Consider the following 72,089-nt stretch of genomic DNA (forward strand, 5'->3'; position numbering starts at 1 on the left):
GACAGAGTGCTAGCCTTAAGCAAAAGGAAGCCAGGGACAGTGTTCAAGCTCCAGGACTAGAAGAAAAGGAAGAAGAAGCAGATGCTGCTGCGTCTTCTTCATCAAAGAGAAGAGGAAAAACTCAGAATAAAATTCTTTTAGATCTGGAAATGAAACCAAGGTTTGGAAGAACCAGAAAGTTGTTTTATGGTTCCTCAAAAAGTTAAACATAAAATTCAAAATAACAAAAAAAGGAAAAATTAAATTTAGAAAACATGGCTAGAGATATGGTTCAAGTAAGGCTTGAGTTTCACCAAAAGAAAAAAAAGGAGTTGAGGTTGGAGGCATGATTCAATTAGTAGAGTGCTAGCTAGTGAGTGTAAGTGTGAGTTACGGTGTTCAAATCCTGGTCTCGGGCCAAAAAAACAGAAAAAAAAAGGAGCTGAGAGGGCCTAGCTAAACTAGTAGTTTATCTTTCTATAACTATGAGGCCTTGGGTTAAAAATAAATAAAATAAACAAACCTTTAGGGCACTGGTAGCTCTCACCTGTATTTTCAGCTACTTAGGAGGCTAAGATCGGAATATCAAGGTTCAAGCTAGCCTGGGCAGGAAAGTCTGGAAGTGGTGTTGTGGCTTAAGTGGTAGAGTGTCAGCCTTGAGTGAAAAAAGCTAAAGGACAGTACTCAGGCCCTGAGTTCAAGCCCCAGTACCAGTACAAAACAAAATAGAACTCAGAATGGCCCACAGGATCTTGACTCTCCTATTAATAGACCAGTCTAATTTCTCTCCTATCTTGGCCTCTTGTCCAGTCCTTCCTCTTGAGCATGCTCCACAAATGCCTTTGTGTTTGGTGTTACCTTTGCTAGAGTATCTTCCCCACACACTCATAACCACATCATATACAGCTAGCAACCTCCCTCTGCTCTTACTTATGTTTCTCTCTTGCAACTCATCATCATTTGCAGATTAGTTTATTCTGTGTCTATGAATACTTGGGCTTGAACTTAGGGCCTGGATGCTGTCCCTTAGCTTTTTTGCTCAAGGTTGGTGCTCCAGCACTTGAGTCATACAGATCCACTTTGATTTTTGGAGACTCACACACATTCTGCCAGGGCTGTTGTTGAACTGAGATCCTCAGATCTCAGCCTCCTGTGTAGCTAGGATTACAGGTATAAGCCACTAGCATCCAGTTGCTAATTATTTCTAACTGGAAATTCAGATTCCTGAAGAGAACTCTGGATCACTTCTGTATTCCCAGACTAGCACCTGACCCTTAGTAGGCTCATCAGGCTAGAGCTGAATGGATGAGCTTCTACTCACATTCCTCACGAATACCACTTTGATGCTCATCCCTTTCCTCCTTTCCTCTGTGGTCATGAGACTGTCAAAACTAAGAAAACTCTTTATGGAGGTGCTTTGTTTTCAGCAGTACTGGGGTTTTGAACTCAGGGTTTCGGGATACCAGTTGAGCTATGTCTCCAGGTGTTTTTTCGGTTTTAGTTTGTTCTTTTGGTAGGGTCTTATAACAATAAAAAAAAATGTGTAGTTATTTTTATTCATTAAATTGCATTTCTAATCCAGTTCCTTCTCAATTCTATTCTAATATATTGTATAGCTGAAAGTCTCTGATTAAGCACATATCACATGCCTCTAAAATAAAAATGTATATGTAAATGTTAAGAATATTTATTTTTACTTTCTAAGACACTAAGGTATTTAAAAAATGCAGGAACTGGAGGCATGGTTTAAGTGGCAGAAAGACAACTATGCGCATAAAAGCAAAGTGAAAGTAAGAAACTGAGCCCCTGTAAAGATCTCCCCGCCCCACTCAAAAAAAATCAGAAGAGAAATAGGCTGTGTTGGAGGGATGGAGACACAGAGGGAAGAGTACATCATATGTGTGTATATAGGTATCATAATGAAGTCCCTTTGTACAATTAATTTACAATACTACAAAATTATTCTCAAAAAATTAGAGAAGGCAAGGTGCCAGTGATTCATGCCTGTAATCCTAGCTACTCAGGAGGCTGAGATGTGAGGATGGCAGTTCAAAGCCAGCTCAGGCAGGAAAGTCCATGAGGCTCTTATCTCCAATTAACCACCAGAAAACCAGACATGGTGGCACTGTGGCTCAAGTGGTAGAGTGCTAGCCTTCAGCTGAAGAGCTCAAGGACAGGGCCCAGACCCAGAGTTCAAGCCCCACAACCGAGAAAAAAAAATTTTTTTTTTGAGAAAATGCTACAGAAATATAAACAAAAGATGATGGTGTAACAGGGATTGGATAAATGGATATACCAAGAAAGGGTCACATTTCTAGATCCAATTCTTGAAGAAACACAAGATTTGCTGATGGACTAGATTTAGAAAATAAACAAGAGGTGATGCTAAGTAGGTAAATCTGTAAGAAGAGCTCAAACTTGGAGCGTTCAGCATGTAACTATTTAACGCACAAGATTGGATGACGAACCTGGGGAAGAACTTGAGATCTAAACCCAAGGGCATTCCATTGCTCAAAGGTCACCAAGCTGAGAAGGAACAAGAAAAAAGATCAAGAAGGAACAGCTACAAATACCTACATGGTAAGTAAACAAAATATGAAACATCCAGAATCCAAATTATAATACAATTTTTTTCAGGCAGGAGAAAATAAACAACTCTGAAAAACTGCTGCCAAATAAAACTAGATAAGGCAATGTGGAATTCATTGATGATCTTGGCAATAACAGGAGAATGGAGAATGGAAAATACATTAAACCAGAGAAATTCTCCCATAAAGACAAGCCAATATGAAATGTCAAAAAAGGGGGGGGGGGATGGGTGAGGCATCAGTGACTCATACCTGTAATCCTAGCTACTCAGGAGGCTGAGATCTGAGAACTGCAATTCCAAGCCAGCCTGTAAAACTCTATCTTCAATTAGCCACCAAAAAGCCAGAAGTGGAGCTGTGGCTCAAGTGGTAGAGTACTAGCTGCGAGAAAAAAGGCTCAAAGACAGTGCAGTACCTAGGACCTAAGTTTAAGCCTCAGGACCAGCACCAAATAAGTAAGAGAGATGTATAGCATCAAGCAGTAGATTTTAAAGTAGAGGTACCCATATGATCACTAATTTCTCTGTGAAAATCATCACAAAAGAAAGTTCAAAACAAAGAAGAGGGGCTGGGAATATGGCCTAGTGGTAAAGTGCTCGCCTTGTATACTGAAGCCCTGGGTTTGATTCCTCAGCACCACATATATAGAAAAAATCCGGAAGTGGCGCTGTGGCTCAAGTGGTAGAGTGCTAGCCTTGAGCAAAAAGAAGCCAGGGACAGTGCTCAGGACCCACTGGCAACAAAAACAAAACAAAGAAACAAGACAAAGAAGAGATTTGTTAGACTATGTCTGCATAACTAAGTGCTCAAGCAGGGTTTATTGCATTAGCAAGGATTCAAATACTTTACCCTGGTCACACAACAATGTCAGAGATCATACTGAGAACCACTAGAATGGTAGAAAAATTGATGTGGTAGCAAGTCTTCAAGATAGCCTCTGATGAACCCCCATTTCCTATGGCATCGCCTTTGCTCACAATGTCCCAAATGGGATTAAACCTATTCAGTAGAAATGAAAATTGGTTCTAAAAAAACTACTTTAACTTGGATTCAAGCTCTCTTGAACTACTTATTCTGAAGGAAGCATAGTAGCAGCACACCGACTGCTATGGCATGAATAGCCCCCACGCAGAGTCCTACAGAGTAAAAACTGAGGCTCTCTGCCAAGTGAGAGAACCAAGTGAGTGAGCTTAGAAGCAGAAAATCCAACCCCAGTCAGAGATTGCCAATCCAGCCAAAATCTTGATGGCAACCTCATGAGAAACCTTGAGCCAACACTAGACAACTAAGCCACTTTTGGGTTTAAGACCTTTGGAAACTATGAGGTTTCAAAAACAATGTTATTAAGTTACACACTGTTATTTTAAAATTAAAAATTCTTTTTTGGTTGTTGTTGTTTTACAACAGGAAACTGATGGATAAAGAATCTTTGGGAACTGATTGATTCAAGGAGTCTTAATGAGTTGTCACAAACTCCTAGGCACAGAATTTACTTATGATCTTGCCTATTGGCATGGAATAAATTCAGATGACCTCCTTTATCCACATGCAATTAGCCTACGGAATACAGTTTTTAAGAAAAAGGCCACAGAAATGAAGAAACAGTCCCCATTTTAACAAGTTCACATTTCCCCTACTGAACCTGTTTCATGCATTAAATGAAATCTTTGGGCATGTCTATTAACGTAATTCAGCCTCATAATATGACAAAAAGAAGTCAGTTTGCCATGTGCTAGTAGCTCATGCCTGCAATTCTATTCTGGGGCAAAAAAGTCTATGAGACTCCAACTAACCACTAAGATCCAAAAGTGAAACTGTAGTTCAAGAGGTAGAGTGCCACCTTGAGTGAAAAAGCTGAGGATAGCACTCAGGCCCTCAGTTCGAGTCCTAGTACTGGCATACATACATGTATGTACATACACACATACACACACAAAGTCAGTTTTGCATAACTGCTATGGTGTTTATCTTTCTTCTTTCAAGATCTCCGTGAAATATTGATTTGTATCTGTGTGTGTGTGTGTGTGTGTGTGTTTGCCAGTCCTAGGCCTTGAACTCTGGGCCTGGGTCCTGTCCCTGAGCTTCTTTTGCCCAAGGATAGCTCTCTACCACTTGAGCCACAGCTCCACTTCTAGCTTTTCCTGTAGTTTATTGGAGATAAAAGTCTCATGGAATTTCCTGTTCAGGCTAGCTTTGAACCATGATTCTCAGATCTCAGCCTGAGTAGCTAGGTTTACAGGAATGAGCCATCCACACCCGAGTGGTGAAAGAATACTATACTACCACTTTCAACTTTGCTTAAGGAAGCAACTTAGAGATAATTTAAGCAATTAATTGAATAGTTGGCCAGCCTTTACCAAACAGGTCCAGGTTCCCTTAGGAACTTCTCAGAAATGTTTTAACTTGAAAGAACAAGAAACAAAGGCAGATGGAGAAATCACATAACCTTGGACTTCACTGTGGAGACCTCTTTTACCTCATGGATACACAGAAACTTTCAAGAACTTGAGATATTCCAGGAGGTCTTGGTCCCATCCCATCCTTGAGGTAGCCACAGAGAAGGGTCAGGATTCTTTTTTTTTTTTTTTTTTTTTTTTTTTTGCCAGTCCTGGGCCTTGGACTTGGCCTGAGCACTGTCCCTGGCTTTCTTTTGCTCAAGGTTAGCGCTCTACCACTGGAGCCACAACACCACTTCTGGCCATTTTCTAAATATGTGGTGCTGAGGAATCGAACCCAGGGCCTCATGCGTATGAGGCAAGCTCTCTTCCCTCTAGGCCATATTCCTAGCCCCAGTCAGGATTCTTTACACATTCACAAGATGTTTTGATTTTATGAGATGCTGAGAAATGAACCCAGTCCTTCCCATGCTAGGCAAACCCTAACCACTTAAGGTATATTCTCAACACTTTTCAGAATATGATCCCACTAATTTTTCCCAGGCTGGCCTCAAACTCAGAATCCTCCTCCCACCCCCCCCCACCCCCCATACCTGGGATTACTAGGCCCAGCTATAAGAATTTGTAGCTCTTTGGCTACCTAACACTATTATTGGGACGTATATTAAGCACAGTACACAATCAGAAAATAAAATAAAATTCCTTCCCATTAGGGTTAAAGGGCTATATTGGAGTTTGGGAAGGTCATCAGTAAATTTTTTTAAAGGCATTATGGTAGAGGAAAGAGGCTCTAATTGAATTTTAAATTCTCGACTTTTGCTGTTGCTGTTTTGTTTTTAAACAGTGTCTTGCCACGTAGCCCAAGCCGCCCTCAACCTTGAGATCCTCCTGCTTCAGCCTTCCCAGGGCCGAGGGTGCAGGTGTTGCAATCCCAACAGGTTCCCACAGCTGAGTGAACGGAAGGGCGGGGCCTGCCGGGAGGGGGTGGGGCCTAGGCCGTGCTGCTGAGCCCGGGCAGCCCCTTCTCCAGGCCTCGGGCGCCGCGCGTGGGTGCGGAGCCGCGCGGGGGTGTGCGGGGTGGGGGGGGGAGAGGGGGGAGAGACATGCCGCCGCGAAGGGGGAGATGGCCGAACGATTGCCTAGCCGGAAGGAGGTGGCCTGGGACCTGCCAGTAGTCGCCGGTCCCCAACCTTCTAAGTAGGCAGCGCACTTCCAGGACACGAGGTGTCCGAATCCGCGGGGCTGCGGCCCTAGAATCCAGTCCCTCCCCTCTCCCCTCACGAACCGCTTACGCCGCGTCACGTCCCCGTCCTTACCGCCGACGAGCCGACGAGTCAGGGGAGTCTGCCTGCCGCCGGCGACTAACGAACCCCGGGAGGTTCTTCGCCAGGGAAGCCCGTGACGAAGACCCCTCCTCAGTCTCCAGGCACTGCCGGCAATGGCACCGACGCCTTGGAAAGCGCGCCCAGGCAGGCCTGTGATTGGCTGCCAGGTGCGGAGGTCAGGCTCACGTATCTAGGCGCTGCGATCTGATTGGTCTCGAAGCCCTTTGGACGAACGCCCGCGCTCCGGGGCCCCTTATAAGAATCACTGGGCCGCGGGTCAAACCGAGAAAGGGGCGGGGCATTGGCTACCACCCCTGGGTTCCAGAAAGGATTTTGGCCCTTCAATATTGTAAAGCCAAAACCGGTTGGGTTGTGCGCTCCTGCAGTTCCAGCCCTGAGAAGGCTGAGGCAGGAAGATGCAGACTTCTGGACTACAGTGGACACGCATCCAGTGCGCCAGCGTGAGGGCGCATGGCCAGGGTGGGCTCTCGGTGCATTGAGAGATACTTTGCCCACCTGGAGTCTAGCTTTCATGATCCATCCGATGTGGTCCATTTTCCATACTAGCTCTAGCTGACTGCCCAGTGCTCAAATAACTTTACCAAGAAACAGCCTTTAGCCACATCGTGTGGAGACTGAAGCCAATTCGGCTGCCACCTGCTTTTGTATAGCTCACAACACAAGCTGTAATTTTTTCTTCCTTTTTCTTCTTTCTTTTTTTTTTTTCTTCTGCCAGTCCTGGGGCTTGAACTCAAGGCCCGAGCACTGTCCCTGGCTTCCTTTTGCTCAAGGCTAGAGCCAAGTAGAACCACTAGAACCACAGCGCCACTTCTGGGCTTTTTCTGTCTGTGTTGTGCTGAGGAATCGAACCCAGGGCTTCATGCATGTTAGGCAAGCACTCTACCGCTAAGCCACATTCCCAGTCCCCCCCTCCTTTTTCCTCTTTTTAAATCAAGAATATCGTGGCATGCAAAAATTAAATTCAAATTTCAGTATTCATAGTTTTGCAAAACAACATGCCCATTTCTTTAGTTGTCACCTATGACTTTTTCCTACCACAACAGCAAAATTTATTATGAGACCAAAGACAGTATTTATTGGCTGGATCTGTAAAGAAAAGATTTTTTGAAACATTTATGTTTATATTGTTGGGGATTTAACTCAGAAACTTGTTAGGTGTTCAAAACTGGTGCTCTACCACTGACCCACAGCTCCACTTAGGACTTTTTAGTGGTTAATTGAAGAGTCTCACCAATTTCCTGTTCAAGCTGGTTTCAAACCCTGATCCTCAGTCTGAACTTCCAGAGTAATTAGGCATGAGCCACTGGTGCTTGCCCAGCTTTGATTTTTTTTTTTTTTTAAGTTGCCATGGGGCTTGAAATTTGGGCTTGGGCTCTGTCCCTGAGCTTTTCTGCTCAAGGCTAGCATCCTATCACTTTGAGCCACAGCTCCATTTCCAGGTTTCTGGTAGTTAATTGTAGATAAGAGTTTCAACTTTCCTGCCCAGGCTGACTTTTTGCTGCAATCCTCAGATCTAGGCATTCTGAATAGCTAGGATTATAGGCGTGAGCCACTGGTACCTGGCTGATTTTTTTTTTTAATTGACAAACTCTGCTAACAAATGTCTTATTTTAGTAATCTTTTTATAAAGCAAACTTTCCTTCTAATCATCTATAGTACTTTCTTCTCCATTTATTTCTTCCACTCTTCATTATTGCCTTCTATAGGTTTGCTCTGTTGTTCTATTTTTAGATAAATGCCTAACTTATCTTAGTTTTTTAGTTTAATTTTGTAAGTTTACCAATTTATGTACCAATTTAGCTGTATTCCACAACTTTTACTCAGTAATAGGTTTGTTTTCTTTCTGCTTTAAATATCCCTGGCCTAATTTTGCTGTTATTTTTGAAAACTATGAGATTTTTTTTTTTTTTTTTTTTTTTGGCCAGTCCTGGGCCTTGGACTCAGGGCCTGAGCACTGTCCCTGGCTTCTTCCTGCTCAAGGCTAGCACTCTGCCACTTGAGCCACAGCGCCGCTTCTGGCCGTTTTCTGTATATGTGGTACTGGGGAATCGAACCTAGGGCCTCGTGTATCCGAGGCAGGCACTCTTGCCACTAGGCTATATCCCCAGCCCTATGAGATTTTTTTAAAGTATTTTAAAAATAGCAAATTTCTGATTTAATTGCATTATGTTCATGACCAACTACAGAAGAAATCATCAGTGTCTTTCATTCTAGGAAGGCAATAGGATCAGAGAAAATTTCAGAAAAAGCTTAGCCAAAAATGTACAAGCCCACACCAGATATCACCATTGTATTTGGTTTCAGAACCCATTTTGGGGGTAACAAGACAACTGGCTCTAGCCTAATTTATGATTCCTTGGATTATGCAAGGAAAAATGAGTCCAACACAGATTAATAGGACAATGGCCAGTTTAAGAAGAAATGAGGGCTGGGGATATAGCCTAGTGGCAAGAGTGCCTGCCTCGGATACACGAGGCCCTAGGTTCGATTCCCCAGCACCACATATACAGAAAACGGCCAGAAGCGGCGCTGTGGCTCAAGTGGCAGAGTGCTAGCCTTGAGCGGGAAGAAGCCAGGGACAGTGCTCAGGCCCTGAGTCCAAGGCCCAGGACTGGCCAAAAAAAAAAAAAAAAAAAAGAAGAAGAAGAAATGACCTCAAGGTAACAACAAAAGGAATACAAAACTAGAATGAAGACAGTCAGTGGGACTGAAAATGCCAATGTTAGTGCTGGCAAAAAGCAGAAGAAATAAAGTCAATGACTTTGCCTTTGGTGACTGTAAAATTTTCCTAAGAGAAGAGGAACACAAAGAGCCAATTGCCTATATGCATCAGATCATACAAAATACTTATCGAAATGAACTCCAGGAAATGGAAGCAAGACTTTTTTTGTTGTTGCTGCTGTTTTTGTTTTCTTTTTGTCTTGTTGTTCCTTTAATGTCTTTGAAAGGATAAGGGAGGTGTCATGAAATGGAGAAAAGTGCTGCAGTGGCACTCACTAGATACTTGTGGGTGGGGACAGGAGGGAAAAACTAGGAGAGAGCAAGGGAAGGGGTAACATTGTCCAAAAGGAAATGTATGCTTAACCTGACTTATGTGACTGTGATGCCTCTATACATCACCTTTATAATAACAAAGAATTTTAAGGAAGAAAAAATTTCCCAAGAGGGTTAATAAATTATACAAAGCCTTCTTGTTGCTTTTGTTTGTTTGTTTGCCAGTCCTGGGGCTTGAAATCAGAGCTTGAACACTGTCCCCAAGCTTCTTTTTGCTCAAGGCTAGCACTCTACCACTTGAGCCACAATACCTCTTTTAGCTTTTTCTGCTTATGTGGTACTGAGGAATTGAACCCAGGGCTTCATGCATGGTAGGCCAGCACTCTACCACTAAGCTACATTCCCAGTCCCTTTTAGACCCTTTTTAAAAAGAAATATAACTTTCCACAAACTACTTTAGCTCCATCCTATAAATTTTGTGATTGTTTTTACTATCACTAAGATCTGCAGTCTCTTCCCCCCCCCTCACCCCCCCCCATCTCCAGGAGGAGCCCAGGACTGTTTTGAATAAAGCCAGGACCATGAGTGAATTATTGACCCCCACCCTATTGTCCCAGGGGCATACAGGCACCGATAAAACCTCAGGTATATTTGAACCCGCTTTGATATGTAGGCAGGGCAATTCACATAGGCCCAGCTGTAAACAATACTTTGTGGGCCCAAGGAAAAGCCACCAACTTCCTAGACCTAGTGGTGCTTTCAATAACCTCTGCCTTCTTGCAGACCCCTTATACTCCTGGTTCCAAATTCACCCTCTCACACCACCTTCAAACCTGTGGCAAGGTCTGTGCCTTTCCCTATTCCTCAATAAACCATTCTTCAATAAACAGTCCTGCCTGTTGATCCATTCTCCTCCATTTTCCCAACAACAGGGAACAGAGTAGAGATATGGACTATAACATTAGAGGTTTTACTCACTCCCAGATTTCTGGAAACACATCTTAGGCTCCTTGTCTGCCTCACTGTGGCCTCAGATATGGGATACTTGTAATACCACAATAATTCACTAATGTCCAGTTGACAAACATATCAGTCTTAAAGGGTAAGTAGGAGGAAACAAGACTTGAATCACTACTTTATTAAAGGGGATGATACTCAAGTGGAAAATAGTGGTATAAAACATCAGAAAAATGTACATTAAAGCCAAAGTGTGATACCAGTGTAACTTCAGGATAAGGACACTAATTAAAAGAGCTGGCAGGGGCCGGGAATATGGCCTAATGGTAGAGTGCTTGCCTGGGTTGATTCCTCAACACCACATATATAGAAAAAGCCAGAAGAGGCACTGTGGCTCAAGTGGTAGAATGCTAGACTTGAGCAAAAAGAAGCCAGGGACAGTACTCAGGCCCTTAGCTCAAGCCCCAGGACTGGCATAAAAACAAAACAAGCAAGCAAATAAAAGAACTGGCAGCTGGGCTCCAGTGCCTCACACCTGTAATCCTAACAACCCAGGGGGCTGAGATCTGACTAATGAAATTCATAGCCTGCAGTATCCTGGCCACTCAGGACTCAGACCCAAGACAAAAAAGTCACCAGCACTCAGTCAATCGGGCTAGGAGCCTTTATTCAGCTGTGCACAGTGTCTGCTCTCCATCGGGATGGTAAAGAACAACAATGAGGGCTGGGAATGTGGCCTAGTGGCAAGAGCGCTTGCCTTGTATACTTGAAGCCCTGGGTTTGATTCCCCAGCACCACATATATAGAAAACGGCCAGAAGTGGCGCTGTGGCTCAAGTGGCAGAGTGCTAGCCTTGTGAGCGGGAAGAAGCCAGGGACAGTGCTCAGGCCCTGAGTCCAAGGCTCAGGACTGGCAAAAAAAAAAAAAAAAAAAAAGAACAACAATGAGCCACCACAGGGCTGGGTTTTTTAAGGTAGAAACTATGCGTTCTACAGCAGATGGTCATGTAGCACAGATGCAGGGAGTCAACAGGGGGTAGAGCAAGTCACAAACAGGTTAAGCAAGCAGTTTACAGAAGCAGAATTTCACAGTCTGATTTAATATCAACTTTTTATTTTAACAATCTAAGCAAGCAAGAGGGGGCTAAAACAATCCAGAACTCAATCATAAGTGGACCAACCTGACAGTCGCCATGGCATTTCTATAACTACTAGTATGATTATTTCTATAATCTATTACTATGATTGATTTTACAATCATTACTATGGTTGCTATCTAGATACAAAGAAGAACAAGGACTACATATATTTTTAAATGTCAGATTACAAGGAACTAGTCTTATAGGTGGGGGTGCAGCCCTCTAGCATGGAGTCACCAAAATGGAGTTATAGAAGCTAAGAGTAAACTCTAAGACAGTAAAATTTTACAAGCCCTATTGTTTCTAGGAGCTCAGAGAGCTATACTTCTCCTTGTTTTTCACAGCTAGCCTGGGACACTCTTAATGAGACCCTTATCTCCAATTAATCAGTAAGAAGCTGAAAATGAAACTATGGCTAAAGAGACAGAGCACCAGCCTTAAGTGAAAAAGAAGGTAGATACTTCCCAGGCCTTAAGTTCAAGCCCCAGTACTGATATACATACACATGCAACACAAGAACTGGCAGTACCACGTTTTGGATGGGTGGCAATTAAATTCGCAATATTAGTGCTGGGAATGTAGATTATTTTAATCCATGATGTGCATCTGACCTAACTTCACTTCAGCTTTTCAGAATTACTGGTGGTATGTAGCACATATATTTAGATAGAATCTTAACTGCAAAGGAGTCCAGAATAAATGATTGTCACACTCTTACACAAGTGTTAGTGTTGCTTACAATAACAGATGTCCTACCTCTTGATGGATGAACCAAGGTTTGAATCACAATTGTTATTTCAGAAAGCAAACCTTGGCTTTGGCTTTTTAGAAATTAGATGATACTTAGGTTTTATGCTGATTCCCCTTTCAAACACCAAAACTGTAGCTGCACTTGGAACATGGAAAGATTCTCTTCTTGCTCCAGTGCTTCCAACAATGATTTATGTATGGATTTCCAGTTGTGAAATTTTTGAGAAAACTACACTAAGTGTTATGCCTAAGTTGCGAGACGACCACCAAGAAGACCATCGAGAGCCAGACGTTCCGAAATGCAAAAGCAAGGCTTTATTCAGGCAGGCTGCAGCTCGGGCCTCGTCCTATACTCCGACGCAGCAGAGGTTAGGAGGAAGGCCCCAAGCTGACATTTCACAGGGCTTATAAAGGCAAAAGAAAAACCCCACAAAGTTACAGCAATCAGGTGTTCAAGCAAGATTAGGATATGGGTACAAATCTGATTGGCTCAGGGCTCGAGGCATTCCGGGGCGGTTAGAGTTAAGCAGGGAGTTTCCTGACTGGCTGGGCCCTACCTAATAAGCTTGTTCTGCTAGCCGGGATAATTGGTGGCCTGGGTTACTCACAGTTTAAACAGTCAACAAAATGGCAACTGCCTCAAAAATGGGGTTTACTTCAACTCTACATAAGCATCTTTTAATGTTTTCACTGAATGTTCTAAAATGTGTTTCTACGTCAGCAAAGTGCCTTGACCTGGCATACACAGAATATTTCCCTCCGGCTGATGGCTGTCCATTGTTTGCTATACAATAAATTGATCTGCTTCAAATCACAGCTTCAGTGGATGGTAGAGGGCTCCTGGGTGGTACACACACTGTCAGTGTGGCTCTCCAGCTGTCAGGGAGTTGGGAATTTCTGGTGGCAGTGTTGGCTGGGAGCATGGCTTTCCCAGCTGTCATTCTTCTGCTTCTCAAGTTCCAAATGGTGCTTCATGTGACTCATAAACTTCACATTGCTTCAAATGTCCCAGAGCTGAGGCATTTAAAGGTTAAATATTGTGTTCTGGCTGCCTGTCTTCTTTATGTTGTCCATACTACAAGTCACTAAGTAACAGGCTCAGATTTTATTTCTTGAGATCCAAGGTCTTGTTTGACTTGCTTAAGAAGTTAGTTTTTACCAGCTCTTCAAACTACTTACTAGGCCTGCATCCCTAGAAGTAACAATATACCTTTTCTTTTCCTTCCTTTCTTCCTTCCTTCCTTCCTTCCTTCCTTCCTTTCTTGGTCCTGGGGCTTGAACTCAGGGCCTGAGTACTGTCTCTGGCTTCTTTTTCCTTAAGGCTAGCACTCTACCACCTGAGCAACAGCACCACTTCTGGCTTTTTCTACATATGTGGTGCTGAGGAATCGAACCCAGGGCTTCATGTATACGAGGCAAGCACTCTACCACTAGGCCATATTCCCAGACCAAGGTATCTTTTCTTTATCATAAGTACATCAAAAAACTGAGAAGCAGTTGCCCTTTGAGGGTATGCTTGTGTCTATTATAGGAAAACCATCAGAAAGGGTCACAGCTGAAGATTGTATACTCATGACTTCACCCCTGAGCTTAGATATTCTGAGACTTCTGTTTATACTTGAAGTAGAAAGTCACTTAGAGCTCTGGGAATGTGGCTTAGTAGTAGAGTGCTTGCCTAGAATGCATGAAGCACTGAGTATGAGTTCTCTGTATCACATAAACAGAAAAGGCTGGGAGTGGTGATGTGGCTCAAGTGCTAGAGTGCTAGCCTTGAGTTGAAAGAAGCCAGGGGCAGTGCTCAGGCCCTGAGTTCAAGCCCCAGGACAGGAAAAATAAAGTCACTGAGAGCTGGGCACTGGTAGCTTGCACCTGTAATCCTAGCTACTGAGGAGGCTGAGATCTGAGGATTTTGGTTCAAAGCTAGCCTGGTCAGGAAAGTCAGTGAGACTCTTATCTCTAATTTATCACAGAGGGGCTGGGAATATGGCCTAGTGGTAGAGTGCTTGCCTCACATACATGAAGCCCTGGGTTTGACTCCTGAGCACCACATATATTAGAAAAAGCCGGAAGTGACACTGTACAGGCTCAAGTGATAGAGTGCTAACATTGAGAAAAAAAAATTAATCACACAAAAAGCCAGAAGTGGTGTTGTAGCTCAAGTGGTAGACTGTTAGCCTTGAGCAAAAGGAGTTTAGGGACAGCACCTAGGCCCAGAGTTCAAGGCCCAGGACTGGCAGAAAAAAAAGGAAGGAAGGAAGGAAGGAGAGAGAGAGAGAGAGAGAGAGAGAGAGAGAGAGAGAGAGAGAGAGAGAGAGAGAGAGAGAGAGAGAGAGAAGAAAGAAAGAAAGAAAGAAAGAAAGAAAGAAAGAAAGAAAGAAAGAAAGAAAGAAAGAAAGGAAGGAAGGAAGGAAGGAAGGAAGGAAGGAAGGAAGGAAGGAAGGAAGGAAAGAGAAAGTCTTTGAGAGCCAAGTGCTAGTGGCTGTAATCCTAGCTTCTCAAGAGACAGATCTGAGGATAGAGGTTCCAACCAGCCTGGGCAGAAAAGTCTGTGAGATTCTTATCTCCAATTAACCACAAAAGGCAGGAAGTGGAGCTGTGGCTCAAATGGTAAAGTGCTAGCCTGAGCACTAAAGCTCAGAAACAGTGCCTAGGCCCAGAGTTCAAGCCTTGGGACCAGCAAAAAAATAAAATAAAATAAAAAAAGTCATTGAATCACAAGGATTCTCATCTTTGTCTTCTACGGGCTGGTCTGGGCTGTGATCCTTCTACCTGTGCTTTCTGGTGTCAGAGTGGATGACAGGCACATGCCACTGGATTATTATCTCTGTCTTCAACAGAAAGTGCAGTTTCTGTTAGACACTGAGTCATAGAGGGGAACAAACCTGATAAACTAGATGGAACAAGTTGTAGTAAGTTCATTTCATAGGCACCTTTAGATGAATGATATGAGTAGCTATTCATATCCCTTCACACTGAGAAACTGGTGTGATGGTCATTGCTTTGGGATTGGGTTCACATGAATTGCAGTCTGGGACACATGAGCAGGATCTTGACAGATGTAGCCTTTCTTTCTTGTTGGGTATGAGCCTAGGGTGACTACTCAAAATGGTTGAAATTGTAAGCGGTTTTGGATTTGAAATCACCAGATAAGCAGAACTTCAGCATCTTTATCTACATGACCTGTCCCATTGAGGATCAGCTCAGCACCTTTGTCATCTTTGCTATTCTGACTGGATTCTATCTACTGTTACTTCAGCAAATCTGGTTCTTGTTCTCCCTTACTAAAGGAGAAATGATCTGCCTGTTTAGGTTAAAAAAAAAAAAGTAAGGGGGCTGGGAATATGGCCTAGTGGCAAGAGTGCTCGCCTCGTATACATGAAGTCCTGGGTTCGATTCCCCAGCACCACATATGTAGAAAATGGCCAGAAGTGGCGCTGTGGCTCAAGTGGTAGAGTGCTAGCCTTGAGCAAAGATAAGCCAGGGACAGCGCTCAGGCCCTGAGTCCCAAGCCCTAGGACTGGCAAAAAAAAAAAAAAAAAAAAAAAGTAAGAATAGACAGAGACAGCTCAACACCAGTCTAAGCTTATTCAGGAGAAAAACTTGCAGATGGGAACCCCCAGACAAAGCTAGAGACTCTCATTTATAGACTAGTACTTTTATAGTGAGTTGTGGGAATGCTAGAGTTGTCTGGTGGGGAATTGCATGGTAGTACCTAATGGTAAGATATAGAAAGTATGGAAAGTGGTTTACAGCTGGAGAAAGGAAGGGAGTATGGTAGGGGTGTCTGTTCAAAGCCCTGGTCTGTTGCCAGCCAAATGGGCTGCAGTCAGTCAAGGAGATAGGGTAAGGCAGGGGTGGTTGTAAAGGCACTGCTTTGGGGCCTCAAGATGACATTTGGCTATTAGGACCTAACAATGCCATTTAAATGTACTGTTTGAGGCTGGGAATGTGGCTTAGTGGTAGAGCACTTATCTAGCATGCATGAAGCCCTGAGTTTGATTCCTCAGTACCACATACACAGAAAAGGGCAGAAGTGGTGCTATGGCTCAAGTGGTACAGTGCTAGCCTTGAGCAAAAGAAGCTTTACTGATTGAGTGGAACAAATGATTCCTTCAACTTCCAGAGCTGTTGTTTTATAAATTACTACCTTAAGCACAACTATGTGAAATAATTATTTCAGAGAACGTTATCTTATTTAATCCTCTTTTTAAAACGTAACTATTGAAATCACTATTTTTGTTGTTCTTAATTTCTATTTTGGCAGTACTTCCTTAAGATGCTCTACCACTTAAGCCACACCTCCAGCTGCTTTATGCCTTTGCTTTTGTGTGTATGTGTGCCATTATCGGGGCTTGAACTCAGGACCTGGGCACTGTCCTTGAGCTTCTTTTGCTCCAAGCTAGTGATCTACCACTTGAGCCACAGTGCCACTTCTGGTTTTTTATGAATAATTTATTGGAGATAAGAGTCTCCCAGACTTTCCTGCCTGGGTTGGCTTTGAACTGCGATCTTCAGATCTCAGCATCATGAGTAGCTAGGATTACAAGCATGAGCCACCAGTGCCCAGCTGCCTTCGCTATATGTAGGGCCTTGTTTTAAGCCTAATCTGTGATCCTTTTACTTGTGCTTTCTGGTGTCATTATGGATCACAGGCACATGTCACTCTGCCCAGTCATCCTGCTTCCCCTGTATATGGGACCATACAACGCATGCCACTGTACCTAGCCATTGAGTAAGACAGAGTCTTACTCCAAGTCTCAATGTTAGCCTCAAATCACAATCTCTTGATCTTTGCCTACAAAGTACCTAAGATTACAGGGCTGAGCCACTGTGACAGAAAACAACAACCTTAATTTTTTTTCAGTGCTATGGATCAAACCCAAGAACTCCTACATGCCAGGCAAATGTTATTCCACTGCACTATATCCACAGGAAACTATTTAGGAGGTATGATATATCCAAATTCAATCTTCCGTCGTTCCCAAGTCTTCTGCAATTGTGATGCTACAAGACACTAGCACAAGACTGAAGGAGTTGGACATCTCTTGTCATGCTACTTGTCAGTTTTCGTTTTGTGCCCTAAGGCCTTCATTGCTCTTCTCCTAGCCCCAGCAGTACTCACTTGGAAATCTAAACTTTCTCTAACCCTAACAAAACTTTGCTCTCAAACACTTGCTGCTCCTATAATGTTCCTTAACTCAGAACGGATACTGATGGGTACCCATGGGGGATCAGGTCCTGGAGCACCATTGTGCCTCCTTCACCCAGGATATCCAAATCCTCAATCTCCTCATGTAAAATGGCATCACATTTGCATATATCCCATGTGTGCTTATAATTACAAGATTGCTTAAGAAATGCTATCTACTGTAAAATGCTGTGAGAAGTTGTTATTCTGCATTGTTTAGGAAATGATGGCAAGTAAAAAGTCTATATATGCCCAGTGTGATACTTTTTTCAAATATTTTTGGTTGGTGGTTGGTTAATCTTTCCATTCAGATTCTCAGATAGGGAAGGCAGAGTATAAACCTAGTTTGTCAGTACACAGACTTTAGGGTTAGCTGTTGCCATACACTCTCTAGCCAATCAGTTTATTCTGTTTTTTTCATTTTTCAAAAATATTTTAATGTATTGTACTAATTACAGGAAATGAACACAACCACTTCATAGAAATTGTAGTGTTTTTCTTAAACTATATGTCATTTATAAATATTTGAACCTGTAAGCCCCAAAGATTAACAGTAGCCAGTAGCAAACAAAGAAAGGATCAGTCAGTTTGAAATATTCTTGTTTGTTTTGAGATGGGAACTTTATGTGCAGCTCAGGCTGGACTCAAGAACCTATTCAGGGTACTCACAATCAGCATTTCTATACTCTGTAATATGCTTTGACACATTCTCAAGGATCTCAGGGACTCATAGCTCTGTTCTAAATTCTTCACAATTGGAAAGATCCACTGAAGAAATTTCCAATAAAAGTTCTTTGGGTAATCACTTTGTTCTGTAGCCTGCTGAGGTCCTGACTCTTCATCTTTTATTCAACTTCTGGTTGAATAAATACTAGGTCAGCTCTCCCTCTTTTCTTTTTTCAGTACTGGGGATTAAATTCATAGTCTCATGCATGATAGGCAAGTACTCTACCACATAAGCCCTATTTTTTCTAGTATTGGAGTTCTCTTAAATGCAATATTTTACAATACAATTTTACATACAATATTTTAGGGAAAGCTGAAGAACCAAAAATACATGTTAAGTTATTAAAAGGAATGATACTCTCTTAGTTCCCTGGGCACTACTATAGACACCAGAGTTCACTTCTCACACTGATGTTCTGTTCTTTCAGGTATAGAACTTAGCACCAGCCATGTAGTCTGCCCCTGCTCACTCAGTTTTTTCGTAAGTTCCAGAGCCCCAAACACAAGATTTCTAGTTAAATATGAAAATCTACATACAAATGGAAAAAAATGTCTCTAACAACTACTTCATATCAGATGCAAAATTTGGGATATTTCTCTCATAACTTGTAGGGTAGGCGCTTTTAGTAAGAAGTACTAGTAGTAATAACAGTGGATGGATTAATCATGTTTTTCATATTGATAGGAATTTTGAGTCAAGCCAAGCTAGCAGTCTAGCACTTGAGCCACATTTCCAGTTCATTATTTTGGGTAATGGGAGATGAAGTATCACATACTTTTCTGCCTGGGCTGGCTTCAAACTTCAATCCTCCAGCTCTCTGCCTCGTGAGTAGATAATAGTACAGTTGAGCCTCTAGCACCCAGCTCATTTCTGCCTCTGGATAATTCTCTGAGCATGCCTTGGACCACACTGTCGCTTTTCTATTCAGACTCTCATATCTGTATCTCATATCTGTAACCCCCAGCCATTTGCTTTAAGTTCAACCTGCTTTCCTGCCAAACACATTGGTCATTTCTGCGTGAAATGTTCATACCAAGCAAACTACTATGTGTGTGTGCAGTACTCCCCTACCTTATTTCCTTATAACCTAGAGATCCCCTTTCCCACAGGGCCTTCATATATATACTCCACTTGACACAGTAACCACCTCCTTGGCTTTACTGGCCAACAAAGTCTCCAGCCAAATTAAACTTTTTTTTAATAAAAAAATTTATTGAAAAGGTGATATACAGAGGGGTTACAGTTACATAAGTCAGGTATTGAGTACATTTCTTTTTTGTTGTTGTTGTTGTTTTTGTTGCCAGTCCTGGGGATTGAACTCTGAGCACTGTCCCTGGCTTCTTTTTGCTTAAGGTTAGCACTCTGACACTTCCGGATTTTTCTACATATATGTGGTGCTGAGGAATCGAACCCAGGGCTTCATGTATAAGAGACAAGCACTTTACCACTGGGCCATATTCCTAGCCCTACATTTCTTTTTGAACAGTGTTATCCCTTCCCTCAATTTTTTATCTCCAAGCCCTCCTCTCCTCAAGTTGTGTGGTTCATTTCCATAGATCCATAGTATAGTTCATTTCTAGTGAGTATCACTGCTGAATTAGTTCACCCTTGTCCTACCATTTCTGTGCTTCCCCTTCCCCTCCCCGAATCAGATAAACTTACATACAAGAGAAAAGGTACAGAAATTAAAAACAGTGACAAAAGGGAGGAAACAGGAGGGGGGGGAAGAACCACAAAAAAGTAAAATAAAAAACCTCTTGCTGGGGCTGGGGATATGGCCTAGTGGCAAGAGTGCTTGCCTCATATACATGAGGCCCTGGGTTCAATTCCTCAGCACCACATATATACAGAAAACGGCCAGAAGTGGCGCTGTGGCTCAAGTGGCAGAGTGCTAGCCTTGAGCAAAAAGAAGCTCAGGTGCTCAGGTGCTCAGGCCCTGAGTCCAAGCGCAAAACAAACAAACAAACAAACAAAACAACAACAAAAAAAACCCTCTTGCTTCTATTTCTTTTTTTTTTTTTCTTTTTTTGGCCTGTCCTGGGCCTTGGACTCAGGGCCTGAGCACCATCCCTGGCTTCTTCCCGCTCAAGGCCAGCACTCTGCCACCTGAGCCACAGCGCCCCTTCTGGCCGTTTTCCATATATGTGGTGCTGGGGAATCGAACTGAGAGCTTCATGTGTAGGAGGCAAACACTCTTGCCACTAGGCCATATTCCCAGCCCCTTGCTTCTATTTCTTGGAGTTCATTTCAAATTAAACTTTTAACAATCTCATTGCACTATTTACTCTGAATCTTTGGATGCCAAGGTCTACATTCTGATGAAAGAATATTGCCAGATTCATTTCTCTCCCATCAAGTCTCCAGGCTAAATAAAGTCCAAACATAGGTTATCATGTTTTAGAAGGAAGATGTAGTGCCATGATTTGAATGTTTGCGTATTTCCAAAATTGGTGTTGGAACCCTATACTCCATGTCATAGTATTAAGAAGTTAGGTGTCTGGGGAAATGATTTAAGTCATAAGCCCTCCACTCTCAGGAATAGGATTAATGCCTTTATAAATGAGGCTGAAAGAAATAGCATGGTCTCTTGCATCTCTTCTGCCTTTCAAATCCATGAGGACCTAGCATTTGTATTATCCAACAGCAATAAGATGTCATCTTGGAAGTAGAGTCAACCCTCACAAGTCACTTGAAACGGCTAATACCTTGTTTCTGGATTTCCAGCCTTCAGAACTATGATTAATTGGTTTCTATTATTTATAAGTAACCCAGCCTGTGGTACTTTATTATAACACTAAGAAAAGACAAAGATATGTGTCATCTTTTCTTTTTCTTTCTTTACTCAGGTAGCTAATAATAACTGCTATCCTGGGTTTGCCCATCCATGTCTGTGATGCATGCTTTGCATAAATTATCCCCAATGAACCTCACAGTGACAACAGGAAGCACATATTTTCACCTCTATTTTTCAGCAGAGGAACCAGAAACTGGATTGATATAATGCCTTACCTTTGCTCTTTTTCCCTGGAGAGCCTGCTTATTTGATAGGCTTTTCTCAAATCCCACAGGTGCTGCTTTCCCATGGGGGTTACTTACTGTAATTTGGATCTACGTCAAGGGACAAAGAATAGGGCATAATCTCAGAAAAAATACATTTTTCTAACTCCATTTTGCAGGTACACTATTGGCTATACAGATATCTCCACTTTCTCCTCAGAAATGGCAAAGTGTATTCCACAAGCTAATTGGGCACATTTCTTTCTAATTGGGCTTAGGGGGTGGCTGGAAAGGATGACAAAACATAATAGAAAAAATTGCTGTGGGAAGAGAATGGAGACGGATGCAGCTGCTGTGTGTGGCAAAACAGAGCCTTGTTACATTCAGCACTGACACAGTATATATGTGAGTGCATAACACCAAATGGGAGGCTTGTTCCCAAGAACAGGATTAGTCTTGCTTATACTTGTGAAAAGGTAAGTTAGTTAGAACCCAGGATCCCTGAACAGTATCTTGGCCTAACAGAGCTGCAATCAAAAGCAAAAGACAAGTTGTTATAAAAATATCTTGACTGCTGCCTCATGTACATGAAGCCATGGGTTCGATTCCTCAGCACCACATATATAGCAAAGGCCAGAAGTAGTGCCGTGGCTCAAGTGGCAGAGTGCTAGCCTTGAACAAAAAAGAAACCAGGGACAGTGCTCAGGCCCTGAGTCCAAGCCACAGGACTAGCAACAAACAAAACAAAACCCAAAAACCTTGCCTCTGCCCCTCCAGAGACTCTTCTACTTTCAATAACCTTATCATACATAATGCAGGGAGACAATTTTCCTAGGGGATCTGTTTAGAAATTAACAACCAGACAGAATGTTATGGGACCTAACCAATGAAGTATTGTTGGAAACAAACGACACTTTAGTATCAGAAAAAAAAATAGACATGTAAGAGAGAAAGAAGTTCTCATATAAACAATTTACTTCTGCACAGAAGGGTACAAAGCTCTCTTCTCCCAGTGCTAGGCAGGCACACCTGGCCAGGTAGTCTGCTAGTTTTTATCCCAACCCAAGCTGTCAGTCCTTTATATCTAATAGGCTCCCAATCTTCTTACAACTGGTTACTAAGGTGATAGGGCAATACAAAGAAATCAGAAAGCACTTTAACAGTCAGTGAAAGGCTCCTACTGTATGCGGGTGTGATGTCCTTTAACCTTATTGGAAACAAAAGCTTACAGTTTTCTCCTGACAGATGCTTGGGAACGGGGCTGGAAATGGAGCCAGCTGATGGTTAGAGCTGGAGGAGGTTGGTAAAGTCAATGGGAAAGTTCCCACTGAAGGAGCACTATAACTCCATTGATACATAAATTTATGATATGGCTGGCTGGTCATAAGCAACACACTGACGAAGATTTACATGCTTCCCTGGATAGGGCTGGTGTCAAACAACATACCTGGTGTTTACAGTTAAAGTCAAGAAGTAATTTAATTCCAGGAAATACTAGTATGAAAATACCTAAGTGACTCCATCTTAAAATCTAAGCTTGCTCTCCCCTAAATCAGGAGGTTACACAGAAAGCCTGCACAAACATTTTTTGAGAAAAACTGCTGAATGTCTCAAACGGAGGATGTATGTGTTAGATATAAACAGAGATTGAAGTTTAACTTTAGGAATGCGGTTTAGCCCTCTGCTAAGAGTTAACTATGGCCCTCTGCTAACAAAGTTAACTATAGATAAGATTAGCCTATTTCCCTCTGCTTGCTTAGTGTGATGTATTGTTAATCAAACATATGTCTGACTGTGTGGAAGTTTCCCCAGACTGCTTAAGAGTTGTTTGTTTCATGATATAAAAAGACTGCTAGATTTTGACTCGGGGCCTCTCACGTCACCAGTTGCTGCTGCGTGTGCGGAAGTCCGCGCTAGCTCGCAATAAATGCCTCTTTGCTGTTTACATCGGTCTTGGTCTCTGGTGGTCTTTTTAGGGGTCCTGAACTCGAGTAAAACAAGTACACATGGTGACTGGCTATTAAAGAATTGACCGCCCTGCCCCCCTATTATCCCAGGTGCATACAGACATCAGGCAAAAACCCAGGTATGCTCAGACCTGCTTGATGTGCAGGCAGGGCAATCTGACCTAAGACTGGCCATAAACATCCCATCCTGGGTCTAACGGAAAGTCCCCGCCTCTCCAGCCCTAATAGTCTTTTCCATAACCTCTGTTTCCTTGCTCAGACCCCATAAAAGGCTAACTCCAACCCTACCTCCTTGCACAACCTCCATACCTGCAAGAAGGTTGCTGTGCCTTGCTGATGTGCCTCAATAAACAGTCCTTGCCTGTCGAGATGGGGAGTCCAGCCTGTCCCTTTCTTTTTCCTCCATTTTCCTAACAGCTACAAGATGGAGGCACTTTGGTTTGACAGAAAAGATTGCTTTTTCTCACACTATCACCTTTCCAAACAACTAAGAGCAACTAATGAGAACATAGTTTAGGCTATAAGAACCTTTAGCCTATGGGCTGGGAATATGGCCTAGTGGCAAGAGTGCTTGCCCTGTATACATGAAGCCCTGGGTTCGATTCCCCAGTACCACATATATATAAAACATACAGAAGTGGTGCTGTGGCTCAGGTGGCAGAGTGCTACCCTTGAGCAAAATGAAGCCAGGGACAGTGCTCAGGCCCTGAGTCCAAGGCCCAGGACTGGCAAAAAACAAAACAAAACAAAAACCTCTAGCCTCAAAGCCACCCAGAGAACACATTAAGGACACACAGGACAGATGCCAGTAGAAGCCTTTGATCTAGATACTTCTCTTTTTAATAAACATATCCTCCATTGTCCTAGACTTCATTCTTCAAATTCCTAAGGTAAAGAACACAAGAAGCCTACAGCAGCAGCAACTAGAGGTATAATATGGAGGTCAGATCTGGCCAGTGCCATCATTGGCTGTTGAGGGGTGTCAGATTGACTCCATCCCAGATTAAAGAGAGCAGAAGCTAACTCCAACTTCACTAAGATCTCCCCCGCCCCTGAGCCTCAGGGTTGGGAGTATGCCCTGTCTGCTCAGAATCCTGGGAAGTTCCCCTTCACTGTGATAAGATTGTGTAAACTGCTTGACCAATTGAGTTCTAGAACATTCAAGGTTAAACCTGTGCCCTCCCATGAGTAGGCATATCCTCCTGCATCATGCCTGCCAAATCTGTACACCAATTCTAACTAGAATGATAGGTTGGTTCAAACAGTTGCTATGAGACAGATTGTAACCCCATTAGCCACCTGCGTGTGGCAAGCTTGACCATGTGGTGGTTTGCCTTTTTAACCCAACCCCAAGCCTGGCCCATGGCGCAAAGTCCCCGCTACGGAGTCTGGGCTGTGACCCTTGCCAGTCCGTTTACTTTTTACTTCCCCAATAAATTAATCTTTTTCATCTTTTTGCTTGAGACTGTCTCTGAGTGGTGGACTCTTGGAGGGACGGGGAATCTCCTCCTTCGGACCCCATTATAGCAGGCAGTATGTACCCACTGAGCTGCAATACTAAGTAGGTGTTGCCTGCTCCAGGGGTACAGCCATAGCAATCTCTGTCTGCTGTGTTGCTCTCTCACTATAAACAGCAGAAGAAATTCCTATCATTTGGATAATATGCAAGTGGAGCCCTATTCCCTTACCTTGATGTGTCCTTTTCCCCAGATGCTTCTCTGGGAGGCTTAAGGAGAGGCAGTCTAGGTAAGTAGCATGAGAGAGGCAATGGGTGGCATGGAGAAGGCAGGGGATGGTAGGCTGGGGAGCCCTCTTGCTCTCTGGCCAATTCAGCCAGCTGCCCAATGACCATATGATCAACCCCACAGTTTGACATCTCCATTACTTTTGGATAGATTGTCCTGCATGGCATCCCCAACCTACTCCTAACTTCTGAATCTAAATACAAGTCTAACTGCTTCTATAGCAGGACAGATGCGACAGCCTGAAAAGCCAATCTGTGAGGATTGGGAGTTTGGAAGGCCTTCTCCTAACATACTCTCAGAACTCTGCATTTCCTGGAAAGGTCTATCAGTCCTTGCTTAACAGGAATTCATCTTTCTATCCTCGGTGTGGGTAATTCAACCCTAAACTGCCTGGGACCCTGGGGGTAGACTAATGTTTATGCAAAGTGTAAACTGTTTACTGTTTAGCTTTATTTCCCCAAGATGAGGAAGTCATCTACCATTTGTATGCAAAATATTGTCACTTGTTGATGCTTGTACCTTACTTTCAGCACATACTTCCCTACATGAAATGCAATAAAAACGTAGGTTAATGGAACCTTAGGTTCTGAAGCTGGTGGAAGGTTACAGGTCTCTGTTAAGGGGTTTGAGGGAGGGGATTCCCCGTCCCTGCAAGAGTCTACCACTCAGAGACAGTCTCAAGCAAAAAGATGGGTTTATTGGGGAAGCAAAAAGCGAGCTGACCAACCAGGGAAGCAGCAGACTCGGGAGCTGAAACTGCGACAGTGAAAAGCGGGCTGACCAGCCAGGGACATGGTGCAGGCTCAGGCGCTGACACTGTGACCACTAACAGTCCTCGAGCTGGGGTTTATAAGGGTAAAAGTGTAACACAGATGTAAGGGGTTGACACAGAGGGTAGAGCAAGCAACAAACAAGTTGAACAAGCCATTTACAGAAGCAGAATTCTGAGGGCAGGTTGACCTAATAATCAAGATGGAGTCAGCTCTCCCCCCCCCCAACATTTTCTACCCTGTTTCCCTAGACAAGATGGAGTCAGCTGTACTCCCTAGAACAGACTCCTGGTATCCCAAATCTCAATTCCATGGTCTGGTCTCTGTTACTACCTTGTCCCCAGTTGCAGCTGGTTGCAGCATCCATGGCAGGTTGCAACTGAAGTGCCAGACTTTGAAGTCAGGCCCCACTTTACCACGTGAACCCCACTTTACCACGCGAACCTGAGATAAGCAGGCCCTGTGAGCAAACCCAGGACAAGCCCATTAAGGCCCAGTCGGTCTAGAACTCTAATTGCTGGGAATGCTTAACTCTAACTGCCCCCAGAATGCCTCGAGCCCTGAGGCAATCAGATTTGTACCTGTGTCCTAATCTTGCTTGCTTGAACACCTGATGGTTGTAACTTTGTTTTTTTGCCTTTATAAGCCCTGTGTAATCACAGCTCGGGGCTTCCTCATAACCTCCACTGTGTCAGTGGGTAGGACGTGGCCCGAGTTGCAGCTCACTTAAAAAAGCCTTGCCTTGCTTTTGCATTTCGGAACGTCTGAGTCTCAGTGGCCTTCTTGGTGGTGGTTTCGCGACTTGGAACAACATTTGGGGTTTCATCCGGGATAGCCCCAGAAACCCCCGAGACCCCAGACTCCGAAGGTAAGAAAACAGCCTCATTTGTCTTGTAATGTGTCTGTTTGTCTGTTTTGCTTTTGCTTATTTCTTGAAGGGGTTGTCGAAGCAGATGCGCTTACTTGGCAATCCTGGGGAGACTGGGGGATGCCCCAGACTCCCCACCTTTGAAGGGGGACCTCTGGAGCCCTGCTTTCAACTTGAGTTCACTCTTTCTGCACCCTTGCAGGAGGATGTGTGGGCCAACTTGGGAAATCTCCTTTTCTTGTTCTTGTTCTTGCCTATGTTTTTTTTCCTTTTGTATTAATTGTTTTGGTTTCTCTTATTTTGTAACCTTTTGGACTAAACATCTGATCAAAGCTATGGGTAACGTTCTATCATGGGGACCTCCATCTAGCCCCCTAGATCTGACTTTAGCTCACTGGAGGGAGATCAAGGAGATAGCTCAAAACCGAGTGTGGCCCTTAAGGAGGAAAAATATCACCCTGTGCAAGTCAGAATGGCCCACCCTTGAGAGAGCTAATTGGCCACATGAGGGGAGCTTTGACATAATTAAGATCAGTACTTTACAAAGCCTAATCAAAGCCCCTCGTTCAGGCTATCTAGACCAGATTCCTTATATAGACACCTGAAGGGAACTCGTTGACAGGGACACTCCAGCTTGGGTTTGGCCTTTCTTACCAACTCCTCCACTCCTTCCCCTACCCCAATATTCACTCAAAAGACACAGGGTGACAAGAGAGAAACTAAGAGGGGAGAGAAGAAATTATATCCACCTGTCCTTCAGGGAGGAAGCACAGAGAAGGAAATGCTTCCCCCTCCATACTCCCCACACCAGTTAACTCTCCAAGAGGACTCTGAGGAAGATGTTTCAGCTGTGCCCTCCACCCCGGAGGGCCCCGCTCAATCAACTCGCCGGCGCCGAAGAATTACATCTCTTCATAATTCTGTTGCCCTTTCCCTACGCCCTATAAGTCCTGTGGATGCAGATGGTCGACAACAATTCCAATACTGGCCATTTGCTACTAGTGATCTTTACAATTGGCATGCCCAAAATGCCCCCTTTTCTGAGAAACCTCGGGACTTAATTCGCTTGTTTGAAACTATACTTTTCACTCACCAGCCCACGTGGGATGATTGTAGTCAGCTTTTACAGGTCCTTTTCACCACTGAGGAGAGAGGTCGTAACAAGAAGCGGCCCGGAGACTTATCCCCGGCCCCAACAGAACGCCCATCACGAATCCTGCCTTGATTGACACCTATTTTCCTGAGACCCGACCAGCATGGGACTACAATATGGCTGAAGGTAGGGAGTGGCTCCTTGTCTATCGCCAGACTCTGCTGGCAGGTCTCAAGGCGGCGGCTCACCGACCTACTAATATGGCCAAAGTTTATGATATTAGGCAGGGAAAAAGTGAAAGTCCGGCAGCATACCTTGAGTGGCTTGTGGAAGCTTTTAGTCAATACACCCCGTATGATCTTGAGACCCAGGAATCTGCTCAGATAATTATGTTTGCCTACGTAAATCAAGCCACACCGGACATAAAGTGAAAGTTGCAGGCTCTAGACAGGCTCGGTGAAAAATCTATTAGGGATCTAGTAGCAGTGGCGGAAAAGGTTTATAATGAGAGAGAAATAGGAGAACAAAGACAGGAAAGGAAGGACAAAGAATGTGGAATCGAGCAAGAAAAGAGGAACAAAGCATGACTAAAGGAGCTTGCCTCCATGGGGATAGGCCAGGCGTGTATTGGGAAGTAGATTTCACAGAAATTAAACCTGGAAAATTTGGATTCAAATATTTGCTAGTTTTTGTAGACACCTTTTCAGGATGGGTGGAAGCCTATCCAACAAAGCATGAGACTGCGAATGTAGTGGCTAAGATCCTGGAAGAAATCCTACCCAGGTATGGCTTCCCATCCACCACTGGGTGGGACAACAGACCGGTTTTTGTCTCAAAAGTAAGTCAGGGAATAGCCGCTGCACTGGGGATGGATTGGAAATTGCATTGTGCTTATAGACCCCAGAGATCAGGACAGATAGAGAATGAATCGGACTCTAAAAGAGACCTTAACTAAACTGGCCTTCGAGACTGGTGCAGACTGGGTGTCACTCCTTCCTTTTGCTCTGCTTAAGAGTAAGAAATTCTCCCTATCAGCTTGGCTTTACTCCTTTTGAAATAATGTACGGGTACCCCCCCACCCATTATCCCTAGCCTTCAGACTGAATTGCTGGCTGATTTGGATGATGCTGAATTTTTGTGTAAACTCGATTATTTGCAGCTTGTGCACAAGAATATGTGACCCCAACTTAAGGCATTATATGATTCTGCTTCTGTCCCTACCCTCCATTTATTCAGACCAGGGGACTGAAATCCTTAGAACCACGGTGGAAGGAACCCTAGATGGCATCGCCACTTGGGTTCATTGTTTCCATGCCAGGCCAGCTGACCCCTTTGCCCTGGACGACGACTACCGTGGTGGAACATGGGAGGGTCTCTAAGCACCCGACTCAGCCACTTCGCCTTCGCCTCAAGAAAAGAAAGTTAAACTGAACATTGTTATAATTTTCTTTTTGCCTTCTTTCCTTACTACCCTGGCTAGTGTTGATGTTATTTTGGCAGCTCACTCCAAAGTGAGGTGACCCCCTTATTTTAGGTAGTTTTGGGCTTGCTCAGGAATACAGGTATAGCCACCCGACCCTTAGAGCACAGCTGAGAAGTTTATGTATTTTGTTGCTTACATTTGGATACTAAACACTATACAGCTAATGGCAAGTCTGTATAGCTGAAAGTTAATTTTCAGTTTGCAGTAATCCTGCAGTCCCTTGGTAAGGTTATAGGTTCCTGGCTAGGTAAGGTCAACGCCCCTGAGTCAGCCTGAAGAAGCTACAGAAGATGGATGATCTTCACCCATCAGCCCCCCTTTAAAATCAAGGGACCAGAGTTGTTTTTGGGAAGATGAGGCAGGATAAACTAGAGGCATGCAAAACAGAGGTACAGAAACTGTACTTGTTAGAAATGGTGACAGGCCCTTTGGTTACTACTTTGGGCCCTATTGGCCCATGCCTTATCTCTATATCATCCCCTAGACATGCAAGCCATTGAAATGGACAGAATGGAGCCATGATTGGCTCCCAAGGTACCAAAGAGAAAAAGGGGGAAATCAAGTGCCAGACTTTGAAGTCAGGCCCCACTTTACCACGCGAACCCCACTTTACCACGCGAACCTGAGATAAGCAGGCCCTGTGAGCAAACCCAGGACAAGCCCATTAGGACCCAGTCGGTCTAGAACTCTAACTGCTGGGAATGCTTAACTCTAACTGCCCCCAGAATGCCTCGAGCCCTGAGGCAATCAGATTTGTACCTGTGTCCTAATCTTGCTTGAACACCTGATTGTTGTAACTTTGTTTTTTGCCTTTATAAGCTCGGGGCTTCCTCCTAACCTCCGCTGTGTTGGTGGGTAGGATGTGGCCCGAGTTGCAGCTCGCTTAAATAAAGCCTTGCCTTGCTTTTGCATTTCGGAACATCTGAGTCTCGGTGGCCTTCTTGGTGGTCGTTTCGCGACTTGGCACAACACAACAATTTCATGGCAAAATAAATCAATAAAATATGAGATTATATTAAAATAACTTCATTAAGAGTGGGTGTGCATGTCCAAATTTTGGGGCTTGAACTAGGGTCTAGGCATTGTCCCTGAACTTTCATGTTGAAGAATAGTGCTCTACCACTTGAGCCACAGCACCAATTCAGCATTTTTGGTAGTTAATTAGAGATAAAGGTCTCTTGGTCTTGTCTCCCCAGACTGGCTTGAAACCACGTTCTTCAGATCTCAGTCTCCTGAGTAGCTAGTTTACAGGTGTAAGCCAACAGTGCTCTGTCATTTCTTGGGATTTTGAAGAACTTTTAAAGAAAATTAGCTATAATTTGGTTCTATACCATGACTGAAGCTGTTTGGTATCACACTCTTAACATGATAAAGTGTTTTAAGAGAATGAAATACACTAATATCAAATTACAAGGTTTACATTGAGAGTTAAAAATCTGTCTACTCAGCTGTACAAAACATAACAGGATAATTAAAGCTTTTATTTCATCATTAGTACACACTAAAGTTTTCTTAAAAATAAGTGCAAAAAATTAAAAACTTAATTTTCTTAGTAGTTATAATTCTGCTTTATGGAAAATTGATTTTCTTAGCCCCTTAACAATCACTGGGATTATTTTTTTAAGTAAAATAAGTTAAATAACTAACACTGCCTTAAATTTGTACTTTTCCATGTAATATGGAGGTCAGATTAGATCAGCGCCATCACTGGCTGTTGAGGGGTGTCAGATTGACTCCATTTCAGATTAGTTAAAGAGAACAGAAGCCGACTCCATCTTCACTAAGATCTCCCCCCCCCCCCCACCCTATCCAGGGAAGTTCCCCTTCGCTGCCTGGGAACTGTAAGGTCTTCCACAAAGATGCCCCTCACCTGGTTAAGTCTCCACCCAGCTACCTGGGTAACCAGCATACCAAGAGGCAATTATTTCCCCCTTCCCTGAGGCCACATCCTAATCCACCTGGCCACACCTCCCTGCCCCTGCCCTAGATAAGGCAAGGCCAGGTGGGAGTCGCCCCTTCTCTCTGGCCATGTCACCCTAGCCACAGGTTAGCACTTCAGTAATAAACTTTTCTCTCCTGCCTGAATGCCGCGTGGCATTCTCCTTTATTGGTTACCTACTTTAATAACTCTTACATGAACCTCTCAGTGTCCAAGGGAAAGTGACCAGGGCAATTCAGGAAGTGATCTCAGGGTCTGGGGTCCTTTGCTGACTCACAGTCTAGTGACTGACAGTCAAGTGATTACTGGTTTCACTGAAAAGGTAAAAAGGAAACTGGGAGGGGCTGTTCTCACTGGAAGACATAACAGTTCGAGGATGTTGTCAGATTCCAAATGGAGTCATCTGTGACATCCTTTCTAAAAGTAAAGCCAAGAGGCTTTTAGTTGTAAAGAAATGGCTCATGCCAGATGCTGGTGGCTCACATCACTAGTGAATCAGGAGGCTAAGATCTGGGCAGCAAAGTCCTGCTAAGACTCTTACCTCCAATTAACCAGAAAAAAAAGCCAAAAATGGAGGTGTGGTTCAAGTGGTAGAGCCAGCCTTGAGCATAAAAGCCAACCAAGAGCCCAGGCTCTGAGTTCAAGCCCCCAGTACTGGCACAAAAACATAAATAAAAAAATTAAAAGTAAATCGTTCATAAGCATGGTTACCTGATGCTAAATTCCATGTCTGTCCTTCCAAATGGACAGAAACTTCCACCATTGCCTTTCTATCACCTGCTTTTTCTATTGCGTCCCAAATGCACTTCTTTATGTATGAACATTAACAGCCTTAGAAACAGGAGATCTATCCAATTCTACTACTGTTAATAGGCCTCAAGATTACATTAGTGTAAGGTCCACCCAAGGAGGGCTCCATGCAGATACCCCCCACCTGGTTAAGTCTCCACCCAGTTACCTGTGTAACAGGCATACCTGTGAAGAGCGTAGAGAATAAAATTGTGACCATTATGCCCCTAACAGCTATTTTGCTTCTGTACCTTTGCTTGCTAACCCATGGGGAAGTGGATAGCTACTCTGTAACCACATGCCCCCCCCCCCCACACACACCCCTTCTGTGAACTCTGTACTACCTGACTCTGGGCATTATCTGGTGCCGGGACGTGATTAATTGTCCGCGCCCGGAGCCCACTCAAGGTTGGACATAACTAAGTGTCAGCTCTCAGACCCCAGCCCGGACCTGGACAAAGGAGATAGGAACCGCCTGGCTCCAGGAATGTGGCTACGTGACCACTCCTGGAGGCCCACCCCCAGGGTTAAGGCCATCTGACCCATGCTTTGGCGGGAAGACCCAGGCCAATCCTGAGACAACCTGTAAACTAGGGCAAATGTCAACCAATCATGTACTTGTAACCAGGGGTCTTCCTCATCTTCCCTGTACTTGTCTATAAAAGCTGTGCTGGAATTGTGCTTGGGGCCTCTCAGCATCACTGGCAATGAGTGTGCAGGGGGAACGGGTTTGAACTCGTAATAAACGACCCTTGCGGTTTGGCTTTGACTCTGGACTCTGATGGTTGTCTTTGGGGGCCTTAAAAATCTGGCCATTAGTGGGCTGGGGATATAGCCTAGTGGCAAGAGTGCCTGCCTCGGATACACGAGGCCCTAGGTTCGATTCCCCAGCACCACATATACAGAAAACGGCCAGAAACGGCGCTGTGGCTCAAGTGGCGGAGTGCTAGCCTTGAGCGGAAAGAAGCCAGGGACAGTGCTCAGGCCCGGAGTCCAAGGCCCAGGACTGGCCAAAAAAAAAAAAAAAAAAAAAAAAAAAAAAAAATCTGGCCATTACACCTGGAGGCAGTTACTATCCCCTTCCCTTGAGGTCACACCCTAATCCTCCAAGTCACGGCACCATATGTAAGAGTTATTAAAGTAGGTAGCCGATAAGGGAGAATGCTGCGTGGTATTCAGGTGGGAAAGAAAAGTTTATTACTGAACTGCTGGCCTGTGGCTAAGGGGATGCATGGCCCAAGAGAAGGGGTGACCCCCACTGAACCCTGCCTTATCTAGGGCAGGGGCAGGGAGGTGTGGCCAGGTGGATTAGGATGTGACCTCAGGGAAGAGGGAAGTAACTGCCTCTTGGGATGCCAGTTACCCAGGTAGCTGGGTGGAGACTTAACCAGGTGAGGGGCATCTGCATGGAGCCCTCCCAGGGTGGACCTTACAATTAGGTACAGGGACAAAAATGGAAAAAAGCATTTCATCTTCCCTAATCTATAAAAACATGTTACTTGAAATAGCCAATGTTTTAGATGCCCTAGTTTGACCTTCAAAATAAATCAATTCTTTAGGAATGGTAGTCTTAAAGAACAGATGGACCTTGGATACATTCATTGCCACCCAAGGGGAAGACTGCTGCTTCTGAATTAATAGATCAGAACAAGTTCAAACTAACATTCATAAATTAACCCACCAACTTTCTCAACTTAGAAAATGAACCATCCAGGGCTGGGGATATGGCCTAGTGGCAAGAGTGCTTGCCTTGAATACATGAAGCCCTGGGTTCAATTCCCCAGCACTGCATATACAAAAAACGGCCAGAAGTGAAGCTATGGCTCAAGTGGCAGAGTGCTAGCCTTGAGCAAAAAGAAGCCAGGGACAGTGCTCAGGCCCTGAGTCCAAGCCCCAGGACTGGCAAAAAAAGAAAAGAAAATGAACCATCCAAGGATGGCTCTTATGAGAAAATACTTGGTCATTGGTTACCTTGGTTTCCTGGGACCTCTTGTCTATTTTACTCTTTTTTTTTTTTTTGACCGGTCCTAGGGCTTGAACTTAGGGCCTGGGCACTGTCCCTGGCTTCCTTTTGCTCAAAGCTAACACTCTACCACTTGAACCACAGCACCACTTCCGGCCTTTTCTCTTTATGTGGTGCTGAGGAATCAAACCCAGAGCTTCATGAATGCTAGGCAAGCACTCTACCGTTAAGCCACATTCCTAGCCCCATCTATTTTTACTCTTTTTACCACTGGACCTTGCTTTATTAACCTCTGAACCAGATTTGTTTCTTCTTGCCTCCTGGTCATAAAATTACAGATGATGCTACAGTGTGGGTTCCATCCTCTACAATCTCACCCTCCAGTGTTTTTCAGTCCTGTTATATTCAATTAGACGCAACAATGTCTTCAGGGACTGTTCCATGATACTCTGCCAGAATACCAATGAAAAAGCAGGGATATCTCTACAACTCTACCTGGCTCAAACAGTTACAACAATATACCACATTGAACCAGGATTGACTTCGTTGTTCTATCAGGGAGGAATGTGGAGGGCAGTCCTTCTTTAAGGAGACATTACATACAAGAAAATATCCAAGGCTAGGTGGGATGGGACAGATGAAATGCAGAAGTAAAAGCCAAGCTTATGAAACATTTCTGTTCATACTTAATTCAAATCATGCTTGAGAAAAAAAACAGCCAATAAGTAAAGCACATGAAATAAAATCCAGTTACCCCATAAAAGCTTGTCTCCAACCCTCTCTGGTATAGCAGCAGCAGCAACACAGCAGTACTGCTTAGCTGCCTATGGTTTTTCTTTAATGATATACTAATAAACTTTCATTTCTCGTATTCTCCTGTCTGGGGAAATTATTTTACTAAACCTACCACTCCAAAAGCCCCACAACAAGGTCTAAACTGAAGAAGGCTCTTATATCACAGTACATCAAGTGGTTTAAAGTTCTTTTAATTTATGGCCATTTCTTTACAACCATTTGTGCCGGGACAACTCCCACATATACCTCCCTATAATAAATTCTCCTCTGAAAATCCATATTTCTAGTTCTATAAGAATATCCTCATAACTTCCCACTGGGGCAGGATACAGCATTTGGCTTAGGTTGATCAGCCCAATGGTATAGTACAGGAGGTTCCCCAGCACAGCTATGGAGTTAGGATGCCCATAGAAGCTGAAGCTTGGGAGCTGGAAGAAGTGGTTCAGGGTAGGCAGGATGCTATTAAAATAGGGATCCTGTATAATGGGAGAGACTGTCTAGCAAAGCTCAGAGGGTCTCAGATTGACCTTGCTTAGACGCAGTTCCTTTAGCTGACTGACACTGGGGCACTGGGACAAGTTTATCAAGTCTGATTCTAGAAGCAAGCAATTGGTGAGTGAGAGAATCTTCAAGGAGCTCTTCAAACACCTGAGGAGAGACAGAACAATTAGTGCTGGAGACTGGCAGTAGTAAATGGCAGGGGTTGGAAAGGACTCAAGGGGAGGACAGGGAAAAATCAAAAGTCTTCCTGAAAGTCAGCCTCCAAGATGCCATATTACAAGGCTAAGTGAGATAGGTCCTTCAGTTTACCATTGCTGTGTGACTGGGTCAAACAAATGAAATCTCACTCTCTGCTTATCTGGTAGCAATGGAAAACATACACCTCTTAGGTGCTATGAGCACTAAACAAAGACAACAGGACATATTCAGAAGAGTCTGAACCCATGTCTCAAATAAGGAAGGGCATTAGTGAATTTTGGTTTCAGAGGAACAAAACTCTTTCAAATTAACTAATGAGGGAAAATTAATTTTTTAAAGAGATAACAAAAAGAAAATACTTTGAGTTCAGTCTTCCAGCCATCCTGTAGCCCAAGTCAATAAAGTTACTGGGAAACATTCATAAAGAATAAACTTAAGCAAGGTCAGCAACATCCAGAGGGGGCTGCCAGCCTGGAGGGGCCTGAAAGAACCACAAGGTCCTGTGTTATCAGCAAACCACCTATCAGTGTGCACAATTTCTCACTTCTACTCCTTCCCTCTCATCTCCACAGTGATGCACTTTTCCATATATTCCTGGAGTTCCAACAGGTCATTGCAGATAGGAAATGTGAATCAGGTTTAAAGCAGCTCAAGCTGAGAAACTTAGTTTAGTGCAGAGTTTACTACCTAAAATCCAATGTTAATTGGGCTCTCCTTTTCTTTTTTTTTTTTTTTTGGCCAGTCCTGGGCCTTGGACTCAGGGCCTGAGCACTGTCCCTGGCTTCTTCCCGCTCAAGGCTAGCACTCTGCCACTTGAGCCACAGCGCCGCTTCTGGCCGTTTTCTGTATATGTGGTGCTGGGGAATCGAACCTAGGGCCTCGTGTATCCGAGGCAGGCACTCTTGCCACTAGGCTATATCCCCAGCCCCTGGGCTCTCCTTTTCAATGTCCTCCTCATATAACTGTTTTTTGACATCTTAACTTAGACTCACTTCCTAATGAGTATTTCCCAGAGCCAATCGCCCCAAACCCAAATCTTCCATTAAATAACTTTCTAAGTAAACATTGACCATCACAACAATATCTATTCTAATTTATAACTCTGAATATGGTCCATTCCTCCCAAAATTCACGTTGAAATTGAATTATGAGGTATTAAAGAAGCACCTTTAAGAGATGATTTGCGCTATACTATCAGGAATAGATTAATCCAATCATTTGAACATGTCAATGATGGACTGTCTCAATAATAAATCCACTTTAAAAATGAGTTTGGCTAGGTTATATGCTCTCATGCCTCTTGTACATATACACACACTCTCTAGCTCTCACTCTCTCTAGTTTTTCTTCTTCCCTTACCTACTTCCTTTCTTTCTTTTGTGGGGGATGGAGCTTTTTGAAAGAGTCTCACTTTGTAGCCCAGGCTGGCTTCAAAGACAAGATCCTCCTGCCAAGATTCTAAAATGTTGGGATTATGGGTGTGTGTCAGATGTGGTTACATTTGAGCCTACCCAGTCTCTTGCCATGACATACTGCATTGCTTTAGGATTCTGCCAGCAAGAAGGCTATCACAGGATGCAACCCATTTGCCTTGGGCCAGAACTGTGAGGCAAAGTAAACTCCTTCATAACTTAGAGATTATACCCATTCCATGCCATTACATTTTGGGCAGCAGAAAATTGACAACATCTGACCTTCATTTGGGTAGTTAAGAACAAGACAATTTGTTGCTGTCCAGAGACACACTGATTTGTGTTTGGCACAATGAACAAAAGTGCTCTGGTCTACAGACACTTGCCGTCCCTCACCTGAGCATGTGGTGCAGGTGGCCTTGAAGAAAGGAGATCGAGTCCAAATGCAGCTCCTGGAGGTGACGCAGACTGAGAAACTGAGTGCTTAACTGGCTGACACACTGCTCCTCCTCTGAGGAAGTACAGGGAGATGTTTGGATGTGGGATAAGAGGAGTCTGCGAAGATTACCCATCTGGCCAAGATGAGAAGCAAACTTCCCCAAAGTTGACAATTTCCAGGTAAAGGTCACTTCCAAATCCTGAACAGAGTCCAGCTGCACCATTTTCAGGATCATCTTAATATTTTGCATAGGCACTGCACATATTCTCAGCTTCTTACAGCACAGGCGTAGTAAACCTTTCCTCTGCTTGACCTTCTCAATGAGAGAGAACAGAAATTCATCATGGCTGCCTCTATTGAAATTCAGGTCAATGAGCACCTGCACAGAAGCCAAGGGCTGTTTTGGCCCCATTCTGGAGCCGCCCATTTTTTGCTTCTTCTTCAAGGGCTGGGTGGCCTCTGACAATGAGCACAGCTCATTTCTTGTTCTAGACAACAGAGTGCATAAATTCTGATGAGTTTTCTGGCGTAAATCCAGCACTTGCAGTCTCCACTGCCTAAGGGAGAAATAGGTGATTAACTCAAAGAGTGGAAGTCTCAGAATGAGGCAGAGACTCATTTTGTGGTTCTGGGGCTTGAGCAGGGCCTCACAAGTGCTAGATAAGGTCTCTACTACTGAAATGTAACCCCAGCCTCTGCTTCTCATACCTTTAATACCACTAGGCACATGTTTTTCATCACCTGAGCACATCTGGTGGCCCATTCTAAGCCACCAGCAACAACTTCCTCATCAGCAAAGCCACTGTTCACCATGCCCCCATTCCCAGCTATGTCTCCTTCAGGCTTCTAGTATTCCCAGGATTTTGGTTGAGTCTTCCTCACCTGGGGCGAACCTTCTTAGCAAGGAGTGCATCCAGCCCTCTGAGCACAGCTTGGAAAGTCTCCTGGTGAGGCTGCCATTCCTTCATGAGAGCCCCCAGAGGGAGGCAGGCAAAGGGCCAGGCCTGCACCATTGCCTTCAGGGTTTCACTGTGTCTCCCTGCATAGGCTGCCATGAACAGAGGTGGAAAGAGCTCCACAGGCAGCTCCTCCAGAGCAGCGATGGCCAAGGCCTCATCCTTCAGCAGGCTCTGCTCAGCCAGCTCCAGGAGTCTTGGTGGGTCACACATGATCTTCTTGATGAATCTGCTCTGAAGTGAATGCTGAAGAAACATGCAGGGAACAAGCATAAGCAACTCCCTCTTTTACCACCCTTCGAAGGGACCAAGTCAGGGCCAAGGTCATTGCTATGGCAAGAGCAGGGGAGTCCTCGCCTTTGTTGTGTATTCCATTCTGAACGCAGTGATGACAAAAACACAGCTGGCACATCCTCTGCCAGCAAGAGGATGAGCATCTGGCTGAACACAAAAGTGACAAGATGACCCTCCATCTCTCCAAGCCCTACACCACACCGAGCCCAAGTTTCCTCTTAATCTCCCTATCTCAGCACCTGCTTCTCTTCGCTGAGTTTGAGGTCCATGTGAGTGACAGACTTGACCTGGTGACAAGTGACCCTCCCGTAAGGGTCGCTGACCCCTGTCCCGTCCCGTGTCACTTCTCCCCGCTCCTTGCTCCCGAGCCTCTGAGGGCGGCCTCCACCCCCAAGCCTGTACAGAGGCAGGGTCCCCAAGAGAGACACCCCGTTTCAAACCCATACCCTGCCCACAGAGGACAGCACCCCATCCCGCCCGGAGGCCTCGGATCTCTGAGGGACGGCATCCAACACCCCTGGCTCCAACACCCCTGGCCGTGGCCGCCTTCCCAGGGCCGGGCCGCCGGCTCACGTGGGCCGTGGGTGCACTTGGCTTCACCCCACAAGGCCACAGCCCACTTTCGGGTGGAAAACTGGGAACCCAGGGCGGGGTGGGCACCGGGAAGGAGACGAGGGCGTCCCTGCGGGCCAGGGGAGGACGCGGCTTGAATTTACCGTGTCTTCCCCACCGCGCCTCGGCTATGGCTGCCGTCGCCCGAGGAACCCAAGGATGGCTCAGCAGTTTGCGAGCGCTCACTTGAGATCTCGCGAGATCTTGGTGGAATGGGCGGGATTGGGAGGTGATGAGGGAGGGAGGCGGGAAGAAGGGAGCAGACAGGTGACCATTCTCACATAACAGCAAGGGACAGCGGAGGGAGGTGGAGGTGAGGAGGGGGGGGGAGGAAGAGAGAGGCTAGGGGAGGAGTCTGAGGCAGGAGGAGGCGGCTGGGATAAGGACAGAGGTCCAAAAGATGGGATGGAGGATGGCAGGGAGACAGGCAGTGGAGGGAAAAAGGGTGGGGAGGGGGGCAGGAGTTTAGCTGGGGATCAGGGGTAAAGGCAGGGGAAATAGAATAAAAGATCAGGGAAAATAGAAGGGGAAGTAGAAGGGTGGAATCAGTGAGTTGGGTGGGAAAGAGGAGAGAGGACTCCACGCTTGGACATCCTAGCACTGTTCTTAAAAGCCGACTCCTCTCACCCATGGTGTTCATGTGTGTGAGCTGGGGTCAGAGCTCTACCCCACCTTCCAAATATTTACCTCTGCCCTTGCTGTGTCTCCTACCCTCTCCTCTCTAGAGGGCCTAGTTACATAACTGAGCAGAGGAAACCCGATTGGATTCAGTTGAGTTCTCCTCGTTCTACAGTGTGCTTACCTCAGTCTTCCCTTTAAATGGGTTTTCTACAGCTCTTTCAGGAGACCCCCATTTTTCTGCCCTCATACTTTTTTTTGTTTGTTTGTTTAGCTTTTGGGTTAAAAAACTGTTGTAAAGGTGATGTACACCGGGGTTATGGAAATATACATTAGGGTAAAGAGACATTTCTTCTTGAATAGTTACCTCTTCCCTTGTTTTCTCCCATTTTTTTTGCTCTCTCACACAACATGTATAGTTCATTTCCAATATAGTGTCTAGTGAGTATCACTGCTGAATTAGTTCACCCTTTGTCCCATCATTTCTGTGCTTCCCTTACTTTCCCCAAAATCAGATACACTTACATACAAAAGGTATGGAAAGCAAAAACAGCAACAAAAGAGGGAAAACAGAAAGAAAACACACACACACACACACACACACAGTAAAATAAAACATCTCGTTTCCATTTCTTGGAGTTCATTCTGATAAGTATCATTTTATATGATCACATGGACATAGCTATTGAATCCTTGTGATCCCTTTCCTAAAAATATCCTCCTTTGGTCTTACCATGTAAATGTTTAGAGTCCTGTTTATCATGCACAAGTATAATTTTTTTTTGTCTGTTACCATCCAATGTGTTTACCTGTAGATTTATAGGCACATTCTAGTCACAACAAATGAGGGTAACCATGAAACCTGTTTTTTGGGGGCCTGGCTAACTTTGCTTAATATCTTTCCGTTTCCTTATGAATGGGCCGTTGTCATTGTTTCTGATGAAAGGATAGAATTAAGTTGTGTATATATACATTTTCTTGATCCACTCATCCACTGAGGGGCATCTGGGCTTATTCCATATCTTGGCTGTGGTAAATAATGCTTCAGTGAACATGACTGCCCTGGTAGCTTTAGTGTGGCCTGGTTTATGGTCTGTTGGATGAATGCCCAGGAATAGGATTGCTAGGTCATAGGGAAGCTCTATGTTTAGTCTTTTTGAGGAACCTCCGTACTGCTTTCCAGAGTGATTGAACAAGTTTACATTCCCACCAACTACCAGCATCTGTTGTTAGTTTTCTTGATAATGACCATTCTAACTTGGGTGGGATGGAATCTCAATGTTCTTTTGATTTGCATTTCTTTTATAACCAGAAATGTTCGTGTGTCTATTGGCCATCCTTACTTCTTCTTCTGAGAAGTCTCTCTTTAAGTCTTTAGCCCATTTATGAATTGGGTTGTTTCTTTAAGGATTTGTTTTTAGGGGGGTTAATTTTTTGAGCTCAAGTATATTTTAGATATGAAGTATTTGTCTAATGCATAGCTAGTAAAGATCTCCCATTTTGTGAGCTGTTTATCTTGCTAGCTATGTCCTTTGCCATGTACAAACTCTTAAGTTTGATGCAATCCCACTTGCCCAGTATTTCTTTGATTTTTTTGTGATTCTGGATCTTTATTTAGGAAGTTTCCACCCATGCCAAGAAGCCCTAATGTTTCCTCTATACCTTCCTGTAATATTTTTAAGGTATTTGGTCGTACATTGAAGTCTTTGGTCCATATGGAATTGATTCTGGTGCAGGGTGATATATAAGACTCTAGCTTCAGTTATCTGCACATGTATAGCCAATTCCGCCAGCCCCATTTGTGGAAGAGGCTGTCTTTTTCCATCCTGTGTTTTTGGCTCCCTTGTCAAATATTAGGTTACTATTGGTCTGTGGGTTCATTTCTGGGTCTTCTGTTCAATTGGTCATCAGGCCTATTCTTGCCAGTACCAAGCTGTTTTTATTACTACTCTGCCTTGGTTATTATCCCTGCTATTGTGAGAACCAAGGAAAAGTGTAGCCCCTTGAGCTCCTAGAAACAATAGGGCTTATAAATTTTCACTGTCTTAGAGTTTGCTTTTAGCTTCTATAACTCCATTTTGGTGACTCCATGCTAGAGGGCTGGGCTACGCCCTCATGCATGAGACTAGTTCCTTGTAGTTTGACATTTAAAAATATGTGTAGCCCTTGTTCCTCTCTGTATCTAGGTAACAAACATAGTAATGATTGTAAAAATGATCATAGTAATAGATTATAATAGTAGTAGTAGTTATAGAAATGCCATGGCGACTATCAGGTTGGTCCACTTATGATTGAGTACTGGATTGTTTTAGCCCGCTCATTGTTGCTTAGGGGAACAATTGTTCAAGTAAAGTTGATATTAGGTCAGCCTGACTACGAAATTCTGCTTCTGTAACCTGCTTGCTTAACCTGTTTGTGACTTGCTCTACCCCCTGTGTTGACCACCTGCATCTGTGCTACATGACCATCTGCTGTAAAATGCATAGGTTCTACCTTTAAAAACCCAGCCCTGTGATGGCTCATTACTGTTCTTTACCATCCCAATGGTGGAGAGCAGACACTGTGCACAGCTAAATAGTCCTAGTCCAATTGACTGAGTGCTGGTGACTTTTGTCGGGGGTCTCTAGCCTCCCGCGCTCTCCTGACCTGCGGGCGAGATGGGAAAACACACCCCGACCAGGTGAGCCAAAAAGAGGAAAGGGTCAGCAGACCGCCCACACCCAGCCCTCCTTCACCCGAGGACAAACAGATGGCCCGGGAGCTTAAGTCAGTGCAAAGGCTCATTTATTGAGGTTGATCCCGCTCTTAAAAAAGGCACAGGAGCCAATCAGGTCAAAGATTGGCAGGAAGGGGAGGGCTGTATGTGCACCTATGTAGGGACTGTGAGGGGTGGCCTGAGCTGTCAAGGGTGGAGGGCCGAGGGACCAATCCTAAGAGGCAGCCTTATTTTATGTCACAGCCCACAGGACCGCCTCCGGGTGCACCATCTTGGCCACATGTGGTCCCAAGGTTGGGAGGCGGGGCCAGCTAGAACCGCCTACATGGCCACAGGGCCAGAAGACAGGCGGGGCCAACTAATTACCTCTTAATGATGCAAGGCATCTGGGCGTGCCCCAAATCTCCCCCTTTTGTCTTTATTGGCAGGTGGCCGCCCTACTTGAGAGTGTGCCTGTCTTAGGTTGCCCCCCTCTGGAGATCTTGCCCATCATTGACTACCACTCTAGCTCTTCAGGCAATCCTACCTGCAGGGCTTGCCAGCCCAGTGGAAGAACTTGGAGGGGAGGAACTGACACTCAAGAGGAGGCCCTGTTATTTTTGCCTCACGCCTGTATACCCTGGTAGGCTGCACATTCTGGTAGGGGCCATGGCCAACCTCATAGGGTTCCCAATTGGCTAAAGGCAGCATATTGCTGTCAGACCACCACTAACTGGACAGCTCTGGCTCATTGCTTAAGAAATAGGGGAAGCCTATTAACCATGCAAGTGTCAAGTGTAAACACAGAGGCAAATGAAAACACAAGGATCATGGGGGATCTCTCCCACAGGGGGAGAAGTAAGGGAACCACCCATTTAGCTCAGTCTAGGGAAAATTGAAGTTCAGTCCATTTCGGCACCACTAAGAATAACGCAGGCAGAGTCCCCCTTCTCTGGCGGTGAGCAGGTCCAGGCCCTGGCGATTCTGGAGGTCCACGGCAGCCAAGGTGCTAGCAATTTAATGCATGTCATTATTAGACAGTCTATCGTAAACATGAAGCAAGGTGCCAAGACCCTCAACGCCTATTCCCCTCCAACGGGAACCCCTAAGCTCAGCAATGGGAAAGGCAAAAGGGAAACAGTGCAAACTCCATTCCATTTCTTTGGAAAAGCTGTAGGCGGTATCGCCATAGAGAAACATTGCACCATAAAAGACATTGAGGTAGCATCCAACAAGGCAGTAGGGCCGGGTAACTGGAAGGAAGGGAGGCTGGCTTTCTCCATTGTTGTCCACAGTTGCTGATACATGCAGGCAGGTTTCTCGTATTTTCAGGAAGGAGCAGGAAGAAATCTACCACAGTCTTTTTCATTCCTAGAGAGAACAAACAAGGAAGCATACCTCAAGAGGGGGTGCTCTTGGGTAGTTATTCTGGTGAAAAGTATTTTAGGTCTCTAGCAGGTATCCAAATTGGGCTTGGTTCCCCAATAGGGAAAACGCATCCAAAGTCCCTTCCCATGCTAATAAGCGGGTTAGGACCTTGCCATGATCCAGTAAGGGGATCCTTCCACCGGACTTCCACCTTTAAATAAGGTGTCTGATTTGACCAATGCCTTGGAAAAGCCGTCAGAGGTTGGTCTTTGGAAAAATTTAAAGTATTTAATGTAAGCATGGCTGTCCTTAACTGGTCATGGGGGTTGGCTCCCCCTTTTTGTTTCAATAATTGGTCCTTTAGGGTCTTATTATGAATCTTGATTATGGCTTGACCCCTTGGATTGTATGGTATTCCAGTGGTGTGTTTAACATTCCATATTTGAAAAAATCTTTGCAATGATTTGCTTATAAAGCAAGGCCCATTGTCTGTCTTTACCTGTAGGGGTATCCCCAGGATGGCAAAACATTGTAAGAAATGGCTTTCAGCATGCCAGGCCCTTTCACCTGAATGGGCAGTTGCCCAACTAGCATGTGAGTGAGTATCTATGGGCATAAAATAATTTTAATTTTCCAAAGGGAGCATAGTGGGTCACATCAGTTTGCCAGATAACATTAGGCTTAAGGCCTCTGAGGTTAACTCCAGGAGATTGCAAAGGCAGGACCTACAGAAATGGAATACATGATTTGCATGTCCTTATGATCTTTTTTAAGTCCTTTATAGGAACCAGGGGGAATCTTTGATGTAACCCTCTCCAATTTAAATGCGTAAGCTTGTGAAGTCCTTGAGCCATTTGAAAATTTTGAGGCTGTGCAGTGGCTATGGCTATAATATTCCCATTGGTAGCCAATTGATCAGCCGTTTGGTTTCCTCATGCCAAATTTCCAGGCAGCTCCTGGTGTCCTCTAAGATGCTGTAAAAAGATTGGCTCAGCCCGTTCCTTTAGTAAAGACCAGACTTGGATCATTAAGGGAGTAATTGGATTTTTATCTAGTTTAATGTATTGAGGACACTAGGATTGGTAACAAATTAACTACATACAAACTATCAGAAAACAGGTTCATCGGCTGCTGGACATGGGTTAGTGCCAGGGCAACTGCGTACAGCTCCTTAAACTGTGAAGACCCTGTAATTGGCTCAAAGTAATGGGTACCCTCTTCTCTATTGGCAGGGGAGGAGGTGGAGTATATCACCACAGCAGATCCTGCTTTTCCTCCGTCAGTAAAAACATTTACACCTTTAATAAGAGGTTTGGTAGAGAAAAGTATGGGGGGAGTCCACTTTAACCTTGAAAATGAGGTCACCCATCTTGAAGTTCCATAATGGCAGTCCAACTCCCCCATGAAACCTTCTAAGGCACTAGACACCTGGTTATGGTTTCTTTTAACCCACTCAACTCTGACAGCCGGTAGGGAATAACTATCACATCAGGATCCTGTCCATAATGTCTCAGAGAAATATCCCTGCCCTTAATTACCAGGTCAGCTAGCTGGTCTAGCTGGGAGTAGCCCCATCCTACTGATGCATGTACCCATTGGAGAGGCTCACCCACCTGAGTAATGGCGGCTGAGGAAAACTCTGAGCTGGGAAGGATCCAAAGTCAAGGGGGGCATTGGGGCCTATAGCGCACCAATTGTGCCATATTTAAGGCCATCTGAATTTTTTGAAGTGTAAGTTGATGTGATGGAGTTATTGTGATAATATCAGTGGGGGCTTTATTCCTTAAAGAGTCAAAAAGCGGAAGCAGATCTTCTGTAGGCAGGTGAAGCCAAGGCCTTAACCAGTTAATCTCACCAAACAGTTTTGTAGCTCCACCAAAGTATAGGTGCCATCAAGTCAAATCATATCATTTAACCTTACTGGCAGGTGGAAGAGAGCACAAATGAATAACAATCAAGAGGGCAAAGGGTCAGGACAATGTTCAGCTTCTTCCATCCCGAATCAGCGGGCCTCATTAGTCATGTGTGATGGAGGCAGGCAGGAGAGATGGGTTGGATCTGGGCAAGGCTGTAGTGGCATCTCTCAGAGTTCCCTGGATAGATTGTCACACCTCCTGCTGGGTTGCCTGCAAATTTCTACACAGACTGGTTAAAGACATTTGAAATCTCCCAGTATTCCCTGGTTGCTTACTCTGAGTACTCTGGCTTTTATAGGCTGGTGGCCTACTGGTTTAAGCAGGGTGGCAACTTTAAAAATATTTTAGAAGGCTTGGGCCTTTAACCATCTTCCTAGTCACAAAATCCACTCAGACCAAAGACCAACCAAGTCTGCTCTCTGCGGCAGCCATGACAGTTTCTGAGACATAGAGGGGAAAAAAACCCAATGCTACCCCAATGCAACCCTGTGGCCACCAAACAACTTGGATATTTTAACCTTGGAGTAAGTCTCGGTTGCAACTCTGTCATGATAGGCCTGCTATAAGCCCAACTCAAATCTTGGGGCAGGCAGAGCCAGGGCAGTAGCACTCTGGGCCTTTCAAAATCTTTACAGGACTCCTAGGTGTTCAAGCAAGCAAGATTAGGATACAGATACAAATCTGATTGGCTCAGGGTTCAATTCTAGGAGTGGTCAGAGTTAAGCATTCCCAGCGGTTAGAGTTCTAGACCGACTGGGCCCTAATGGGCTTGTCCTGGGTCTGCTCACAGGGCCTGCTTATCTCTGGTTCTCCTGGTAAAGTGGGGTTCGCGTGGTAAAATGGGGTTCACGTGGTAAAATGGGGCCTGACTTCAAAGTCTGGCACTTCAGTACTTATACCACATGCTGCATATTAGAACTTTTTGGAGTTTTTCTTAGACACATTTGCTTATACCCAAACATGATCAGTTTGGGTTTAAAACCTGGGTTTTTTTCTTTTGGCTTGGAGTCTGGTGATAAGAGTCAGGATTGTCTCCAGGCTGTTCACTGTGACCCCACCCACAGGCTGCAAAGGATCAGTTTAACACAGGACTTAAAAGCAAATTAAAGTAGTAGTCAAAAGCAAGTAATTTTGAAACCATGATGCCAGTTTTTACATGTTTTACCAACAGACAGTTGTGCACAAGTTTGGAGCGCGCTTAGAAAAAAATTTTTTTTGAATTGTCCATGTAAGTTTTCTGGAATTCCAGTGGCAAAATTATATTATTTTGCCCATATTTTAGAAGCACGTGTCAGTTAGAAAACAAAACACTTTTTCAGCAAACAAAAATTTTCACATATTATCCAGTGAGGAAATGAAGAAGCCACATTTTGAACAACCAGTTCAGCTCCAATGGGGAGCTGGAATGGGATGCTATGACCAGAGAAGGTCCAGGAGATGGAAGACAAGACACGAACAGAACACAGACACAATGGTGGCGGATCTGGTCAGAGCCTCAGCAGGCTCAGAGCAAGACACCTTCGCCCTCCAGCATTTGAATTTCAAGGCACATTTCAATTGCAAGATACATTGAACTGTAAGACCACAGTTGCAGACTTTAGGGTGGGGGGGCAGGGTTACGGGGAGCTGGAGTTTCCACCTCCCTGCCCAGCCTCCAGGAATTCGGCACGCCCATTACTTGGGGCATGGGTGGGAGGCGCTTGCTAAAACCCATTCTTTTGTCCACCATGAGGACAATGCTAGAGAAAACTTAGGATTTAGCCAACAACAAGCAGAATTTAACCAAATTTCCAAACTTAAACATCAATAACAAGAACAGAAAACCTTTCTTTGTGTCTTTCAAAGCAGATGTTAAGCAATTAAGCCCTTTTCCTGGACAGTGAGGGGGCTGTCTCCCCTCCATCCAAGACATTCCTCAGCAAATGCTTCCCTGGCCGAGTAGCTCTTTAAGGTCACCTCAGAAGTGGGAGGAGTGAGAGTCTTGAAAGGGCCTTTACTGTCCCCAGGTGTCCCTTTAGGGGGGCCTGGGGAGAAACAGGCCTTGAGGGGGGATAGGGTCGGGTAGACCCCAAGGGGCGGATCTTCTCCCAAGTTAATTTCCCTCCTCTTCACCACTTGTTCTATGAGATCCCAAATAGCCCAGTTGAAAAGGTTGGCAGCCGCCAGCCAGGGCGCAGCGCATGTCAAGGCTTCCCAGACCCTTTTGGCCTGGGGGTCCGAGATCTCTAAACCTATGCTTTGAAGCATGAGTCTCAGCACTTTAAGTGCTGGATCCTCATGCTGAGTTTAAGAATGCCCCGTCTTTTCAGGGACACCCTTACCTCGGAACCCGCTTGGCTTGGCCCGCCGATAGTTTCACTTCGTACAACCTTGTGGCCCCACATTGGGTGCCAGCTGTCAGGATCTCTAGCCTCCGACGCTCTCCTGACCTGCGGGCGATACGGGGAAAAAACACCCCGACCAGGCGAGCCAGGAAGAGGAAAGGGCCGGCGGACCACCCACACCCAGCCCTCCTTCACCCGAGGACAAACAGATGGCCCGGGAGCTTAAGTCAGTGCAAAGACTCATTTATTGAGGTTGATCTGCTCTTAAACTTTCTTGTGGTGGGTGGGAGTGCTGGGTGTCCAGGATACTGCACTATTTCCTCATGAATCCAGAGGGCTTTGGCTTCTACTTTCCCTAAATTCAAGGCTTCTCCTTTTTTATTTTCTAAGTCCATGAGTATTTTTTAAAATTATCTTTAAGGCTTCTCCTTTTACCAATGAATACCTGTTTGAAAGTCCTTACAGAGGAACTGGGGCCCATATTATGCAACTTGCTTGACCACCAGGGAGATTTTACATCTGGGGCTAGCAGCTGGTTAGGGTGGGGCTGAAATCTCAGGGATAGTTTTCAAGACCTGGCACTTGCTTTCTCCCAGTCTCTTGTAGAGTTTTGGGAGGTGGGTCAGGATTCTGGAGAGATAAGGTAGATCCTTCCCTGGTGAGAAGATGGAAATGAAGGCAACATTCAGTGTCATTCAAGCTTGTACCAAGGAGCTCTTTGAGTCTTAAATTTATCTTCCTCCCTCACACCTAGGAAGCACTCAGCCTACAAGAACTTTATTATTCTGAAAGGTATAGGGGTGTGTGAGGTAGGCTCTGGAACTTTATCCCTATGACCCAAGTGACCCCAAATATCAAGCACAGGTTACAGTGACTTTGCTGGCTGATATAAGCAGGCAGTGTGGTAGGGTATCCATTACCCTGGATCTGTCCTGCTATTGATGAGTTGCTTCATGTCTGTGGACTAGAGGAGCTTCAAATTCCTAGCTAGAATGAGAAAAGCAGGAAAGAGGGAAGGAAAGAAGGGAGGGAGGGAGGGAAGAAGGAAGAAAATGAAAGAAAAGAAAGAAAAAGGAAAGAAAGAAAGAAAGGAAGGAAGGAAGGAAGAAAGAAAGAAAGAAAGAAAGAAAGAAAGAAAGAAAGAAAGAAAGAAAGAAGAGTGTAATAGGGAGGCCAGATCTGCCCAGTGCCATCATTAACTGTGGAGGGACTTCAGGTTGACTCCAGCTCAGATAAGAGCAGAAGCCAACTCCATCTCCACTAAGCCCTCCCCCACCCTATTCAGGGAAGCTCCCTTTACTATGTTAAGTTATGTAGATTGACTACCTGAGGCCTGGGAGCTTCAAGAGAACCTGTGTCCTCTTTATTATGATAAGTTATGTAGATTGACCACCTGAGGCCTGGGAGCTTCAAGGGAACCTGCTATGAGTAGGCATAGAATGATAGGTTAGTTCAAATAGATATTATGAGACAGACTGTAACTCTACTGGCCACCTGTGTGCGGCCTAGCATGCTCTGTAAGTGTTGTATCTTCATTGGTCACCTGCGTGTGACAAGTTTGTCTGTGATGTTTGCCTTATAACCAGGCTGGAAGGCTACACGTACACGCGGTCCCAGCTCCCGACTCTGGGCTGCACACGTGCGGGCGGTCCCAGCTCCCGACCCCGTTTCATTGTAGCGAACCCCCACTCTACTTCATTTTGGTGCATTGGCCGGGAAGAGTCCTTAACCACAATATTTTGTTGGGGAAGATACCCAGGTGAAGAAAAGGAACCTCCAGAGGTATGAGGTATGTGTAGGGCTGCCTGAGCGGGCCCGTCTTTAGGGCTGCCGAAGTGGGCCCATTCGTAAAGGGGCTGCCGAGTGCCCTCCCCCCTAAAGGTGCCGGGAAGTGCACCTTCTGTAGGGCTGCCTGAGCAGGCCCATTTTTAGGGCCGCCGAAGTGGGCCCATTTGTAAAGGGGCTGCCGAGTGGGCCCATCTGCAAGAGTGCACTGGTCGTAAAGGCCGTCTGCATGAGTGCACTGGCCGTGGAGGCCGTCTGTGGGGCTGCCGAGTGGGCCCGTCTGCAAGAGTGCACTGGTCGTAAAGGCCATCTGCATGAGTGCACTGGGCCGTGAAGGCCGTCTGTGGGTCTGCCAAGTGGGCCTGTCTGAATCTGAAGGTGCACCGTCTGTAGGCCTAAGACAGAGAGAAGCTGGACGCGGCAGAGCTCTCTAAGGCCGGGGTGGTCGAGGGACGCCTTGACTCCCTTCTGGAGGTGCTCATTGGAAAGGACATGTATAAATTTTGTAAAAAAAAAAAATCAGCAATTCTGACCTGGTTGTGCACATGCTCTTGTCTGTGTCTGTTCACACTTCTACTGCTTGCTAGTGCTGTGATTGACTTTTCTCTACAGGGAAGCATGGGATGAGCAAAATCCACCGAGGAACTGCTCCTCGACCTGTGTCTGTTCTTGCTTTTGCTTTTGCTTATTGTTATCAGATGTGTTTTACAGGAAAATATGGGACCCCCTGAAGAGGGTCAGGTTCACCCTTATGAGGTTCCTGTCCCCTTTGCTTCTAATGATCTATTAAATTGGAAACAGCAGAACCCTCCCTTCTCAGAGAAGCCTCAGGCACTAACCTCTTTGTTAGAAACTCTCTTTGTGATTCATTGACCCACCTGGGCTGATATTCAGCAACTCCTGGACGTCCTCTCCACCACTGAGGAGAAAGACAGGATTCTCCGGGAAGCCAAGAAGCTGGTCCCAGGAAACAACGGCAGGCCATCAGAAGACCCCCTTGAGATAGAGGAAGCCCTGCCCTCCTGGAATCCGGACTGGAACCCGAATTAGTCGGCAGGTAGGGAGCGGCTAAAGGTTTATCGCCAGACTATTCTGGGTGGTCTCCGGGCTGCTGGAAAATGCCCTATAAATTTGTCTAAGGTTGGGGAAGTAAGACAGGGAAATGATGAGTCCCCAGCAGCCTATTTAGAAAGACTTCTTGATGCTTACTGTACTTATACTCCTATAGATCCCCACTCCCAAGACTAAGAGACAAGTAAGGAAATTCTTGGGAACTGTGGTGTACTGTAGACTCTGGATTTTGGGGTTTGCTGAAGTAGCACAGCCCTTATATGAGATTACCAAAGGGACAGGAGAAAATATTAGATGTACAGAAGAAGAGGAACGGCGTTCCAGACCCTTAAAAAGCAGATAGTCTCAGCTCCAGCCCTGGCCATTCCGGATATCCACAAACCTTTCCACCTATTCGTGGATGAAAAGGCTGGAGTGGGAAAAGGCATGCTAACTCAGAAGTTAGGACCCTGGTATTGGTCAGTGGCCTACTTATCTAAAAAATTGGACCCTGTTGCATCAGGATGGCCTATTTGCCTTAGGATGATTGCAGTAACAGCTCAGCTAGTCAAAGACTCTAACAAGCTAACATTGGGGCAGGACCTAGTGGTAACTACTCTGCATGCGGTTGAGAACTTGCTGCGAAGCCCCCAGACTGGTGGATGTCCAATGCCAGGCTAACACAGTACCAGGCCCTGTTGCTCAATCAGCCTAAAGTGACTTTCCGAGCTTCCACAGCCCTCAACCCTGCTACCCTGCTGCCAAACACTGATCAGACAGTGCTGCACGACTGTGCAGAGGTTGTGGCCCATGTCCATAGCATTCGACCAGACCTCACAGACGTCCCGCTACCAGATGCAGAAAAGACAGTGTTCACCGATGGGAGCAGCTACATGATGGACGGAGTGAGGCTAGCGGGAGCAGCGGTCGTGGAAGGGGACCAGGTCATTTGGGCTGAGCCCTTACCAGTGAGCACCTCAGCGCAAAAAGCTGAGCTCATTGCCTAACCCAAGCTCTGACGCTGGGAAAGGACAAGAAGGTCAACATCTATACGGACAGCAGGTATGCATTTGTACATGTACACGGGGCCATTTACAAGGAACGCAGGCTGCTGACAGCAGCAGGCAAAACCATCAAAAACAAAGAACAGATATTAGGCCTACTTCAGGCCATATGGTTGCCAAAGGCAGTCGCTGTAATGCACTGCCAAGGACATCAGAAGGGAAACTCAGATGAAGCAAAGGGGAACCAGAGAGCAGATGAGGCTGCACGGGAAGTGGCTACAAGAGATAGGGGCCTGATGGCATTAGCCCTTCTCCCGACGCCACCCCTCCCAGAGGAGCCCCAGTATTCTTCTGAAGATCAAAAGGTTCTCCAGGGCTGGGGATATAGCCTAGTGGCAAGAGTGCCTGCCTCGGATACACGAGGCCCTAGGTTCAATTCCCCAGCACCACATATACAGAAAACGGCCAGAAGCGGTGCTGTGGCTCAAGTGGCAGAGTGCTAGCCTTGAGCGGGAAGAAGCCAGGGACAGTGCTCAAGCCCTGAGTCCAAGGCCCACGACTGGCCAAAAAAAAGGTTCTCCAGTCTCTTCACATTGTAAGTGAAAAGGGAAACTGGAAACAGACTCACAGCGTAAGAATTATTCTTCCACGAGCATTAGGACGGACTCTCATTAAGCAAATACACCAGGGAACCCATCTAGGAAAGAGCAAGCTAGTGGAATTAATCCGCCAGTTCTACTATATACCTGAAATGGACAAAATGCCAGAAGATATTACCAGCCGGTGCATGCCATGCCAGAGGACAAATGCTGCTGGTGGAGTAGCTGTCAAAGGAAGGAGGGAAAGAGGAATGGTGCCAGGAGCCTATTGGGAGGTAGACTTTACTGAGGTAAAAACAGGCAAGTATGGATGTAAGTACCTGCTAGTTTTTGTAGACACCTTTTCAGGATGGACAGAAGCTTTCCCAACCAAGTGGGAAACAGCACAGACTGCAATGAAGAAGCTGCTAGAGGAGATAATTCCCAGGTTTGGACTCCCAGTGGCCATAGGCTCAGACAATGGCCCTGCTTTCATCTCTCAGGTAACCCAACTTTTGGGTAAGTCATTGGGGATTAATTGGAAATTACATTGTGCCTATCATCCCCAAAGTTCAGGTCAAGTAGAGAGGATGAATAGAACTCTAAAGGAGACCTTAACCAAATTGACCCTTGAAACTGGCGAAAACTGGACGGCCCTCCTACCATTTGCCCTTCTGCGGGTATGCTGTACACCATGCTTTAAGGGCATCACACCTTATGAGATAATGTTCGGGAGGCCTCCTCCCTTATGCCCTAAGCTTGGTTCTGAAGCCATAGCTGAATTGTCTAACCAACATTTGTTACAGTCCTTACAGGCCCTGCAGAGAATCCAAAATGAACTTTATTCCCAGATCAAGGCCGCTCATGAGAAGCTGCCTAAGGATGCCCCAGCCTTACACCCTTTTGTGCCAGGACAGGTGGTGTGGGTAAGGCGACATAAGACTGAGTCCTTGGAGCCTCGCTGGAAAGGCCCCTATACTGTAGTCCTGACCACTCCTACTGCTGTCAAGGTAGATGGCCTAAAGACCTGGATCCACGCTTCCCACGTCAAAGCAGCTAACCTGACCAAGGAGGACAAGTGGAAGGTGGTGCAATCTGGTGATGACCCACTAAAATGGACATTTGTGAAACATTTAAACTAGTAATGTTCTTGTGACTTTGATAAAGAGTAAGAATGGGCAAGTTTAAGTTTAAACTCGGAGTTTGAGCATTACCAAATTTTTGGAGGTTTTTTACATTGTCAAAAGAGAAACTAAAAAAAGACTTTAAAATCAAAACTGCATTTCCAGTCTGTCTATAGGCATTTTGTAACAGTTTTCAACAGACCCACAGAGGACAGGTGATTCCTAACATTGGCCCTTAATAAGTTCCAGGTAAGAGCATACTTAAAAACTATTTCTGTGTGGACCACCTTGTTGCCTTAATTGGAGTAAAGTGGCCTATTGTAAGACTCACTGATCTGAAATCTGGGGTTCAAAGCCAGCCCGGGCAGAGAAAGGTCCCTGTGAGAGTCTTTGTCTCTACTCAGCCAGCAGAGTGCTGGGAACAGAGCTGTGAGTTGCTTTGAGGCTCAAAGTGGTAGAGTGCTAGTCTTGAGCTGGATTGCTGAGGGACAGCACTCAAGCCCTGAGTCCAAGTCCAGTGACGGACCAAGAGAAATGCCAAAGGTGCATTTACCTCTGAGTGGAAAAGTCACTCCTGGGACAAATGGAGCATCCAGAGGCAGCAAGCCACTGCTTGGATGGCAGAGACAGTGTCAGATCTGAGTCACCTGTGTTTGGCCTTTCAAAAGTTAACTGGAGACAGGAGGTCCTAAAAGAATAGTTTGTAAGCATACCTTTCTAAATGCCCATGTCTATCTACTGGGCAGGAACTTGCCAGTCATCTGTGATAGTGGGTATTAGAGCTAAGATATTGGGGAGATATTCTTCCTGTGGTAACCTTCCCACTCCTCTAAGTTAACTGGAGTTGAGTTCTATTAAGAAAAACATGTGTGGCAGGCTACAGAGTCACTCCCAGGAAATGCTTGGAGTGGGAGGTGTATCCAAGTGTATTAGAGTGTCCAGATGAACTAGGGTGCAACCTCAGAGGAAGTATGCCAGTTACCTAGGTAACTGGATGGAGACTTAAAACTGGTGAAAACACCTGTAGCTGTCCTGGGGATGGACCTCATAGATAACCAGGTTCTTTCTGGGTACAAGCTTAAGAGCAGCAGTCACATCAGACTGGCTCTTGTATCATCCTTGCTCTCCCCAGAAACCTGTGGATGGAACCATGTTACAGTCCAGCCAAGAAGCTCTCAGAGAGAAATCAATGATTTGATTTTTATGTACAAGAAAAAAATGGGGGAATGTAATAGGGAGACCAGATGTGCCCAGTGCCATCATTAACTGTGGAGGGACTTCAGGTTGACTCCAGCTCAGATAAGAGCAGAAGCCAACTCCATCTCCACTAAGCCCTCCCCCACCCTATTCAGGGAAGCTCCCCTTTACTATGTTAAGTTATGTAGATTGACTACCTGAGGCCTGGGAGCTTCAAGAGAACCTGTGTCCTCTTTATTATGATAAGTTATGTAGATTGACCACCTGAGGCCTGGGAGCTTCAAGGGAACCTGCTATGAGTAGGCACAGAATGATAGGTTAGTTCAAATAGATATTATGAGACAGACTGTAACGCTATTGGCCACCTGTGTGCGGCCTAGCATGCTCTGTAAGTGTTGTATCTTCATTGGTCACCTGCGTGTGACAAGTTTGTCTGTGATGTTTGCCTTATAACCAGGCTGGAAGGCCACACGTACACGCGGTCCCAGCTCCCGAGTCTGGGCCCTGATCCTGCACTTGTGGTCGACAGTTTCGGCTCCCGAGTCTGGGCTGCGACCAAGGCCGGTCGGTTCACTTTTTGTTCACTTTTTACTTCCCCAATAAAACTGTCTTTTGGTCACCTTGTCACCTTGTAGCTGGAGACTGTGGTGGACTCTTGGGGGAACCAGGAATCCCCTCCCTTGGGGGGGGGACCCTGTTTCATTGTAGCGAACCCCCACTCTATTTCAGAAAGAAAGAAAGAAAGAAAGAAAGAAAGAAAGAAAGAAAGAAAGAAAGAAAGAAAGAAAGAAAGAAAGAAAGGAGAGAGGGAGGGAAGAGGAAGGGATGGAGAGAGAACGGAAGAAAAGTACACTGGACTTGAAATTGTCACAGATGTGACTAAAAATTTCCATTTTGTTTGTTTTGTTTTTGTTGCCAGTCCTGGGGCATAGACTCAGGGCCTGAGCACTGTCCCTGGCTTCTTTTTGCTCAAGGCTAGCACTCTACCACTTGAGCCACGGTGCCACTTCTGGCTTTTATCTGTATATGTGGTGCTGAGGAATCGAACCCAGATCTTCATGTATACGAGGCGAGCACTCTACCACTAGGCCATATTCCCAGCCCCAAAATTTTCATTTTGTGCTGGAGAGGATTCAGGGGAAAAAAGATCCCTTATACACTGTTTTAAGGAATGTTTACTAATGTAGCCACTATGGAAAACAGTATGGAAATTCCTCCAAAAACTCCAAGTAGACTTTCCATAAGATCACAGGTGTGGTCTCAGTTGCAGTTTTCTTAGATTCCAGAGAAGTTATCATCAAAGTCATCACTTCAGGGGGATCAGTCTGGTTTCTATTGGTTGACTATCCCTTCTCCAGGGTACAGCTTTATTGTTATAGGAAATTGTCCTCACTTTTCATAGGCTTCTTCCTTGTCATAAAGATGTTATCAGTCCTGTCTTTCCTGAATTTCCAAGTGATTCCAATGTGAATAAATGGCTTAGAACAAGGACAAATACAAAGCAGAGGCTAGGATGACAAGCTTTTCTCTGCTTTCAGTTAATTCATATGTCCTGGTAAGTAAGTGCTTTTCAGTAAAAGCAGCTTTTAAGCAACTATTACTCTATCCTATGAAATGGAGCATGATGTATATGCTGAAGAATAGCAGCCACCCTCTTCAGGTGCCTTGAGGAGGCTCTCCGGGAAGCATCCAGACTCTGAACTTACCTGTCACATACTCAAAGCTGAGTACAGAGTGGTGACAAGCCTGCAAAGGGTTCCTCTGCCTGGCCCATAACTGCAGCTAGCAACATGGAGGGCCATGGGAGTAAAGAGCTGAGTTTTGTTGGATTTCACTGGACCGATCAAAATCTGGGAATTTTGACTTTACGAATAACTAGTATGCATCTTGACAACCATTAGAAAAGTTCCAGTGTGCTCTAAGACTTTAGACTTGTTTCTTCTATCATAAAAGTGGATATCCCAGAAACACACCATACAGCACTGAGAAAGCCCTAGGATTCTACAGCTGAGGAGGCCCCAGTGTCACCACAGTGCTTAGAGAAGTTCCCAGGGATCTTTATCACTAGGCTTATCCAGGAGGATTGGCCCAGAGCACAGAACTATTGGCATTACTGGAGTTTTAGGGAAAAAGGTGCATCTCCAGAGTCCCAATGGACTAGACTTAGCCACCCATCCCGATCTACAAATTAAAGAGATGAGTAGTAATGATTGGCAGAAAAATAAGATGTAATCAACCCTGCCTACCTTGGGAAGTACAGATACGGGGTTTCAAGACAGGTTCCCATTCTTGAGATAAGTATTTTTAAATGTATTTTGTGCCAAGGTGAGTTATCCCCACATCCCGTCAAAGTAAGTGTCTATTTTTTTAAGATATCGTGGTTTGTTTCCAGAGCACACTAATTTGGGGCACAAGCAGACAAGGTCAGCAAGAGAAAGCAGCTCTTGCTTTTTTTGTCCTTGTTACTAACATTGTAGCATATGAGGAAGTATAAGGCTTAAAACAAAGAAGATAGTGTGCTTTTAATCAAGTTAGTCATTAATACATTGTTTGTCTCTGGATTCCTGGTGGCTGTTTCCCATGTCTTGTTTTTCCTGATCTGTCCTGCCTCTGGAGATTATAGCAGACTGATCTTAGGGAAATAAGGGATTATGACTTGTCAGACTTTTGAAAGGAATCTGTGTATATATGTATGTGCACTTTCTTTCTTTGAGGAAGAGGAGGAAGAAGAAGAGGAGGAGGAGGAAGAAGGGTGGTACTGTGACTTGAACTCAGGGCCTCACACTCTTGCTCAGCTTTGTAATTCATGGTTGGTACCCTGCCTCTTAAACAACATCTCCAGTTCCAGCCTTTTGCTAATTGGAGATAAAAATCTCTCATATTTATCTTTTTTGGTTGTTGTTGGTAATGGGGCTTGAACTCAGGGCCCAGACACTGTCCCTGAGCTCTTCTGATTAAGGTTAGTATTATACCACTTTGAGCCACAGTGCCACTTCTAGGTTTCTGGTGATTAACAGGAGATAAGCCCCTTCCTGGGCTGGCTTTGAACAACAATCCTTAGATAGAAGCCTCCTGAGTAGCTAGGATTACAGGTGTGAGCCACTAGTGCCCTCAGATTTATCTTACTGAGTGGCTTTGAGCTGTGATCATCAGATCTCCTGCCGGGCCAGCCGGCACGGAAACAGGAATCCTGACTGAGGGGCGGCGGGGATAAGGAAAAGGAAAAATAAGGCAAGAGAAAAAAGACAAGAGACAAAGATGGGGTACGGGAGGTCTGCAGCCGTAAGGTTGAACCTCAAGACTGCAGCAACAGTTTATTCTTAACTTCCAGCTTATATGCAGTTTTGGAACCAGAGAATAGCATAGGGTTGTTAAAATTTAAGAACACACAGGGGCTTTGAAGTTCGCAAACATTTGATTATAGTAAACACAGGAACAGGTAGATTAACATAGGAATCTACTCCGGCAGACATAGCAAGGTGCAGACAATGGCAAAGCAATTCCAGATAGTGGCTGTGAGCAAAGGTCCTTGCATCTGGTACACCCTAGTGATAACAGCACAGCCCGTGGTAAGGATGAATCTAGCTGCAAGTTTGGCTCCTGACATTCTGGCGACATCAGCACGGCCAGAGGTCAGGATGAGCTTAGCTGCTTGCTCAGCTCCCGACAAGATCTCAGCCTCCTGAGTAGCTAGAATTATAGGCATGAGCTACTAGTGCCTAGCCATACCATAGTTTTAAGTTAGTGTGCATTGGAGCCTTAAGTTTGTAGAGGAAAGGTCAGGGGAAGGACACATATGATGCAGATGCCTCAGATAGGTTAGAACTGGCCCAGAGTTTAGTTTTGCTACCCCTAGGGAGAAGTTCTAACAGCAAACTGGCCACTAATTATACACAAAAAGACATGGCCCTAGGACAGACTAGGGAGGAAATCCAAACTCATGGTTGTTTCCCAGGTCCTGCCTAATAGAGGGAGTTGGTTTCAGCATTGTTTCCCAGTAGCTAACCTGCTTTAGGTCCCTGTTTTTCTAACAGGTGCTTATAGTCACTTTTGTTGGGAAACATTTTACTTGGGACCATAAAGTAACTAAAAGGAAGACAAAAGCTAGGCATCTCTGTAATCCTAGCTACTCAAGAGGCTAAGATCTGAGGATCCTGATTAGAAGCTAGCCCGGGGCTGAAAAGTCCCTGGGAGACTCTCATCTCCAATTAACCACCAGAAAACCAGAAGTGGTGCTGTGGCTCAAAGTGGAGAATGCTACCTTAAGCAAAAAGAGCTCAGGGACAGTGCCCAAGCCCTGAGTTCAAGCCCCATGCCCTCCCTCCCACCCCCCCACCCAAATAAAAAAGCAGTCACCTCAACTTCTGTTATCTATTCTCTTACGCTGAGCCATTTTCTTCTGCAGTCACTGCACAGCCAACCTGGAATCTGTAAGGTCTAGACCACTGCCAGATATCAGTGACTCTTATTGTACCCATGCCTCACCTGAACAACCCTGAGATGAGCTGCTGCCAGAACCTTCTGTGCAGAGTGGACCAAGTTTGTGTAGTGGGAACTTAATCCTCAACTCACCAACATGTTGAAATGGGATGTTTATGAGGTGAATCCATCGTAAGAGCGCTACCAGAATATGCTTATCTTAGGAGTTTGTTCATGATTTTGAGAATGGATTTGTTAAAAAGGCAAATTCAGGGCTGTGTGTGGTTTTCCATGCTTATAGTCCCAAGCTATAGGAAATAAATAGCTTTATACACAGAAATGGAAGAATTGCAGTTTGAGGCTAGGCTTGGCAAAAGCAAGACTCAATCTCAAAAACTAAGCTAGATCTGTGTTAGGTGGTGCAACAACTCAAGTAAGAGGATCATGGTCTGTTACGACTCTGGGCAAAAAGCACACAACCCTTTCTGAATGATAAACTAAAGAGAAAACAGTTAAAGACCCTGGCTCAAGTGATAATGTACCTATGTGGTAGGTACAACGCCCTGAGGTTAAACCCCCAGTAATGCCAAAATAAAAACAAATAAAAGGGGCTGGGAATATGGCCTAGTGGCAAGAGAGCCTGCCTCGTATACATGAAACCCTGGGTTCAATTCCCCAGTACCACATATCAAGTGGCAAAGTGCTAGCCTTGAGCAAAAGGAAGCCAGGGACAGTGCTCAGGCCCTGAGTCCAAGGACCAGGACTGGCAAAAAATAAAATAAAATAAATAAAAAATAAAAAAGACAAACAAGCCTCTTTTGCCATCTCTTGTTTTCTGCCATGGGTGATGTAGCAGGAAGGTCCTAGCCAGATGGAACACCTTGATATTAGACTTATTACCATCTAGAACTAGCCAGCATAGTTTTTATTAATTACCCAGTGTTTGTGGTTCTTTTGAGAGAGTAAATTAGTTATGACCCAAGGCTCCTAGACAGTACTGTGGCCTAGCAAGCTGAAACCAGATGCAAAAGAGACATTGCTTTAAAACATCTTGCCTGAGTGCTAGCCTTGAGCAAAAAAGAAGCCAGGGACAGTGCTCAGGCCCTGAGTTCACGGCCCAGGACTGGCCAAAAAAAAAAAAGCATCTTGCCTCTGCCTCTCCCTAACTCTTTCTAGTTTTTATAGCTTTCCTATGAAGAGAAGATTTGCAGAAAGAGACCTGATTAGGAATTAACATCCAATCAGAATGCTGTGGGACCCAACTAATAAAATGTTACCTTCCCGAAACACCTAATTATAATAAGAGCAACTGATCAGAACACAGCCCAGGATATAAGACTCCCTAAACTCAGAGTCATGTAGGGAGAGCCACTTGGGAGAACAAACAATAGGCAAAGCAGTAGGGGCCTTCCAGCAAGATACTACTCTTCTTCATAAAGTTCTTCATACTCACCTCACCCTCTGCTGTCCTATATACTTCATGGAATTCTTGAAACAAAAACCTGAAGAAGCTACAGAAGCAATGGCAGTGGAGCTGCAATACTGGCAGACATTGCCTAAGCAGGCACTCCTTGCTACGTGGTTGTTGGGGTCCAGCTTTGGCCTTGAAGGGGGAAGGGTAAGGAGAGCTATCCCTTCCCCCAGCCCTGGGGCAATGCGGAAGCAGGCCACAATTCTCTGTGCCCGGAACCAGAAGAACTGGCTTTGCAACCAGCCCCCCAATCTCTCGCCAGCCCATGTGCTCCCCACTTTCAAGAGCTTTGCCCATGGGGTGGTGCTATGCAAGTGACGTTAGCTCATGAGGGGGTCTTAAAACAAGCTCGCCAGCTCCTGGTCTATCACCCCTTTTCTCGTCACCATTACTATATTAACTGTTAGCCCCTCCCTTATTAAATCAGATCTTGCTCTTTGAAGCGGTCTCCGAGACTCCGTGCGCCTAGCTTCCTTCATGGGTAAGGAGGGAGGAAAAGGGATCTCCTTTTGGCTACGTGCACCTGAGGTCTTTCCTAGCCCTCCACTCCACCCTGGCCTTGCGGGTCGTCATTTGACCAGGGGAGAGGGTGAAAAAAAGAGCACAGATATTAGAGTAAAGCCTGACACCCCCGTGCCAGGGGAGGCGACCCGAGCCCAGCACGTGGTAAAATACAGGTTAAGAAATCCATGGCTAGGAATATGGCCTCGTGGCAAGAGTGCTTGCCTCATGTACATGAGGCCCTTGGTTCGATTCCTCAGCGCCACATATACAGAAAATGGCCAGAAGTGTTGCTGTGGCTCAAGTGGCAGAGTGCTAGCCTTGAGCAAAAAAGAAGCCAGGGACAGTGCTCAGGCCCTGAGTTCACGGCCTAGGACTGGCCAAAAAAAAAAAAAAAAAATCCAAGGCAGGGCTGAGAATGTGGCTTAGTGGTAGAGTGCTTGCCTATTATGCATAAAGCCCTGAGTTAGATTCCTCAGCACCACATAAACTGAAAAAGCCAGAAGTGGCCTGTGGCTCAAGAGGTAGAGTGCTAGCCTTGAGCAAAAAGAAGCCAGGGACAGCGCTCAGGCCCTGGCTCCCAAGCCCCCAGGACTGGCAAAAAGAAAAAAAGAAAAAAAAGAAATCCAAGGCAAATAGAAAATCAAAAGCCCTTAGGCAAAAAATAGGGGAAAGGATAGCTACAATAATCAATCTTGGAGTGGTTTCCTTTTTATTTATACAACATAGCACAACTGACAAAGATATACATATGAAACAACACAAATTTGTACATTGTAACTATTTTTGTGGTCATCCTTTGCTTAGTATAGTATGAACATAAAATGAAAGGTCCTTCATAAATCCTAAAATGTTTCTGTCTTATATAAATTTACTAATTATATTATGAGAATACATAGTTCTATTTATTTCAAAATTATACTGAATCAATATACTTGAAAGCAACACCAATCATTTTTGGCAACTGAAAGATCACAAATAATCTTTTGTATGTAGGTGTGTGCTGGTACTAGGGCTTGAACTCAGAGTCTCACACTTTTGCTTGGCTTTTTCTCAAGGTTGGTACTCTATTGTATCAGTCACATTTCTCCACTTCTGTTAATTCTTAAAATTTTCACTTTGAGGAGGAACTTTTTGTTTTTTCAACCATGAGTAGAACTTGGTGATATCTTATGTCTGTAACAACATTAGATGAATTTCTGATCAATTTTCAAAGTGTACATTTTATTATGCCTAGAGCTAAAAATTCTTGCTGAATGTTTTGAAAATGATTTAACCCTTCAAATATAATTTCGTAAATGTTATTTAATTTCTAAAATTTAAATATTCAGGAAAATAAAATGGACAAAACATGTATGTTTTGAAATACTATATGATGTTTTATATTTGTATACGCATTTTGAAATAATCATAATCATCAAGCTAATTAACATACCCACCAACTCCTATACCTGTGTGTGATGAGACCATTTAGATATACTCTATAAGCTAGTATCCAGTGTCTATTTTCAGGCTGACTGGTTAAAACTCAAAAAACACATACATACTCCCAAAATACATACATCTAAAGTGAAGAGAAAATTAGTAAACTCCAAAATCAAGTGACTCAAAATAAATATGAAAAGACAAATATTGTGGCTGAAACAACACAGAAGGAACTTCTGCTCATGGCTGAAGAAGCAAAAAGATCCTCCTCAAAGTAAAAATTATAAGAATTAAATGCTGATTCCAAGTATACAACTCTGTATCACAAAGGAAACTTGCTGTGGATTAGATTTCCAGCATGTACTCCAGTACTTCCCTATTGACTATCCCTGAAACTTTGCAACCTTTGACCTACAGCTGCCCATCTTCCAAGCTGCCTCCCACTGTCCTCTTCTCTGCTTAAGACTTCAACGCCACAACTAAGTGAGATCATGTGATATTTCTATTTTTTTCATGTAGTAGGATACCCCTCCAATAAACATTTCTTTCAAATAATAGCATTTCCATCCTTTAGACATTGGACCATATTCTTGCATAATATAGCTGGCATGTTTTAGGCATTGATTGGGTTTTATAAAAATTACTAGGAAAAAATGAAGAGATTTTCACTTTTAGAATTTATTTTAAAAATATAAATCTAACATGGGTAAGAATTTAAGGCTAATCCTTGTGGATCCTGATTATATATGAAATTTCAAACCTGAGAACTTCACAACCTGCTTTGCATGTGACCTCCACAAACATCTTTAGGGATCTATGAAACTCAAAAGAAAACCACCACACATACATCAAACGTAAGTTGCCACAGGTAAAACCGATCACTCTGCAAACTGATACGAATACAAATAAACTGCAAAGTAAATTACTCAAAATACAAAGATGAAAAGATTTCTAAAAACGACTAGAATTAACAAGAAATTAAAAGTCAGTAATTGTAAGAATGAAGTACTGATCCATAAAGAGTAGCAAAAATAATTCAGGAAAAAGAATCAAAACTTTAGATAGTGGAAAAATATAAACTTCGTAAAAGTTTCTGAAACTGGATAGGATTTAAGGGGAAAAAAAAGAATACAGGGAGAAAGTGATAAGGTGTCAGGTGTCCCCTTTTAAGACAGGTCTCACACAAAGGAGCAACAATCAGGTGTGAGTTACAATGGAGAAGGACAGGTGCAGAGGCGGTGAAAGAGAGAAGGCTCATGGTAAAGAATGGGGAAGGTACTGAGCCAGAAACTGTCAAGAAAGATGATGCTTTGTGAGCATTGCACAGACACATCAGAGAGAAGCTCTGCTGGAATGGAAAGCCATTGCTGAATTTTGCATCATACAAAAATGACCAACAGGAGAATATTGCTGCCAATTCCATACAGAGATACTGTGGTAGGAAAGGGAAAAAGGACTAAATAATGCCACTGAAGACATGAAACATATCACTCTTGACGACAATTATCTATTGTGCAAGGTATTTTCTGAAAATAAAGTAAACATCACTGAGAAAATGATGCCAAGCATGAAGAGTCTATTAATGAGGAGAGATATTCAGAAATACAAGAACTGAAGTAGAGAGAGAAGAAAAATAACTGGAAAAAAAACCACTTCAGACATGAATTGTAAAGTAGGTGGAATACAGTGAAGAGTTTCGACAACAACAAGATGAAAAAGGGCAATGAAAAGAGGGAAGAGCTGACAAATATCTAAGATAAATATCCATCACTGATTGCCAGTTCCAACCAGCAGATTCCAGGATGACAGATAAAGAAATGGCCATGCAGTGGTATCTCAGAATGTTGTTTATTAAATAAATAATATTTTAATTACCACCCAAGGGGGAGGAATGAGTTTAACCCATAGACAAGGTGAAGCTCTCATTCTCTCCTCCAACCTCCACTATTACAAGTTCAAATTAGCCCAGGGCAAACTTAAGGGGGTTGCAGGAAACTAGGCAAAAGGGCACATACCAAGGAATACAGGACAAGAATTCAAAGCACTTACTTAAGTTTCTGTAAGGGATCCAGGAATTGCTGCACTTCTGTCTTTTGGCAGGAACGAATGCAATGAATGCATATAGTCAGATCACCTGCAGCCAGTCACAGTCCCCACAGGGCTCTAGGGTCACCACACTTAATAATTACTATGTGTCACTAGACCAATAAAAGAAATGTAGGTGTCTGAAAGAGAAAAACCTAAACAAAGACACAAAGCAAATACTAAAGACCATAGCCTTAACAGATGTGGTCCAAGCCTGTAATTCCAGCTCTCAGGAGCCAGCAATCAGCTCTTGGGAAGCTAAGATCACAACTTTTCACTGCAAGATTATTTTACATACAATGTCCTCCCACAAATCTGTAGTCAAAATTTCTTTAGAAATAGAAAACAATGTTTTGGAATTTTTCTGTTTAATTTTTTGTTTTTACAGAATACTGAGATGCTGGGGAGACATAGTGGTGATGTACCACCTGACTAGTATGGAAAAAATCTTGGGTTTAATCCCCAGAACTGAAAAATGGGGGAGAGGAGGAAGGTGGGGGAGGGGGCTCTTGATTTGCCATAATGCGTATCAAGAGATGTTCTAGAAAAAGTCCCTAATTTGGAAGGAAAACACAATCCTTTTTGTGAAGTGTAAGCAACCTATGGGATAATGAAAAGTAGAATCGCCTCAACCTTTTAAAAGGAAATCCTCTGTGCCAGAGGGACATGGAACAGCAAAATGAAGATCCACAAGGTGAGGCATGGGGAAACCACATATTGGATAGCAGCCAGGTGGCTTTTAGGTATAAAAGCCCTGGCATAAAAGCCCTAGGAGTTGCCGTGGAAGATCTCAGGTAATGCTGTTCCTATGGCCCCTTCCAGACGACCAAACAGACTTCAGTCAGCAGTCACAAAAAATACTGGCAGTATGGAGAGATGATAAATGCTGAGTTGGTAGATGGTGTGCTCAAATAAGATTAAATGATTAGAAAAGGGGGAGGTGGTTTGACGTTGGGGCACTCACTAGAATGACTGCATTATAATCCATTCTCATGTAAAGAGATGGGAAAAAAAAACATGATGCCTAAGATAAGCCTCATTTCACACACACACACACACACACACGCACACATACACACACAACATATATATGTATGAACCAACTAGTAATAAGACTATTAATATAACAACATCCAATATATAATTTATACAATGAAACATTACCATTACTGCTATTTCAAGAATCACTATTGAGGGGTGGGAATATGGCCTAGTGGCAAGAGTGCTTGCCTCCTATATATGAAACCCTGGGTTCGATTCCTCAGCACCACATATATAAAAAATGGCCAGAAGTGGTGCTGTGGCTCACGTGGTAGAGTGCTAGCCTTGAGGAAAAAGAAGCCAGGGACAGTGCTCAGGCCCTGAGTTTAAGGCGCAGAATTGGCAAAAAAAAAAATAAAATCACTATTGAATGCAGTAACATTCCATATAAAATATATGATTTATCTTTGATCTATACAATTAAACTAATCCTTAACATATTAACAACATAAATTATTAATTTTAAAACATAAAGTTGATTGCATAGAGATCCTTAGATGGAAGGTCTTGATGTGACATCTGTTTACTCCCCGAGCTCCAGATCTTCTAAGTACAAGGAATCTGTGCCGTTCCTATGGGTGGCAGTGGAGGGATCTGCAACACAGATACAGGTTTGGGTTCGCTGGGGAGTTGCAGAGATGAAGGAGGACAGCTCATTGGAGAGATGATGCAGGGATGAAATGGGTGGGCTCACTGGAGAGATGCAGAAGTGAGGGAGGTGGGGTAATTGGAAGAAGAGGGAGCAGGGCTTATGGGGAAGGGAATGCAGAGGTGAGAGAAGAGGGTTCACTGGGGAGAACAGAGGGGACCCAGAGGCTCCTGGAGCCCTGGAAGGTGACCTTTGGCCTCCTCATGGGCTTGGGTCCAAGGGCTCCAGGGCCTGCCTTCTACCTTCTGCTGAAGAAGCTGTCTGTGTGTAGATTCCAAATGCCCTCCAGAAAGAAATACCTCAGGCATTTCCCTGGACAGCCTTCCAGGGCTGCACTCCTCACAGTGGATTTATAGAGAGGAAAGAAGGGCTTCTCCAACTCCAGATGGCAAAGACCACTCCACACACCCGTGTACCCTGAGGACACAGTCAGCAGGTGGAGCCATAATCTTCCCTTCACCTCTACCCTCTGTGGAACCCATCCCCCATCTTGAGACCCACGGGCAGCTTCCTTAAGCTCTTCCATCATATAAGAGTACTTTTCCAGCCAGGCACTGGTGGCTCACTGCCTGTAATCCTAGCTACTCAGGAGGCTGAGATCTGAGGATCATGGTTTGAAACCAGCCTGGAAAACAAAAGTCCACGAGACTCTTATCTCCAATTAAGCATCAAAAAAGTTGGAAGTGGAGCTCTGGCTCAAGTGCTAGAGCACTCGCCTTGAGCACAAATGCTTAGAGACAGTGCCCAGGTCCTGAGTTCAAGCCTAGGACTGGCACCAAAAAGAGTACTTTTCTAATAGTCCCTTCCAACTGCCTAGTGGTTTTTATTTCAAATAAATCATTTACTGGGATTTAATATATATCATGTCACTTTAGAAGATATCATCATGAAAAGGGTCTTAGAAATATGACATCTGATAATGAATAAAAAGGATGTAAGCAATTTATAATTCCTTTTGGGCACAAGTGGCCCATATCTGTGAACCTAGTTACATAAGATGCTGAGATCCAGAGAATTTCATTTCAAAGCCATCACAGACAAAAAAAAAAAAAAAAAAAAAAAAAAAGCTGCACGGGGGTGTGGCCCAGATTCCAGTCCAGCAACAGAGAGAAAGGAGTAAGCACAAGACCACAAGACAAGCTCTGAGTTCAGACTACAGCACAGAGACAATGAATGAGAGAGAGAGAAGAAGAAAGGAAAGAAAGAAAGAAAAGGGAAGAGAGATAGAAAGAAAAAAAGAGAGGAAGAAAGGAAAAGAAAAGGAGAAAAGAAATTTAAATGTTTTGCAGTTCATTCATTCACTCATTCATTTAGTGCTGGTCCTGGGGCTTGAACTCAGGGCCTGGGTGCTGTTTCTTAGTTGCTTTTGTTCAGGGCTAGTGCTCTACCACTTAAGCTACAGTTCCATTCCATCTTTTTTTTTTCTTTATTATCTTATTTTTATATGTTGGTATGGAAATGCTTATTATGTTGCTATCATTTACTTTATTTTAGCATTGTTTTTTATTTTCTTATTTATTGTCAAAGTGATGTACAGAGAGGTTGCAGTTTCATAGATTAGGCATTGGATACATTTCTTGTACTGTTTGTTACCTCCTCCCTCATTCCCCTCTCCCCCTTCCAGCTTTTTATTTTTTAATCGTTTTAGTGGAAATAAAGAGTCTCAGATACTTGCCTGCTCAGGCTGGCTTTGAACTGTGATCCTTAGATCTCAGCCTCCTTAGTAGCTAGTATTACAGGCATGAGCCACCAGCACCCACCAGTGCTTTCATATGGATGTTTTATTTCTTTTTTATATACTAACAATACACAAATAGCCATACAAAATTAGCAATATTTGACTAGAGAACTGGTGTTATGAGGTGACCTGGGTTCCCATGGGACTCCAAAGAGTCTGGGGTACTCTGGCAAATCCCAGGTTCTTCTGAGCATCCCAGAGTGGGCTGTGAGGAGGAGCCCACACTACTGTCTGTATGAAAAGGAGCCTGGGCTACCGCTCTCAAACTCATACTTAAAGAGTGGGAGACAGGATTACCTCCCAACACCTGCCACATCCGGCGATTCACAAGACATGCTCCCCCTCCCCCGTTCATTATGGTGGTGGGGGGTGGTCAGGCAGGCAAGGCTTTCCCTGCAGATTGAATGTGCGCAGCACTGGTAGCAACTCCACAATGCACAGCCTCCTTGGAAGTTGTACAGTTGTGCACTTGATGGTCCTCCTGGCCACCCCCAGCTTCCTTGTCATTATAGCAGCTGGGAAGGCTCCACCTGGCAGGAGTCCCAGAGGCTGTGAGATGGGCTTCTGCTCCTGGGGAAATGGATATTGAATGCCAACTGTTACCTGTCCTTTTATCTTCATGTTCCTTTTCACATACATCAGTGGCCAGTTCGGGCTCTGCTTGGTTTGACTGGAGTCCTTGATGAACTGGAAAGCACAACAAGTTAAGCAAGCAATGGGAACTTGTACTCATTTTCCTTGTCCTCCATCGACTCCACTGCACTCACATTCCTCCTCCTCCTCCTCCTCTTCCAGTTCATTGAAGCTCTCACTGCTCCCTATGGACTCTAGATATAGAGACTCCGTTGACATCTGGAAAGAACAGAAAGAGTATGGATATTCAGAGCCACTTGGAACAAGAGTGCATGTTGGGGGCTCAGGGCAGAACTTGGCTTCTTTGGATCTATTGTTTCTGCAGCAAGATGAAGCTCAGCTCTTCTAATCCCAGTCCAGCCATCTGTCTGCCTGAAGCTTGTTCAGTTTGGTTCACTAGTGTGGTCTGGGCTCAGACACAAGTGCAAGGTTAAAGGAGAGCAGAGCAGAAGAAAAAATTATAGGTATTGTATACATAACAACACTCAAGGGCTACACAGAGATAGATGGTTTGGCCAGTTATGCACCACAAAGACAATGTGTGGTCTTAGCCAACTTTATTTGCTTGAGTACTCTCCATGATGTTTACACTTGAGGAAATCACCTGAGGACCCAGTTCTCAGGACCAATCCTATCTTTTACTGCCTTGTATGAGACCAGATCTTTCAGCCTGAAAGTGTCTTACTGAAAGAGTCTTACTGAAAGTGGGAAAAAGAGAAGGGAAGAGCTAAATGTAGTAATTCATGAACCAGAAAGAAAGAAGGTGAAAAGGCAACAAAAGGTCAGATGTCTCACCACAGTAATCTTAACTACTTGGGAGACAGTAGGAATGAAGTTTGAGGCCAGCCAGGCAAAAGTCAGCAACAGCCTATCTCAAAACCAGCTTGGGTGTGGTGGTGCATGCTTGTGGTCCTAGATACTTAAGAGGCAGAGGATTATAGTCTGAGATGACCTAGAAAGTTTGAGAATCTATCTGAAAAATAAACTAAAAGGACTGGAGGCTTGTTGCCTTAACTGGTACAGAGCTTGCTTAGCAAGAGTAAGGCTCTGAGTTCAATACCCAGTACTGACAAAGGAAGGAAGGAAGGGAGAGAGAGAGGGAGGGAGGGAAGTGGGAAGGAGGAAAGGAGGAAAGAAAGAAGGAATGAAAGAAAAGGAATGTAAAGAAATGAATTATGGGGCTGGGAAGGTGGCTTAGTGGTAGAGTGCTTGCCTTACATGCATGAACCCCTGGGTTCAATTCTTCAGTACCACATAGAAAAAAAGCCAGAAATGGCACTGTGGCTCAAATGGCAGAATGCTAGCCTTGAGCAAAAAGGAAGCCAGGAACAGTGCACAGGCTCTGAGTTCAAGCCCCAGGACTGGGGGGAAAAAAAAGAAAGAGAGTGAGAAAGAAATGAATTACATGCAATATATAGGTCCTTTTTGAAGAGCTGACACAGACATCATCTTCTGAATGATCAGGAGCAGTAGCAGTGATGAAATGGACATGCAGAAGAAAGGACAGAGTCAAAATTGAGATGATAATTCAGATCCCCTGCTGCTCCTGGCATCCCATCTCAGTACTCTCTCTAACCTCTGCCTACACTTCTAGCTCAAGGCCTGCAGTGCCTCCCTGCTGCAATGACAGAGGTGGTCTCTCATTTCCAATATATTTTCTCCCCTGGTCGGACACTCATGCTATCCTCCTCCCTACTTCCTCCTCCAGAAGGCAGCCACCATCTCCATGACATTCTATCATGACACCGACTTCCCTCTCACCCCTTCGTTTCACTGCCTACTTTCTTTCTCCACTAGTCATCTTATTCCACAATATAAAACTGTGGGAGAAATAGTCAAGATATATTCTTCTATCCACTCCAAGAAATTAATGAGTTAAGGGCTGGGGATATGGCCTAGTGGTAAAGTGCTCGCCTCGTATACATGAAGCCCTGGGTTCGATTCCTCAGCACCACATAAACAGAAAAAGAAATTAATGAGTTGTTTCCCATATCAGGAGCACTTGCTGAGCATGTGTGGGTTCTGTGAGGGGTTAGTACAACCAACTCCACATATTGAATCTTTTTTTTTTTTTTTTTGTCAGTCCTGGCGCTTGAACTCAGGGCCCAGACACTGTCCCTGAGCTTTTTCACTCAAGGTTACAGCTCTACTACTTTGAGCCACAGTACCACTTCCAGTTTTCTGGTGATTAACTGGAAATAAGAGTCTTGTAGACTTTCCTGCCCAAGCTAGCTTTGAACTGCAATCCTTGGATCTCAACCTCCTGAGTGGCTAGGATTACAGGTGGGTGCCTGGCTTGAATAATTCTTTTTGTATAAGTATGTGCCAGCCATGGGGCTTGAATTCAGGGAGCTGGATGCTATCCCTGAGTGTTTTTGCTCAAGGCTAGCACTCTACTACTTAAGCCACAATTCCACTTTTGGCTTTTTGGTGACTAATAGGAGATAAGAATCTCATGGATTTTCCTACCCAGGCTGGCTTGGAATGGCAATCCTTAGAGTTCAGACTTCTAGAATTAGCTAGAATTATAGGCATGATCTACCAATGCACAGCTTAAGAATGATTCCTTTATTCTTTGGATTACCTTAAGTGACTTGTAAACATTTAATCTTCATACCAACTCCATAAAATTTAGAAATAATGTGACTTGTCCAACCCCCTTTGATTTACAAGCAAGGCATATCTTTGGGAAATGTTGTCTTTTAAATACCAGGAAAAAAAAAGAAGTTACACTACAGCGCAGTCAATGCCTTTGAACAAAGAACTTGTCATTACTGTCACTAAGGTGCAAGTATAACTTGGTCTTCCATCTCTTTTCTTCCTTTTGCTTTGCTTTCTCTCTCTCTCTCTCTCTCTTTTCCTCTACTCTGACCTCCTCTCCTCTCTTTTTCACTTCACTTTCACTTTTGTCGACTCTTTTCACTTCATCCCCTAGGTCCCAGAGCAGCAGGTGAGATCCAGCTGTTCCCCATGCCGGCTCCCACTGGGACTATGCTTGTGTGTTGCTACCCACCTAGGGCTTCTTCATCATTCGGGTACTCTTCAGAGGACTTCAAGGAAAAGCCTTTAGAAACATAGACAGCGAGTTATTACAGAGGGGCATCCTTTCCTCGCTAGGCTGCTTGAGACATGACATCACCATATTCTTTTCTCTGGATTTGTGGACCCTCTCTCTGCTCTAAGGACTTTAAGATCCTTAATAGGAATATGCTCTGCAGAAACTTACCAAGGGAGATAGGACAGCTGAAGCAGCTTCCAACTTCTCACATCCACTAGTCATCAACATAAACACCTCACCTACAACTGTGTCAGCCTGAAAAATTTAGTCTTGGACATGCACACAACTGACACATCTGAGACCAGAGAGAGACCCCAGGCCAGGCTTGAAGTAGCTACCCACAAGAGGATGGGAATATTTTCACCGTGTTTTAAACACATGTCTACTGAATTCTGAAATATGGCTAGAGGAATAGGATTCAGAATGTTTACTTTTACTTTTAAATTGATTTATGTAGAACTAGCAATCACTCTAATGGCTTATACTCTGGAAGGCAAAGACCTAAAGTGAGGAAGACATGATCTCA

At 44.5% G+C, this 72,089-nt stretch overlaps 1 pseudogene; it reads right to left on the reverse strand.

The window, feature by feature from the left end:
* Positions 1–6,378: 6,378 nt before the first annotated feature.
* LOC125347760 lies at positions 6,379–38,236 on the reverse strand (annotated as a pseudogene).
* Between the last annotated feature and the right edge of the window lie 33,853 nt (positions 38,237–72,089).

This window comes from Perognathus longimembris, chromosome 3 (assembly GCF_023159225.1).
Source record: "Perognathus longimembris pacificus isolate PPM17 chromosome 3, ASM2315922v1, whole genome shotgun sequence".
NCBI lineage: Eukaryota > Metazoa > Chordata > Mammalia > Rodentia > Heteromyidae > Perognathus > Perognathus longimembris.